The sequence below is a fragment of the Schistocerca nitens genome, chromosome 2 (assembly GCF_023898315.1).
Source record: "Schistocerca nitens isolate TAMUIC-IGC-003100 chromosome 2, iqSchNite1.1, whole genome shotgun sequence".
In the NCBI taxonomy this organism is placed as follows: Eukaryota; Metazoa; Arthropoda; class Insecta; order Orthoptera; family Acrididae; genus Schistocerca; species Schistocerca nitens.
Window position 1 is genome coordinate 481338541 of NC_064615.1, and position 72089 is coordinate 481410629.

Here is a 72089-nt window from a genome sequence, read left to right on the forward strand (position 1 = left end):
AGGTCAGTCTCATATATCTCATTACTATAATTGCAGAAGAAACTTCAAGACATTCTTATGTATTAACAACAATCAACATTTTTCTTCAGTCATACTTATTTACGCAATTTTTATTTTAAAAAAATCGTGTAGAGTCACAGTCTCTGTAAATTCTACTTGTGCTCTGGTTGTCTCGCTGTTCATACTTGCCATGAAAACGGATGACACTGCTTCCTGCTTTATAGTGAAACACATGCAGGGAACACCGTTATTGGTGTGAAACACATTGTTGTTACAAAGAAAAATCAGTTATGATGCTTGTAATAAAAATAAGGGAGGGTATTTAATTATCTGCATGGCGTAATCTCTAGCATCATAGATTGATAATTGTGTGATGGTGGGTGGTGGCTCAGTTTGAATTTCATATTTAAATTCATATTTCATATTTAAATGATTTTTTAAATATGAAATTCATCAAATACATGGTAATTAACAGATACTTTACCATTTTTTCAAGAAAAATGCATGTGTTCTAGTTTCTAATTACATATTTCATGCAAAATTCTGGTTTTCATTGCAAATACACATTCTTGACTTTCAATATTTTATGAAAGATTGTTGAAGGTAAGGAAACATTACACAAATTTTTTGGAGAAAAATGAAAAATCACATACTCATCATTTGAATATGCCCTTTGCAGGACAGACGTGGACTGATACGAGCCAGAATGATATGAGTCATAGAAACATGGAAAACAATTTTCATGTTGCCGAGCACTGTACAAATGCTGCATTTTTACAGCTGTCACCTTAACATTGCAATCTGAACCCTATAGAACTGATCTGGAGCCAAGTTAGAGGGACTTGTTGCGAGAAATAACGAAACATTTCAGCTGCCACATGTACCAGAATGAATGCACGAATCTTTGTGACCTATCAATGCCGATGGCAAAATACAGGACAATACCTCATAAAAGAGGAGGAGGAAATGTGGATTTTTTGATGGCTTCGTATTCTGTTGTTGATTGCCTGATTATCAACATAGCAGTACTGAAATGTATTCCTCAGCATCTGATCTACATCTACATCTACATCTACATCCATACTCCGCAAGCCACCTGATGGTCTGTGTGGAAGGAGTTCAGAGATTTCCAGATGACTGACTGTAATACCTTCAATGAGTATTTAACTACAAGGTGAAATCCCAGCAGAGCACTTTTATGCCACACATAGCCCACGCATAAAAATTACCCTTGTTAAAGTCAGGAATTTTCATCACTCTTGTTTTTAATTACAATATACTATGTTAGCTAGATCGAAAGCTTGTTACATTTTCCATCCAGTCACCTAAGAAGTGTATTGCCTTAGTTTTACCAAATATTATTTTTTCTGTTTAAATGTTAAATCGCATTCAAAGCTATATTTTCTCTGCTTGTCTCTTTACGCCTTTATTACAATTGTTCACATCACTGCAGATTAGTTGGATCACTTTCCTGGCCATTGCTGAGTGATTTAAATGTGCTGGTAAAGCTGTTGCCCCATATTATCGCTGATCCGACGTGCGCGTGACACTCAGCATAAAACGTATCCTCATTATTGCATCTGACCGTACGAGAGAGAGATTGGCTCCTGCTCCACATGAAACAAAATCCAATGAGGTTCCAGCAAACGCAGAAGAATACATAGTGTCATGTTTATGATGAACAGAGTATAGTGACACTGTTAAGAAGCAAGAACTGGCCAAAAATTTAGGGAGGGGTACTCAAAAGCATGGCTCTGTTTACTGTGTTCCCCCAAATCTGATTTACATGTGTTTTGTAGGGCGTGTAGCGTGGATTTTTCAGTTACGCGTGGTGGAAGGGAAGAGATGATTGCAGGTACAGCGAAGCCAAGGGAGACGAACAAGAATTCAACAATTTTCACTAAATCCTCAGACGATGAAGATAAAAAAACCACGGAGTTGTTATTTACGACATTCCTTGTTGACCATAACTTGCCCTTATGATGCAGGATGTGTGTTCACAAAATGTTTCTTGCTTTGAAAATAGTCTGCAAGCACAGTTGTGGGAATGAGTTCAAGCACTTTGCCCTGACAACAGACAGCAGTGATGACATGAATGACAAAAAGCTCTACCCAGTAGTTTTGGAACTTGTCGACACTGAGAATACACTGATTTGAATTGTATCTGAATTTGAGAATACAAGCAAAGAAATAGTTAGTGTTTTGGATAATGAACTAAAGAAGAGGGAGATCCGTGGGATAATTGTAGGGTCCGCATGTGGCATTTCCAATGGTGTAAAGTCTGTTACGGCACAGAGTAATATGTTTTCCAAGTTATAAAATTTAAACGGAGTTCAACCACCTTGACATAGGCTGGTTACGGGATGATTAGCAGCGGACCAGGAAGCACGGTGATGCAAGACAGATGGGCAGCACAGTCTGCAGTAGCTGAGTGAGAGAGAACACACACAGTGGGAAAGCAGAAACTGACAACAACTAAGCAAAATAACACGCACACTCGTTCACATGGTGGGATGCTGCAAGAAGCAATAGACATGGTCAGGGAAAACACCAACAGACCGATTTAACTAGCTATTAAGAAAGAATTAAAGCAAGTGTGGCAGAATTACGAGGCCACATGCAGTGCGGTCATCGCTAGTAAACCACACGTCATAGAAACAGAGAGAGCTCTTTAAATATCGGAGCCCCATCTCCAAGTACAGGAGAACAGCTTCAGGTCAATGGGAATGATGGAGTCTTTGTCGATGACATTCCATTCCATGACCATGTTGTTTTAGTGTCTCAGGTCATCCAGCGCAGTACCAGCCAGCCGTGGAGTGCCCCAGAGTTGAACTCCACTGACGAACTTCATGCTGTGTCACACCAACCACTTCTGATGGGAGAACTGATGAACTACCAGCAGCAGAGTAGTACCAGGTACTGTACTCTCTGAGTGTGGGACAGAAGACGACCACCAGGGTTCCTGGCGGACCACCACCTGTCACACCTAAGCCCATCTGGGTGCGGGACCTACCAGGCCAGCAGTACTGGGTTGAACGCCTGCCGCCTACACCACAATGTGGATGGAGTGTTCCAGGGAAGAAGAGGCATGGAGTGGGCTCTAGTACTCTCCCTCAGCTGGTAGTAGCTATCCATGCTGTACCAGGCTGGGCTAAGCATCTGTATCATCGCAAGAGGTACAGTGTCTCACTAGGACGCAGGCGCAAGTAATAGCATAGCGTCAGACACAGTGTGTCTGTCCATGACCAGGGTAGGAGGTAACTACGACCAACAATGCACCATCCTCTGTAAAAGCTGCCAAAATAAAGATTCACTGAATAATCGTGTTTTCTTAGCACCACAAGCTCTTCCAAATGATTCCTGACATCGGGCCGAGGTGTCATCCGCTCGGCCCCTCTGTAGGTACATTATTTGTCTAGAAAATACTAGTATTGATGTGCAAGGCTGTATTTTCCCTCTTGTACACTTGGCTGTCCAAAAAAACTGTAACTGTCTTGTAAATATTAATACTGAATAGTTTTTAATTGACATTTCGTAACACTTTACAGATGGCCTTCAGGGAAATTAAGAGGTGAAACAGCTGAATTGTGAGTTGGGAGGTGGATGGGTGATAATAGGTGATCAGTTTTTATTAACGAAAGTCAGTTTTTATTGTCGAAAGTAATAACACATTTGCTCTTTAATCATACTCACATAGGCCAACATCTGTGCATGTGCAGTCTATTGTAAGCTTTGCTGACATTTCTTATTTTTTGCTAAGGAGCTTCAAGAGACAAAATGCTCTGAAGACATGTAAGCAAATCTTCACTGAAAACCCACACAAAATATTGTAGTATATTTCTACTAGGTTGTTGTCTCTGCTACAGTGTGTATGAAGGGTCTTAGAGCAGTGGAACCCTTTAAAAATGTTCTTCTGTGAATCATATTAAGTTGAGGCACAGTTTGAAAATTCATCTACAAAGCTTTACCTTCTGTTTCTCAGCTCTATTCTTCCACTTCACAATTCCTTAAATATATTCCTCTAATAAGAGGCCTAACTTATTCATAAACTTCAATCAAAATTAAATAATCTTTTCAGTGATCTTCTTGGTCGCTTTGTAACAGCACCCTGATTTCTGGAGTTCAATAGTAATTTGCTTCATTTAAAATTTTGGCCTGTTAAGATACAGAAAAATGACAGAGTTGCTCAATGGGGCAAACGCGAAGGCTTACATAAATGAAGTTTCTGTGACAAAACTACACTGAAATATTTTCCAACATCAGGTTGTTCTACACAAAAAGTGTGAGTATATTATCAACAAATGTCCAGTTAAAAATAAGTTTCTTTAGCATGCTGAAGTTACTGAGGTTTCCTAGCAAAAATTGAAGAGTTTTTCACCTATGGATTATATGATTGGCCAATTTTCTAAAATGCTATTGTCAGGGAAAAAAAAGAATCTTTGGGAACAGAGTTCAGTTGTTACCAATTTGATGCATTCCATTTTGGAAAGGATGAGAGATCTGAAAGAATTTGGTATGAGATTTCAAAACTCACTCATGCTTCAGGAATATGAAAGTACCCTTCACTCAGTAAGCTAATGATGGGTGTTCTTCTGGAACCTCATAGTAACTCCCCAGTGTAAAAAGGTTTTAGTTTGGTGAATAAGGACAACACAGAATTTTGTGCTAATATGAACACAGAATTGTGAAGCTCTCTGTTAGTGTAGAAGATGCATATGATTTCAAACAAAAAGCATGCCACTAGATTACTTTCAACAAACAGGATCCACTAGCTGTTAAGGGGGCAATTAGAATATTCTATTCAAAAACTGATCCTTCAATTTCTACTTCAGAGATGTGCAGATCTGAGACTATGTCAAACTCTAGTAATAATCAGGCTCTGTATATATCAGTCTATGAATATATTGCATTTGTTTCAGCTGTGTGTTGTTTTTTTCAGTAATATCTGATATAGCATCAAAATATCCTGCCGCCACCACTGCCCATGTATCCCCCCCCCCCCCCCCCTCCTCCTGCCTGCACTATCTGGCAAATTACTAATTGGCTTTCTTAAAAGTTGTCATCTATGTAGATTTTGTAGTAAATGATACATTCTGGGTAAAATTCATTGTCACAGTACTTAACATATACTTGGTAATTATCTCCAGTAGTTGTATCAAAACCAGTGGGAGGCACTATAGTCTTGCAATTACCTTCTGCTATATTATTAACTAGTACAGTTGCGACAATCATTGCCATGTCAGTCCCATTCCTCCAGTTAGAATCAAAACTGTACCTAGAATAGAAATTGGCATAGGTGGTTGATGGACTGAAACTAATGCCTTTACCATACATGACTCGCCCTGAATATCGCCAATTCAAGTTATTCGTAATTATATACTCCATATTATCTCTGCTTGTAGCATGATACAGAGTCTTTTCATTAGCACTGCCATATCTGTTCGCATATTCTGCCTTTTTCAGCTGATAACAGCACCACAAATATGGGTTCACAACCTTCACAACTGATGTGACCTGCAAGTCGTGTGGCATATGTACTGAAATACCATCCACTTCAACTTCATTGGAAGATGTGTCTGTCCAACTTGGAGGTCGATGCCGCAGTGCTAGTTCTTCCATTGCTGTGTCACCTGTGACAGAAATTAATTAAGAAGTCAGGAAAGACAACCAAATTGATTTCAACCAAACATATATCACTTACAGTCTGTGGGAATGTGTGGGGAAGGGGAATGGTTACCTTTGAAAGGGAGATAAGGGTAAAAAAGAAGCATAGCTCATCATGTACAAGTAGCTGAGAATGAGAGCACTTTGTGACTTGTAACAAACTTTATGCACGATGTCAAACATTTTCAACACTTCTTCTTGCCCACCTCCCCAACAAAATTGTAAAAGGAAATAAGTTTATCACTTACTACATTTCCAGTGTTCTTGCAGTATAACTGCCATATCTTGCACTGCCTTTTAATTTATTACTTCTTTGTTAATAACTATATTTGCAATGCATTTTGGAGGCAGAATGTACCTGCACAAATATATAACTGTATGATACGTACTTCAGGAGATATGATATAAACACTGAGCTGCATGAAAACGAAACTATAGGGTGAAATTCGCTGGACAACAGGTGAAATCTGGGTATAGATGTGTGAGAAATATGTTAAATATTTGTGAAATATATGTGACAAGCGTATGCAGGCAAAGCCTGGGTAAAAGACTCCTTTTAAACTCCCTAGATCAGCTTCATCCAAACTTGGTACACATATTACATAATCTCAAATGAAATACTGATGGATGTAAGAACTGGCAACCTCCTTTGAGATGGGGGTGATAACGTAGAGAGAGAAGTTCAGAGGAAGACATGGATAAACAGGCATGGGGCAGGAGGAGATGGATTGAAAAAGGGAAGAGGACGAGGAGAGGAGGAAATGGACAGAGAAAGTTAAGAGGGGGGAGATGGAGTGGGCGTGAGAAGGGGGGGGGGGGGTGAGGAGGTGGGCAGAAGAGGGAGAAGCACATAACTGAGGGACTGGGGGGGGGGGGGGATGAATTACTGGAATTTGAATACATACACCTCCAGGCAAAGCTGGGTACTCAGCTAGTAATGCATAAAATGTTTGTATAGCATTCTGTAAAGAGAAATGCCAAACCATTAAACATGAACAGTTTAGAGAAATTTTAAGATTGCCATTCTTCAAAGACAAGGCATAAATACAGAAAATTCTGCATATATTTCAACCATTCATGGAGTTGGAGCAGTATCCCACACCAGAAAAGTAATAGGTCAGAGAATACTTGAACCTGCAAAAGCTCTTTTCCTAAAAGATCAGTACACACCATCAATCAATGTAATTAGAACTAATACTACCTATCGTAGGAGCTAATTTCACCAACCCTGCAGTTAATCTAATTACGCGTGACATAGTGATACCGAACTGCCTTCCATTTTGTTCAGGAACAGGATGTAATAAAATCACTTCCCTGTGCACTAGCTACAGTGCAGTTTAGCAGTCTCCAACCATTGTCATAGTAAGTACCTTCCCAAGTAACCTTACCATGTTAACAAGGGACAGTATGGGTGCCATCAAGCATTGTGTATCTTGGGTATTTGTTGGATCTCGTACAAATCTGTAACTATTGGAAATCTGTTACTGAAAATTGAATGATAACTGTAATGTTCCAATATTGACTGGAATACTCTCTTTCAAATTCTAAAGGTGGCAGGGGTAAAATACAGGGAGCGAAAGGCTATTTACAATTTGTACAAAAACCAGATGGCAGTTATAAGGGTCTTGGGACATGAAAGGGAAGCAGTGGTTGGGAAGGGAGTGAGACAGGGTTGTAGCCTGTCCCCGATGTTATTCAATCTGTATATTGAGCAAGAAGTAAAGGAAACAAAAGAAAAATTCGGAGTAGGTATTAAAGTCTATGGAGAAGAAATAAAAACGTTGAGGTTCGCTGATGACATTGTAATTCTGTCAGAGACAGCAAAGGACCTGCAAGAGTTGTTGAACGGAATGGATTGTGTGTTGAAAGGAGGATATAAGATGAACATCAACAAAAGCAAAACGAGGATAATGGAATGTAGTAGAATTAAGTCGGGTGATGCTCAGGGAATTAGATTAGGAAATAAGACACTTAAAGTAGTGAAGGAGTTTTGCTATTTGGGGAGCAAAATAACTGATGATGGTCGAAGTAGAGAGGATATAAAATGTAGACTGGCAACGGCAAGGAAAGCGTTTCTGAAGAAGAGAAATTTGTTAACATCAAGTATAGATTTAAGTGTCAGGAAGTCGTTTCTGAAAGTATTAGTATGTAGTGTAGCCATGTATGGAAGTGAAACATGGATGATAAATAGTTTGGAGAAGAAGAGAATAGAAGCTTTCGAAATGTGGTGCTACAGAAGAATGCTGAAGATTAGATGGGTAGATCACATAACTAATGAGGAAGTATTGAATAGAATTGGCGAGAAGAGGAGTTTGTGGCACAACTTGACAAGAAGAAGGGACCGGTTGGTAGGACATGTTCTGAGGCATCAAGGGATCACAAATTTAGCATTGGAGGGCAGCGTGGAGGGAAAAATCATAGAGGGAGACCAAGAGATGAATACACTAAGCAGATTCAGAAGGATGTAGGTTGCAGTAAGTACTGGGAGATGAAGAAGCTTGCACAGGATCGAGTAGCATGGAGAGCTGCATCGAACCAGTCTCAGGACTGAAGAAACAACAACAACAACAACAACAACAACAACAACTGTAATGTTATTATTTGAGTAGCAGAAGAGCTAATACTTTAGTTTTTTACAGAATGCAAGTCAATCCTTTATATTTTCTGCAATAACATGTTTATTTACTTTCTGTTAGCATTTCATAGTCAGTCATATTCAGTCTTTATACACAACAGCATGCACCACATGAAAACTAAGGTACCACAGTCTGATAGTGATATTGCCGTACAGCATCCAGCTCTGACAGTAAACAGGTTGGTGCAGAATTCACACATGGATTACGATGCCTTGCAATTTTTTAATTAATCTTATCTTCTTCTTCTTCAGGATTGTGAAATACATTTGAGAGACACACTATGGAGAGATTGAGTCCTAAGCAGAGCACAAACCTAATAGAACTTATTTTCAAAATCAAAGATCCGTCATCCTCATTTACAGAGCATACAGTTGGTAATTAAGTATGTGAAACTACCCTCATTAAGACTACCATTCTGTGCCTGGTAGCCCACTTCCAGAAATATTATTCAGTCTGATTTGCCAAAGAATGGGTAGATGACATTCGATTCAAACTCCAGAAAACATTCAATGAATGAGGGCAACATTAAGGACAATCCTCAAACATCAACCTGGAGATGTCACTCAGCTTGGGATGCACTGAAGGTCACTGCAAAGAATTTTAATGATAGAGTTGAAACTATTCCCAGAGAAAGTTCAATTGGTGCAGAGAGTGAATCCTGCAGGTGCTCATGCACCAGAAATCATCAACAACTTGACCTCATATTTTAAGCAACAAAAAGCACACTTGGAAGGAATCAGCCCCAGCAGTGGATCTCTCATGAAAATTTGGGTCATAATTCTGATAGTTATGGCCTTATGAAAGTAGAGTTTTTAAACTGCTTTTGTGTTGGTTATGAGGTCTATTCTGATGTCCGATTCCACCCGTCAGCTTTGATTAGTGACATAATGTGTGATGTTCTTTTGTTCATGCCACAGATTGTAGTTATGAATGTTAAATGCTTTTTCTGGATTTCTTCGTTACACGCGCATATTAAAAATCTGATGTACATTTTTTTTTTTCTTGCTTTCATGTCGTAGTTTATTTTTGGTATCTGTGTTGATGAAAGTATTCATGATTTATAAGATTCTGATTTTTTACTCTATTGCTTTCCATTATGGATGAGTCAGTTGTGTTTACAGTGAAAATGCTCCTTGACAGAATGACTTACTGTACATACATTATAAAACTTTTACAATCACAGGGCATTATTGCAGAACTGTGCAAGGGCAATGTTTGTGGTAATTATATGGTGATATGGTGTTGACAAAGGTTCCACCTTCAAGAACCTCCGACGAATACACGAGGAGGTGCAGAAAAAATAATAGATGTAGGTGTATACACAGAGGGACCTGGTTCCAAAGATCGAGCCTCTATTGAGAAGTAATAGTCATGTTAACTTGTTATTTTTACTTTGAATATTCTACCTGTCATCCACAAAACAGGGGTTGCATATGGCACTGTAGTTGCCTTTATTGAAAATAACCATTAATTTGTGAAGAACACCAAACAGTGATATTCACCTGTGAGTGCCATCAGCACTGACACACTCAAAAATATTCTTTGAATGTAGCAATGTTATTATGCAGATAATTAGCATTGTCTTGTAATCTAATCTAAAACGAGTCAATCTTTGTATTGCAGTGCATTATGGAAGGCCACTGTTAGGCAAAATCTTAATTTGAGGAAGTTTGTCAGAATACTGACCAGATAATTAACCATTTCTTAAAGCATGTAGCAGGAAAGTATTGCTCAGAGAATATAGTGTAAGTTTATTAGTACTTTTGCCTATAATTTTCAGTGATTCCCTGAATTTCAAGTGAGCTGCCGTAAATCTACATGGATACTATGCAAATAACATTTAAGTGCCTGGCAGAGGGTTCACTGAATCATGTTCACAATTCTCTTATCATTCCAATCTCGTATAGCATGCAGAAAGAATGAACACTTATATCTCTATATATGAGCTCTGATTTCCCTTATTTTATCATGGTGATAGTTTCTCCCTTTGCAGTTCAGTATCAAAAAAACATTTTTGTATTCAGAGGAGGAAGTTAGTGATTGAATGAGTGGATACTGCTGCAACAAAAAATGCCTTTGTTTTAATGATGTCCAGCCCAAATCCTGTATCATTTCAGTGACACTCCCTCCCACATTTTGCGATAATACAAAACATGCCGCTCTCCTTTGAACTTTTTCGATGTACTCCGTCAGTCTTATCTGGTAAGGATTCCACACCGCGCAGCAGTATTCTAAAAGAGGACAGACAAGTGAGTGTAGGCAGTCTCCTTAGTAGATCTGCTACATTTTCTAAGTGTCCTGCCAATAAAAGACAGTCTTTGGTTAGCCTTCCCAGCAACATTTTCTGTGTGTTCTTTCAAACAAGTTGTTCGTAATTTTAATTCCTAGGTATTTAATTGAATTAACGGTCTTTAGATTTGACTGATTTCTCATGTAACCATAGTTTAATGAATTCCTATTAGCACTCATGTGGATGAACACACACTTTTCGTTATTTAGGGTCAACTGCCAATTTTCGCACCATTCAGATATCTTTTCTAAATCATTTTGCAATTTGTTTTGATCTTCTGATGACTTTATTAGTCAATAAATGACAGCCTCATCTGCAAAACAACCTATGACGGCAACTCAAAGTGTCTCCCAAATCGTTTATATACGTAAGAAACAGCAAAGGATCTATAACACTACCTTGAGGAAGACTGCCATAAGGCTTTGCTTAGGTATTTGAATTAATGCAAAACAATTTGGTGGGTGGACTTCCATGACTACAACAAGAGGAATTTTGCTCAATTGTTTGAAATTAGGAAAAAATGGGATTACCAATCACTTTTCATTAAGCTGATGTCATTGCACAAGGACAGAATCTGGTGGATCTAATGCAAGAAGAGTAAAGACGATTTAAGGTTTCAGGGTCATTGAGATGTGCAGCTTCATTGGAGACTCCCGGCAGATCCTCCAGTATGCAGAACTTTGGCTAAAAGAATTTTACTGTTCTTCTGTAGATATAGCTATATCATTATCAGTACTATCATTCACACTTAGTGTCACGTTGACAGTCTTATTAACTTCAAGTTATTACTATACTGAAAGAGAATTTCTTGACATTTTTTAAATTCAGTTTTCATTCAAATCAGATTGGCTTTTTGCCAAGTAACTTAAATTCAGTTAAGAAAGAGATTTTAAAGGTTCATTCATCATTCCCTTGTGATAGTGTAGGCTGTTTGACTAGCATTAATACAAGGAAATGAAAGCATATGGCTGTTTGTGCTATTATTTATACCTTCCAATTTCATTGCAGAAATCGTAAATAGCTTTATGAATGAAGACATGCTAGACAGAGAAAGACAGTGGACTGATGTTCACTGCTTATTTACAAGAGGACAATAATGGCAATAACAAGGGTGCCCTTCCACCAATTTCACAATCGTCAAACAGCATCACTGGTACAGCAGGACAGGGATGCAAAAACATGAATGCAGATGATGTTGATGACTGTGACACCTGCTTCAAATGTCTAATATTACATTCCACTTTACTCCTGTCCGTAACACAGGAGTGTCTGAAATGAACTTTTGGCTTTTGAAACAGTTGAAAGAAGGGTAATCTCTCTTAATGGTCAGAAGGATTTTAAATTACTAAAACAAAAGAGGGATTTGTACATTTGGAGTATGACCATTCAAAACTTGGGTACACATCATCAAAAGTTTTCCAAGTTCGACACAATCTGTCTAGACAAATTTAATAAAGCACAATGCCACAATGGAGGTGGAACTAAAAAGGTTTAGAGCATCTGCTGGGTGGGTGTATGCTTTCAAAAGGACACGCATTAGTGTGTCACAGAAAATAAGCCACTTCACCCCAAGTAGAAAGCTGGTTAACAGATACTGTGATACTTGTTGCATGTGAAGCATTTCACTAGCAGAAATGGAAGTGGCCAGTGGACACAATGTATACACTACAGATCAGAGAAGTTTTAATTCTGAAATTATGCCAAGCTGATATCCTGCCAAAAAATGGATGAGAGATGTCAACAGAGTAGTGCACTCCATCTACAACACAACGCACAGCTACACAATAATGCCAGTGGTATCCGCAGATGGACACGTAGGTCACTTCTGTATGTAGCTTTAAGAAGAGCGAACAGGCATGTCTGAGCTGCAAGTCAAACGAAGTTTGTTTGATGTGACAGTATATTGGAGCTGTCACCTCATCTTCTGGAAAAGTAAACAAGGAACATCTATGGATGTGGCAACAGAAGCTGTTCTATAGAGTAATGCAAAATCACAGAAGAGCAGTTTTAATTGTGGACACATTTTACGGCCCAAAAGATTGTCAATGTGTGACTAGTGTGGACCAGAAGACACTGCAATTTCTGTATTGACTATACCACTGCTAGATGTAATTGACTTACACATATTCAGCAGTTTTGCCTGCAGATTTACCAACTTTCTTCATATATGCAGTTTCTTTTTAACAGGCAGTTATGTGCACCAGTATTTCAGCCAGTCTTCGAATATGCTTGGTATCAAAGTGGCTACACTAGTAACTGGCCAGATCACTTTCAACATCCAGCGAAATACTGTACTGTTTTGACATTGGTAATGCACTTTGTTCGTTGTGTCTGTGTGGTTTCTAAACTGTAGCTGGTGCCAGGGATCTCTTTGCGTTGAACATTTTTAATATGTGATTCACAAATGCAGCATAAATGAATGACTATCACTAAAGAAGTTGCACAGCAGCCATCTAGATATTAACATCACTGTTGTGTATTATTTGCTTTGGACTGTAAAGCTGACAGTGTTAAGGTAAAGTATATTTGCAGGAGTTGTTCTGTTCTTCAACACGACTCGAATGATTAAGTTGTAAATCGAAAATTATTAATTTCATTTCATAATACTACTTCAGTTGTTTATATTTTTTCACGTTGCTTTTGAATTACACACTCATATTACCTACCCCCCCCCCCCTCCTTTGCGTAAAACGTGTTCTCGAACAGAAATTCAAAATACATTGTGCATGTGATCCCTCCCTCCCTCCTTTTCCCAGAAGGGTTCTGTTTGTCACTTTGCTGTACAGTACTTTGCATTCAAGTATTAGGTGGCTGCATTGGGATGGAGCAAGTGACAAACAACCAGTGCATGTGCTATTTAAAAGCTATACTTTCAAAATATTGTAACTGCATATCACCAGAATTATGGCCCAAATATTTGCACAGGATCAAATGCTAGGGCTGATATCTTGCATGTGTGCTTTTTTTCCTCCTTAAAATATGAGGTTGGTGATGTTTTCTTGTCAGATTTGCATGACTTGATGAAACAACACGACTTTCAAAGAATGTGTATACCTCAACAAACCAGCAACTATCAAGCAGCTCAAAAACAATATATGAGTTGAGATTCATGAGTTACAGCCAGCAATTCTTTACAGAGTTGTGAACAATGTACTGTGAAGAAATGCTCTTTTGTGTGTATGAGAATGGTGATCATTTGAAAGACATTTTTCACATCTTGTTTTTTCAAATTTTCCAGCCAAGTATTTCATATTGTATACAGGAGGAATTAATTAAATGCATTTCCAAACAAGGAAGCTACACACTATTCAAACCCACATGCGACTTCTGTGCTACACCGCACGGGACACACAAGCATTAGTGATGCAACAAGTTGAATGAGGAACATTGAAGTAGACAATATGCCCTCAGGATTAAAATTTATTTGAAAAATAAAGTGAATTACATATCAATGATCATTTGTTTCTTTATTTATTTTATGGCCTTCGTTGGAGCACTCTCGTCAGTTATACAATGCTTTATGCAAGTTGCTGTTGTTCAATAATACATTTCAGTTGAATAATAATTCAGTGAGACAATTCAATAACACAGTGGGTGTACAAAACATAGATTATTATAATTCACTGTTGTATGAAGGGTGTTTTGCTCTTTTGTGTGCACAATACTTCTTCACTGCTACAGATATTTTCTTTCTTGCTTCATCTGAGATCACTCTTTCTGTAGTCATTTTAATGATCTTCGTTTGTAGTCTGCTTTGTGTGTCTTGCAATATTCCTGTTTCCTCTTTTGTTTTTTAAGTCAGCTACTATAATTTGAAGTTCCTGTTTCTTCCTTAATTTCTGTGATTCATTTAATATTGTTCTCCTTGTTCTACAGTTTTTCTGTAATTCTCGTACTAATTCTCTTTCTGGCATTCTCATCTTTGTCCAAAGAATGAGATGCTTTTCTTCCTGGTCATACTCATTACTAGTGTTATTTTCTTGCACAATGTTTCATTTACAACTATTCTCCAATGACCATTTACATGATATTGTTTATTTATGCATATTCTGATTATTATTTTTTCTATCTTTAGAATTTTGTCAATTTCTGCTGCATTGTTTGTTTTGAAAATGGTTTCAGCTGCATATTATTTTATTTCTGGTTGTGTAACTGTCCTATAATGTATTAATGTTATAACCATAGATGGCTCATTTTGTTGTATGTGTTTTTCGTGATATAATTGGGTTTGTATAGATTTTTAATTCTGTTTTGCCATACTGGTTTCTCATTTAGATTGTATAATATGATTTCGCCTAAATGTTTAAATTCATCAACAGGTTTTATTTTCTGTTGTGGATCAGTTAGCATAATCTCTACTTTTTTCAAACCATATTCCAAGGCCAGTTTCCTGTGCTATATCTTGTAGTGATCTTACTTGTCTGGTTTCTTGAACATCGTTGGCCAGGAGAGCAAGAGCAGCAGCATATCCCAAGCAGCTTAAACTTACATCATTTTCGCATTTCTTTTCTGAGTTATCTACAGTATGTGATCAAAAGTATCTGGACACACGGCTGAAAATGACGTACAAGTTCATTGCGCCCTCTATCGGTAATCCTGGAATTCAACATGGTGTTGGCCCACCCTCAGCCTTGATGACAGCTTCCACTCTCGCAGGCATATGTTCAATCAGGTGCTGGAAGGTTTCTTGGGGAATGGCAGCCCATTCTTCATTCTTCAAGGATTGCTGCACTGAGGAGATGTACCGATGTCGGTCGTGAGGCCTGACACGAAGTCGGTGTGGATCCTAATGCAGTTTGGAATTCCTGTGCGTTGGTCTGGATAGATATCTGCCTATCACACATTATGACCCTCTTCAACTGTCGGTGGTCTGTGCCAGTCAACAGACAAGGTCGTGCTGCACGCATCTGTGCTGTACGTGTCCCTTTACATTTCCACTTCACTACCACATCAGTAACAGTTTAGGAGTGTGGAAATCTCATGTACAGACATGTGACACAAGTGACACCCAATCACCTGACCATGTTCGAAGTCCGTGAGTTCTGCGGAGCGCACCGTTCTGCTCTATCGTGATGACTAATGACTACTGAGGTTGCTGATATGGAGCACCTGGCAGCAGGTGGCAGCACAATGCACCTAATATGAAAAACTCATGTTTTTGGGTGTGTCCGAATACTTTTGATCACATAGTGTATGTACAGTCCTCTCATGATGTATTCCAGCACACAGTTGAACAGTAATGATGATAGGCAGTCATCTTGTCTTGAGTCAGTTTTTGTGACAAATTGTTCAGAATTTTTTCCTCAACATATGATGACAGTATTATGAAGTGGGTAGACTGCTAATGACCACATTGAGGAGTCGTTGACACACACAGGCACATTGAAAAGATTGTGCAACATTTAAGCTTTTGGACAAAAAATTCCTCCTTCAGAAACCACACACACACACACACACACACACACACACACACACACACACACACACACACACAAAAGCAGAACTCGCACCACACACATAGCCACTGTGGACTGCATCTGACGTGAGCAGCAATCTGGGGTGGATGGTGAGGGCAAGTATGAGGCATGTGGTGGGGAGGGGAAAGATAACAGGGTAGGGGTGGGGAATATGATTTGCTGCCTTTGAGAGTGTGCAGGGACAAGGTGGGGACAGGATGGAGCTGCTAAGTGCAAATTTGGGAAGCTGTGCTGGAGGGGGAGGGGAGAGGAGAGGAGAGAAGTAGAGAAGGGGAACAGACTGGTAGGTGCACTGGTGGAATAGATGGCATGCGTAGTGCAGAAGTGGGGGCAGAGAAGAGGTAGGGAGGTGGAGGACTGGGACTAGTGAAGGTTCCCAGTTGTCCACTTACCTATTCTTCACTGCTTCCAGTTCACCGCTGCACGTGCCTTCTATTCCAGCAAAGTACCTACTAGTTTTTTCCCCTTATCTACCTCCCTCCTTTTCTATTCCCCCCCCCCCCCCCCCTTACATACCAGCATTCTCTTGACAGGCAGTTCATCTTCCTCAATCCCTACCCTGTTATCCCTTCCCCTGCCCACCTCATGTCACTCCTTGCCCCCACCACCCACCCCAGATCGTTGCTCATGTCAAACACAGTCACAGTCAGAGGAAGCAGTCCCATATGTGTGTACTCTCGTTTTCTGACAAAGGCTATGGCCAAAAATGTAATTGTCAGATTGTGATTGTCTTTGCTATGTGCTTGTCTGCAGCTCAGCAACCATCTTTACGGTGAGTTGCTACTTATCCTCATTAGTATTGATTCTTAGAGTATTTGTGCATGTTATCTGTTGGATGGATTGATCATCGCAGTCTCATTTCATCAATATGGTGTCTGTGACACATAAATAGCTGGCCACACAAGTGGACGTCCATGATGGTCCAAAACCGCAGGCAATTTCTTTGCGTATCTCTTAACAGATTGGGTCTGCAGACCTGAAGCCCACTGTTTCCTACTAATGTACGGGCCATGCCCATCGGATGTAATCTCACTAATCTACCTGCGGGCTGAGTCTGTCTGTGTGTGTGGCGTAATGAGGCACATTTTCATGGTTTATCTGTGGACTGCAGTGCTCCTCACCAGACCAGAGGCCTCGAGCGATGGACTGCAGGAATTGTGACTGTCTCACCCAGTAAATTGTATAGTGCGGCATTTTATAGACCTTATATTTATTGTAATATATTTTTGACACTTCAAAAGCAGTTTATGTATTAGAAACTATGAATGATAACAAGAAGAAAATTGTGGCAGTCACTGGCAGTTTGTACACTATGTACTCATGTATTTCCCGAAAGAAAAATCACACAATACCTGTAAAATAATAGACATAAAACAGTGGATAATAACTGACAATAACAAATATAGTAAAAACCAACATTTTACTGGCAGTCACGTACTGTGTTGGTTTACACAACTCTTCCCAGTCTTACACACTTCTTTCAAGAGGCCCACTTTTTCCTGAGGTTATTTCTGAAATCAGTGAAGGTATTTTAAATCTGTCTTTGCGACTCCAAAGAAATGCATATTCTTGTCATCAAATGTGTTTCCTTTTATTGAAGTAAAATAACGTCAGTGAAATATATATACCATTTGGCTTGCTTCCTCCTAAAATCAGTTCATTGCAAAAGATGTCGATGTTAGACCTTAAAGATTTTTGCTCATTTCTTTGCCAACTTTTTTTTTTGTTTTGCTTTTTTCCCTTACCTGTTAGATCTCAAAATTTGTCAGAGAAACATGCTAAAACTTGTCTGGAAATCAGGGAATTTACCTTGGGGTAACTTGCAGCAACCCTGGTGCCTCTCTGCAACTCAATATGTCCTTTATGTTATGAGTAGCAATCTATTCTTTCCATTAACTTATTAATAATTCTTTTAATCATAAAAAATTTAAATTAAATTAACTTGCCTGAAACATCATGAGCAGCCGGATATTATGAACTTTCATATTCAATAAAGAAGGCTGCCTTCCTGCCTGGAGCAGCTGTTTAGGACTATCACAATTGCAATTTCATAAACAAGAGGCTTTGCCAAATTATTTTTCCACCCAATTACAGAGCCTCCACCTCCATGGATTCATGAGGTTGCCTCCATACCCGTACACATCCAGCCACTCAATACAATTTGAAATGAGACAAGTCTGACCAGGCACCACGTTCCAGTCATCAACAGTCCAATGTCTGTGTTGACTGGCCCAGGTGAGGCATAAAGCTGTGTGTCAAGTGGGCCTTCAGCTCCAAAAGCCCATATCAACAATGTTTCATTGTATGGTTCACACACTGACACTGGTTGATGGCCCAGCATTGAAATCTGCAGCAATTTGTTGAAGAATTGCACTTCCGTCAAGTTGCACGAATCTCTTCAGTCGTTGTTGGTCCCATTCTTGTATGATCTTTGTCCAGCCACAGCAATGTCGGAGGTTTGATGTTTTACCAGATTCTTGGTATTCATGGACACTTGTGAAATGGTCGTACAGGAAAATCTCCACTTCATCGCTACCTTGGAGATTCTGTGGCCCATTGCTCGTGCTCCGACTATAACACTATGTTCAAACTCACTTAAACCTTGATAATCTGCCATTGTAGCAGCAGAAAGCAATCTAACAACTGTGCCAGACACTTGTTGTATTATATAGGCGATGCTGACCATGGCACCATCTCCTGCCTGTTTACATATCTCTGTAGTTGAGTACGCATGCCTATACCAGTTTCTTTGGCGCTTCAGTGTAGATAAGTGTTTGCTATTTGTAGAAAAATATTTATATCATTTGTATTACGTCAAGAATATAGATAGGACCAGTTTCATGTAATTTTTAAAGTAATGCTACATGTTTCACAAGATCTACTCTTAGGTTATGTTGCATTTCATTCAGCAACTGCCAGCTGACAATTTTTGTGTTATTAAGTGTATGTTTCATCTCATCAGAAGAGATAGCCACAGCAACACCTGCACTGAACAGCATATCAATAGAGTACCGTCATCGTCATCATCATTTCCGGTTTTGTTACTACATTCAAAGGAAATATGTTACTCTGATGAAAGACTCGGGAACTTGCATCATGCATGAAACATTGATAAAACAGTGACTTGAGATATTGCATTGTCTTTTGTCAGGAGGGGAGTATATAAACAGCACAGTCCTGTGTGTTTCCACAAAGAATGCCATGCAGATATATAACTAGGACACCCTAAATCATCTGTATCTTTATACCAGTGCAATAGGGATTGAAGCCATCTAACATATTAGTACATCAGACGAAGCACTTTCAACAGATGATTATTTTCAATGAAAAACATTCGAGAGCACATGAAGCAGTCAGTTTATTATTTAAGACAGTATCAGAGAACATGTTTGAGATGGTTTCAAGACAAAGATTATGAGTAGCACCCCATCTACTGAGTCTTCAACTGTACCAAGAGCAGCTTTGTGCGAAGAATGGAGTTCACTTTTATGGAGCTCTTAGGCACCACAATATATTCAAATATTGCTGTATAGCTACTAGGGGTAATCACACTTGTAACATGATTTGTGCTATACCAACGGATAAAATCTAATTTTACACATTTCAAGAACAGTCCAAGAGCCTTTGCCTTTGGAACTGTTTTGTCATATTTTATGTTGTGTAGTAGTGTGGTTTTACACACACACAAAACTTGGGTGTGTTGTGTATATTATAATGAAGAACATTTAAACAACCCACTGACTTACTGAAATATGTGCTCTTGTCAGTGTGCATCCCATACCATGAGCAAAGTTGTATTGCATGAACAGTACTATGAACTACCTCCGCTATCATCTAAGAGGATCATTAATTCCTTTCTTTAACTCTGTCAATAAAAGTTCTGTTACTGTTAACATGAAATTTCTACATTTGCTTTACCACATGACAATCTTGAATGGTCAGGTTAGTAATTTATCATAGTGCCATATGGATAAGTACAAATGTCAGACCTCCATAAAATACACTGAAGTTATTTATGTACTCAGCAGATCGCCTTGTTATGTGTTCTTTTGTTTTGAAGACTGTACATGTCACAATTAGTAACAACAACAGATGCAGGTGAAAGTGTATGAGGGAAAAGGAGAAAGGGGGAAGGGGGGGGGGGCACCAAATGATTCGTCACTTATGTGGAAAAATGTTCTCAAACTGGCCCTGCAAGTAATTTTGTTGGACAACATAGTACTGAATCATTTAACTGTCAACTAAGTGCTAAAAAGTTGTATCAGGATTGCAAAAAAAAGTTTGGCAACATCAGATTGTATTACAGCCATGCTGTGAGAGTCAATCTTGGGATTGTTAAAACAACAACTTCCTTAGTTTCACCTTTGTATGTGACTGGTGGATACACTTTGTGCCATTCACATATTGGGTACGAAGAGAAGCTCAATGCTTTGCTGCAAGTTTCCACATCTAATAGTGAACGTATTTGAGAAATGAAATGGGAACATGGAAATCCTGACATTTAGTACCTGTACAGGTCCATAAAATGGTTCCACACATACATTTGTTTAAATTTTTATTTATGGGGACACTCACAACTGTTCTGCAAAATGTTCATGGTAAACAAATCTACCACAGGTGTAAAATACTTATTGATCGATGTCTCGCATGACAGAAGTAGCTATACACTACCACAGTTTTGGGGTCTTAGCCTCATCATCACGGGTATCTGAAATCTTAAGTAAAACAACAAATGTAACCTATTTCATTAAGCAAGTAACAATTAAAAAAAATTGAAGATTGACATTTAAAATCTGAAAAACAGATCAAATGACTGGACAACAGCCTACCTAGCAGTAGCAGGAGGTCATGCCCATACCCTCACAATTAATAGGCAAACATCTGCCATAGGTGGACCGTCAAATTGTGGATGTATTGAACACCAACTTTCAGTCGTGGCCTGAGAAAATGCCTCGTCCCAATGTTGCCACTAGGGGTGCATGCAGTCTGTAACAGTAAATACACCATAGCTTAACAGCTTCCTCATCTTTTCAGACTAGATTTAAGGAGCACTGTAACATTAACTAGCTCAAATGCATTTAGCAGTAAATAATCATAAGTTAGGGAATATTGAGGAAGATCTTTCTATACCTCACATCTTACGATAAAAGCTTAACTTTAAACATTTTGGAAGAGATCAAGATTTTCAAATGTAGGTTGAATTTTACAACTGCGGCAAATTTATTTACTGTGAACATGTATGTTTGTGTTATTAAGTGTATTCTTCGTCTCTCATCACATGATTTAGCAACTGGAGTACCCACAGCAACACATGCCCTGGACTGCAGGTCAGTGGATGTCTATCATCAATCAGTGAATTCTGGTGTTGTTACCATGTTAAAAAGCAAATGTGTTTTTCTTTATGAAACAATCAGGAACTTACAAGCTCATGTATATAAAAGATGGTATCAACTATTGCTGCTTAAAATTTTTGAAAAAGTTGGGAAAAGAATGGGTCAAATAAGTGAACAGTCTCCGTTGCAATTATGTAATTGTTTTATTAATTTCAGTTACACATTTCACATCAGACTGGAACAATAAGGAGATAATTACAACTCAAATATGTGAACACAGATAACAGTGGTTTAATATGGCTAAAAGGTGAGTGAAAAATTTCAAAACTTTGGAATGCAGAAAGTGTTTCATACTGGTTCCAGTTGTCCTGTAAAATGGCGGTGGAAGACACCCTTGTCATACACCACATGTTAAAGTGGGGGAACCCTAAAAGAGGTGACAAAGCTAGATAGCAGAAAAACGAATTTGGGGCGGGGGGAATAAAATATGAAAGTGCCATGTAATTAATATTCAGTTTAGCAGAAAGGAACAACCGGTGCAGCTGCAGGCATGTTTACAACCATCAAGAGGAACAAGGTGGAACTGCGGTGCCCTCGCCAGCATTTAGTGCACATGTAGTGCGGCAAGGTTATGGAAAGAGAATTGTATGAGTTGAGGGCCAGCCAGGGGGCTGTGCTGGAGCAGTGGAATAAAAATCACATGTAAGGAAATGGCTTGAGAGGGGGGAGGAGAGGAGCAGCTTGCATATTTGAGGGACTTTGTGTATTAATATGAAAGAATAGCGGGAAAAGGAGATAAAAGAGGAAATGGGTGATGTGAGATTAGTGTAAGATAGAGGGTAATGTTTTATTATAGGAAAGGGCTGTTTGAGGAAAATTTTTGGCCTGGAAAGAATGGAAAGTAAAGTGTTGTAAGTGTAGAAAGAAAGAGGGGTTGGTTATTAATGAGGAAACAGGATGAGAGGGAGGGGAGGGGGTGGATGGGTGATGGTGGGAGCAGGAAGATTTCCTTTTGGAAAGAAGATGAAGAATATAGCATCATAAAATTCTCCATTTTCTTTTCATCTCTCATTGAGACTGTGATCTGAAGACCATCTCACAAATATGGGAATTTCTAATTCTACCAAAAAGTTTGGGGACATACTTGAGGATCTGCAGCTTGTCTAAAGGCGGCTGATTATGCTTGCTTTTTGTGAGATGATCGGATAAGGCCATAGTCAAACACTGGATGTGTATTTTATGGGGAATTTGAGCTTTGTTTTAAGCAAAAGCCAGTTTTTCACGCATCTCAGTTTTTATAATGCCATATCTTCTGGAGATATGTCGTACAATAATATAATTATGGATGTACATTCAGTGCAAAATGTGTTGCCAATACAGTTGATAAAAAGAAGAAATAAATTAAAACGTAATGCCTGATGCGATAACCATTTTACCTTTCATCATTCTGTAGGAGGCGTCAGTGAGAAAAAATTTCGCAAACAGTTCGAAATTATGTCTGAAGCTGATTGTAAATGCTTTCATTCTCAAATACAGGAATATAATCTGGGTATTTATGTGTGGTGAGATAACCCTTTCATGAGTCATGGGAAACCTGCCTTCCAACTACGATGAACTCGCTCCTAGCCCCATGGGATTCACAGTTCCCACCTCTGTATGGTGCTGCCAACTAGTGAACAGTATAGGGTCTACATCCAATCGGAAGTTCCGACGTTTTTGCTGTACCTTCACGCAGAGGCATCGTATGGCTGAGTGTTGCTCTGTAGAGGCGACTTTCAGTGCTGTTTGAGTGTCATTTTGTGCTTTTTTCCTCAAAGCTATAGTATAAGGTAAATACTTTTGATGTTTGCAATGGTGTCTTATTATTTGGTGTTCCCTGTTTGTTGTAAAATGTGTTTTAGTTACATTACTTAAGGACTTTACTTGTTTGTTGGTGGGAAGTATCCTTCCCATCGCCCCTATCGTAGCACATTGTTTTACGTCTCTAGAACGAATATTTCCATATTTTGCCACATTTATTTGAAATTTTTGACTTAGTGGGTTTCAGAAATAATGCACAGATCGTTATGTTATTAAAGAATGTCAAGTTTACCATACCGAACCAAGTGCTTGCTTCCAATGAATCTGTCATACTATTTTTTTACACTCTCCAGTTCTCTATTTCTTTGCATTGCTTTCCTTTCAGATGTCTCATTCCCTAGACCTCAACAATCTTCAACATGTTGACGAAATGTACAATATATTGTTTTCATTGCCTGATGAAAGTGATTCAGAAACTGAAGGAAATGAAGGTGCTGCAGATGAACTGAATGTTCTGATAACACAGTCATCAGTGATTCAAGGCATGTTTCTGTGGAACAAGACATTTATGGTGATGAACATGACAGTGAATCATTCGTGATTCTAACTGTTGCCAATATTGATACGTTGTGAAAGTGAAGAACAATGGAACATCAACTGTTCTTACTTCCAAAATGTGAAGAACAACTTTGAAACTTGAACAGAAGGAAAACCAAAATTTCTCTGTAGTGCCAATGATCGGGAGTTCACTTATTTTTCCAAGTTCTTTGATGACATTGTTTTCACTCTCATTGTAAATGAAACAAACTTGTATGCAAAAGAAAATTGTGGTAGTAGATGTCCATCAAACAGCTGGGTGGACACACCACTCAAGAAATGAGAGCTTATATAGGATGTCTTATTCTAATGGTAATTCACCAACTTCCTGCTCTCTCTAACTTCTAGAGTTCAGACCCTATACTAAAAGTAAAGCCAATTGCTAATGTAATGACAAGTAAAAGATTTAAAAAGATTGTAGAGAATGTTTACTGTAATAACAACGAAGCTGCAAAGCCATGAAATCATCCAGAATATGATAAAATGCATAAATTACGCCCATTGGTTGAAAAGCTTATTCAGAGCTGTAAGAATAATTATGAGCCCTCATCATTTATGTCAGTGGATGAATCGATGAGTCCTTTCAAAGGACGATCATCTATGAATCAGTATATGCCAATGAAGCCGGTGAAACAAGGCTACAAAGTGTGGTGCTTGTCAGATTCACTCACTGGATATATAATAAACTTTGATGTTTACACAGCAAGTGTAAGGCAGATACAGACTTGACATTGGGTGAAAGGGTTGTAGTAGATCTAACAAAGGAAATACATAATAAAAATAATATAGTTGCATTTGACAGATTCTTCATCACCTTGAAATTGATGTCAACACTTTTGAAGGGTGTGTATGGATGTGGAACATTGAAGACCAACAGGAAAGATTTACCCAAATTTATGAAGGAAAATGTAAAATTGGAATTAGGAGAATTGCAGTTTGAAACAAAAGGAGACATTTCTGCAGTAAAATGGATGGATAACCATCCAGTCACTTTCCTGTCCTCATGACCCAAGAGAAACAGCCACAGTGAAGAGGAAAAACAAGGATGGTACTAGTACAGAGATTTCTTGTCCTGAAGTTGTGACAGAATACAACAAAATAATGGGTGGTGTCAATAAGTTTGATCAATTACGAGAAAGGTATGCTATTGGCAGACTTTCTGTAAAATGGTGGCACAGAATATTTTATTTCCTGGTGGATGTTGCTGTAGTGAACAGTTTTATACTGTGGAAAACAAGTAAAACAGAAAGTGGACAGCACGATCAGCTCACATACAGGATCCATCTATCCAGACAATTGATCGCTGGCTTCTCATCACGAAAAAGGCATGGACAAAACCCTGTCTTTCTGGCAAAAAGGGGTAAAGAACCTGAAGATGTTCGTCATGTGGCTGTAGGGGAGCATCAACCCTTTTTAGGAGAAACCTACAGGAGATGCCGTCATTGTAGTACCAGGTCAACAGAAGCGTCCGATCCCACCCGTCTGCTTTGACCCATGGCGTAAGGGTGTTATGGTGTGTGATGTCATTAAGGCGCGGAGTTTACGAGTTGGTTGTGTTTGTAGATGTCTTGTTGTGTTTGATGGCACCCTCTAATTTTCGTAGTTTTATGTGTAGGTATTGGTGTTTTGGTGTTGTCAGCTGTGGACAAGGGAAATGTCTGATTCCAATGTCCGAAGTGTTTGCTATAGGCATGGTGTTTTGGTATCGTCAGTTGCGGTTGACCTATATAGGTCAAGGGAAGTGTCCGATTCCTGTAGATATTGGGATTTATTTTTTTTTTATTTTTTTCTCTTGGGATTTTTTTTTTCTTTTTTGTTGTTGTTCGACATTTTGTGTTTTTTGGGATCACGGTGTGTTTTTTTTACTGTTATATTTAGCTTGTCCCCTGCCTAAAGCCCCCAGTTTCCCGCGGTTGTCCCATTAGTTTGACTATTTTAGGAAGGGGATTTTATTGTCTTATTTATACATATTTTCGTGTTTGTTGCCGTGTGTGTCTAGTGACATCATTGGCGCCATATTGGAGACATTTACGCCATATATGGCTTTGACCCGTGACGTAAGGGTGTTGTGGTGTGTGATGTCATGACGGCACGGAGTTTGGTTTGTGAATGTGGCGTGTTTGTAGATGTCGTCGTGTTGTGGTTTGTTGTGGCCTCTGGTGGTATGTTCAGGGCTTTCGTTTGTGTGGTGTAATGGGCTCAGTTTGCTCTTGCCCACTATCCAAAATTGTTCGAGTGTTGGCTGTGTTTGTAGTGGAATTCGTTTCAGTGAGTTAACGATTTTGTGTGAAGGTTAATTTAGTGTTGTTCGCTGTATGTCGTGTGGTAATTTTGGTAAAATTAATCGGTTGTTGATTTTGTTCAGGAATGGATATGATGGATAAAATTAATAGTGTGCATCTGAGGGATATGAAGGGGAACACTGCTTTGGAACTGATAAAGTTTTTGCAGCTGTTCGATTTAATTGCCGAGGTCGTGAAGTACTCTATTTGTGGCGAGGAAATGAAGTTGGCTTAAGTTCCGGCGTCTCGGACCAGGGATGGTTATATGTGGCACTGTTGAATGGATGACATTTGGTGTTCCATACGGCGTGGTTCCTGGTTCGAGAACTCTAGGTTGGGCATGCGCGAGATTGTACTGGTGACTTATTATTTTTGTTATAGATCCCCACACAGTTTTTGTGCGCATGAGACTGGTGAGAGTGAGAGGAGTGTGCTTGATTGGTTTTCTTTTTGTCGTGAAGTGTGTTCCTAGTTCATTAAGTACAGGGGTAAGTTTGGGGGGCATGGGGTTGTTGAGGTGGATGAGTCACAGTTTGGGAAAAGGAAGTATGGGAGGGGTAAGTCTGTGGTTGGTGTCTGTGTGTGGGGAGCTGTTGTTCCAGGGGGTGGGTGTTCTGAATGTGTTTTTAGGGTTGTAGAAGGGAGGTCTAAGGTGGAATTAGTGGGGTTAAATGAAGTGTACATAGAACCGGGGTCCACAGTAGTTTCAGATGCATTTTCTTCATATAGGGGGTTGGGTGAGAGGGGGATTCAACCATTTAGTCGTTAAGAGTTCAAAAATTATGAGACGGGGGCTAGCACAAAACCAATAGAGGGGATGTGGGGGGCTGTTAAGTGAGTTCTTGGGAGGGGGAAGAGGCGCTCTTCCAACCTTCAGTCTCATTTAGATTAGGACTGTTGATGGAAGTGTGTCCCCGAGGGCTATTGTGTTTTCCGGTATAGGCTGAAAGTGGTTGGTTAGGGTGGTTTGGGTGGGTGGGTAGGTAGGTAGGTAGGTAGGTAGGTAGGTGGGTGGGTGGCTACAGCTCAGGGTGGGGTGGGTGGTTTATTTCATGTTAGTGTTTGTGAGGGGGGGGGGGGGAGTGTGCTGGTTTGTGTTTTAGTTGTGGAGGATCTATTTTGTTAAAGTTTTTGTTGAGTTGTAGTGTGCGATTTAGATTTTTTAATGTTGCATTTAGTTTTTGTTTGTGGGTTTTTTATTTTGGGGTGAGGGGGGAGGTTGGGTTGGTTGGGGGGGAGGGGGTTGAGGTGTGGGTGGGTTGGGTCTTTCTTTTGGTTGAGTATTTTTTCATTGGTGTGTGTGTGTGCGTGTGCCTGTGTGTGATTGTGGTGGCCAACCTAGTTTGTGGCGCTGGAACTTTTTTGTGATAAGTTTTTATTTTTTTGTTTTTAGTGTATGTGTTGTGTGTTGAGGTCTAGGGAAGTGTTTTATTGAAATGTGTGGCTGTGAATGTTGGCATTGGTATCGAGAGATGTTTTTGAGCTACATAGGTCAAGGGAAGTGTTTGATCCTAATTTATGGGATCGGGAGCTGCTGTTGAGTTACACAGGTCAAGGGAAGTGTTCGATCCCAATTTATGGGGTCGGGAACTGCTGTTGAGCTATATAGGTCAAGGGAAGTATTCGATCCCAATGTGTGGCTGTGAATTATACCTCTTAATGCGCAGATTATGTCCAGTTCTTTATATTCGGTCACTATTTTCATGAGAAATTGGAAATAAATTTTTTTTGTGCCTAGAAGCAGTCACTTTGGCTACCTGCAACTGCCTCTGAGTTTCGTGCCCATCGAAAGTCGCTCAATAGTATAATATACATGGTATGAAAATTCCAACTTCTTTCTCATAATGCACCTACACCAAATTTTCTGCCTGCATCAATTATACAACTCTCGATACGGTTCTGTGTGTATCTTGTACAGAAGATGTTATAAGCTCTGTGATTACATCGATCTGTACCTATTCTCCTATTTACATGCAGGTAAAGTGAACTGTTTTCCAAGTATGAATCTTTCAAACATTTTAATTCCGTATCGGTGCCACAAAATTTCTCGACGCACATAACACAAACTACTTTCCTTTTTCACACCGAGTATACTGCTAGTGTGTTGTTTTTAATGGGATAAAGTTAAATGTCACTAAAATATTGGTCCTTTTGAAATTTACAATGGTCATGTAAATGAGAGTGGAAACTTACCAAGTTGGAATCTTCCGCTAAGTCCGTAACAGAGATCAATCCGATATGACGTCGGTGTGGATGGGACGTTAAACCTTAATCTTCCTTCTTTTCTTTATAGACCGGGAACTAGATATCGCACATCGACCACTTCCAATCTTATCGTGTGCTTCGGCTATGAGTCAATTCCACAGCGTTCTCGGTGACTTATTGCAGTGTCAGCGTCTCTGATTACAGCGCTAGTTTGTGCCTTGTAGTATGCTGCACTTCGCTGCCTTGTGACTAGACTCTATTGACGTGTGACTCGACTATTGACGTGTAGCCGACGAGCTCCAAGGTTACAAAATAATGAGGTTGGGCAGTAAGCGCTCTGCTCTGCTATTGGCTGGCCTAGTGACGTCAGCGTGGAAGCAAGCGCTCACAAGCAGACGACACGGCATGCATTTTTACGTCAAGTTTTTTGCGGAAGATTTTGTTTATACCAGAATTGAGATGTCTAAACTGCTTTTCTCCTGCTAAAATATTACAGTTAAAACTGATGAGTTATATTCTTTCGCAGCTTATGCCTTACACATCGGTAAACCACACTGACACACACTTGACATTCGAAACCTCGGCTCAAATAAATCGGAAACTATTCATTTAATCGCATTGAAATGAATTTACTTAAGAGCATAATTACTTTAAATTAGCATTATATAAAGAAAAACACAAGCTTACTCACCATTTCTCCTCTGCAGTGAAGCTGCGAAGCAGTGTTGCAAATACACAAAAGCATTCGTAACATGTCTTGTAACAGCATGACAATTTAGAAAGAAGTTTACAAACAGAATATCACACGCAACGACACTCTATATCCAACTGTTCTGTCAAAAATGTACGTACCTATATACACTACTTTTATTTGCAAAATAGTTACACTATGTAGCGAATTGATTACTTTGATGACATATGCCATTTTCTCCCTTTTTTCCTCTGAGCTGCCTCAGATATTCTCGCTCTGTATTTTGATGAAAGCCAGCGCAAACGAATAAATGTGCGAGTTCTAGCATATGTCTTAATTATTTCTTTGTATATATGGGGGAACCGCTCACCAAGTGCTGCACACAGCTTACTAATTATGCCTCTTTCTGTAGACAAACTTTCACTGCCATGGAGCTGAGTAAAAGTCAGCTCGAATTGGCTTATTGTCTCAAGCCAAGTTTCTAATGGAACAAGTAAGCTTCCCTTAGAAATCGTACACAGCCAGCTGACTGGTTTTTCCCCTGGGACCGACATTAGCTCTTCAGTGGGTGTGGCTAATGTTCTGTCGTACTGCCTGCACCGATGGACTATATATCCGGCCAGGTACTGAAATCCCTCCACGCTACAGTCGGAACCCACGGATGCTGAGGAACTCTCATAATTTTCTACTGTCAGTTCTATCCCCTCAATTTCTTTCTGCCCTTCAATCATCGACAGTGCTTCAGACATATCAGGAAGAATGCTGCTGAACACTGCTGCAGTAACAAATGTTCCTTCTTCATCAGGTTCAACAAAAGAAGCGTTAGACAGAGGAATATCGGAAGCATTTGCACTTAACAATAATAGCCTGATTTTACGTCTATCGGAGTTGGATGGTCATAAAAATGTCCCAGGCCCCTTATAAGAGAAAAGAAGTTTTTTCGAGACAGTCCTTATTCAGCCTGGCAGTAAGTATGTATTTGACATCGTATTCTCTTGAGTCACTGAATAGACCTAAAATTGACCGAATACACTTCACGAATCCTTTCTGAAAAGGTAACAAATGCGTCGATGATCCAACGTGCATCCAGTGTGAGACAGCAATTCGGCTGCTAAACGCACTCTCTGTCGGTCTCTTCCCTTAACAGTGATGTGTTGCCGGGTTAACTTTGGGCACATTTTCATTTCCCCACTGTCTAAAGCCAAAAGTCTCTCAAACACGGATTTCGTCACTGCCTTATTTTCTACAATAATACCTTCATCCAGCAGATGATTCCTTAACAGCTTAAGCAAATGTGGGACATCAGCGAACACCCACACACGTTTCCGTGTGTCGCTAGGGTGAGGGAAACAACTGTTTAAGTGCGTCACGCCAAGCTCATTCCAAACGCAAGCGTTTTTTTGTTCCCATGTCTGCTACACAAGCTACAACCTTATACGAATTACTGTCTAAGACGACAATAATTTCATTCAAGAGGGCAGCTGTCATGCGAACATCAAAATCAAAATACACAGGTTGTTTCCAACTTGCAAACAGTCCACGCAACATAACAACTAAAACATTACTGTGGGGTCCTAACACCCTGTCCTCTTGTTGATCATAGCAAATCCTACTGTCAATGTTCATTTCGTCGAAGGACAGAACACAAACACGTTGCCTGTCAGTGAATGTTTTTACCTGCATTTTCATCATAATCAAAACATCTTTCAAAATGCCAGGACTGCAACTAAAAGAGCGGTTTATCCAGACCCTCAACGTCGACACAGCTGGTAGAGGATACCCGATTTTTTTCCTCAGAAAATTATAACATTTCCGAGATATAGCACGGGGAGTAATTGATTTACAAATGTCTTCATTACTCCATCTAACCCTTTTTGAGTCACTTAATAAACTTTTTATTTGATTGGGTGAAAATATTTTTCCCAGCACACGAGTAATTTCCTTAGACACAAGAACCTCTTTATTAATTTCTTTCTCGCGCATTAGTCGTCGCGTTCTAGGCAGCTGATTCCGAAGATCTTTATTCCTCGCTCGAAGTTGCACACACTTGTTTGTAAGAACAGCATTCCTTCTTTCTAATGCCGCTATAGTATTCATCAAAGTAACTTTATCTGTGTTCTGTCATCTGTACATGTGCTCTTATTATGAAGTTTCTTATTTGGTGACAGCTTTTCCAGAGTTTCCAGAGATCTCTTAGGTAGTTCTCGTTTCTTATACCGTTTGGTTCTGTCTTCTGTTGCGGGTGACACATTGACAGTCGCACTACTGCGCGGCAGATTGCACGAAGGAACTGCATCTGGCTTCAGTATTCTTTTTCGGGGCAAATTAAGCAATTCAGACTGTAAATCCCTTAAGTAATCTGTTTCTGCGAAATGGCGAGAGCATATTCGTGCATGCGCAACATTTACACTGTCTTTCCTACAACATTTCGACAACCATAGTTTTTGTAATGTTTCATTATGGGGGAAACTGTGATACATTACGTCGGTTCCCTTTGTGTCCCGGTTGTAGGAAAAACAGCCCGTAACAGCACAGCCTGGCATTGTAAAAATTAATTAAATAAATTCTCCAACAAGAATTTCACAGGACGAACCATAAACTATAGAGCTGGCGAACACAATGTTGATCCCGCTGTCCACTATCGCTATCTATTTCAGTTCCGAATCAAATATCAATTACAGCAAAAACCGTAACTATCCCGAATTCCGAATGTTTCCGCTACCTCAGAAGAAAGAGCTCCTTCAAACACAACACAACAAAAACAGTCACACACAAATTCGAACTGTGTATTGTTTGGCACAGCTGCTTCCACCGTGACGTAATGCGCACAAGGCACAACTGACACGTTGCTTTCTGCGCATCGCTCTCTGCCCCCCCCCCCCCCCCCCCTAGACGAGCTCATTTGCAACACGAGGCCAACGAAAAGACAGGCCGCGCCGCGTACGTCACACAGAGGATGTCACGTGACCGGCAGCGTCCTAACATCTTGTCAGTTCAGAACACATAGCACCTGTGTCTAAAATGCGTCCGTGAAAGTTTTATATGAATTAAAGTTGTGCTGGGTACACATATACTGGATTTCTGAATACTGGTAAACTTCGATGCAATATATACTTAGAAACCTTGCAATCAAGAACACAGTTGTAGGCATACGTATTTAATAGCTGAAAAACAGCAGGTCTGGCATGACAAATAAAACATATGCATCCCAATTACGAGTTTATTCAATTTGTTTGCTTACTAACCAATCACAGCTTACGTCCAGATGTATGTGGTTTTAGACATTTTTTGCTTGTGGCTCATTTTTGTCTCCAGTAACCAGTAAAGTAATTACACCACACAATAATTGCATGAACGAAAGGAAAGAATATGATCAGAATTTTTTCTAAAATGCAGTTACAGACAACTAATTTTCGACAGGCTCTCACATAGAATTCCATTCGTAACATTATTTGTAAGTGTATGAACATTTCTAACAGACAGCGAAATATTCAAATCACAGTGATCGAAACACGTTAAAAGACGTGTCGTAGGCATTTCCGTTCTAGATTACATTCACGCAAGGCGCAGAGAAATATACGAGGCATTATACGTAGCTATTGCAACTGGCACCGATATCTCATTGGTTGGCGGTAAGAGCCAATGAGACGTACCTGCTTGTAGGTAGATCTTTGAACATCTACTTTATTTATGATTTCTGAGGGGCAGGGGGGAGCCATCTTGAAGTGTGTATTTGTTGTGCCTTTCGTAACTGAGAGCATTAAATGGACGTATATCGAAAATTTACGAAGTGAGGATATTTGATTTGAAATCATGGGTCAGTTAATATCCCTTCCAACTTTAATGTCGAAAAATGTCACATTTTGTGTTTTGCATTTTTTACGATATTAACATGTGGAATGAAATAAAAATGTTGTGTTTACTAATTTTGGATCATCTGATTTCAGCGTCGTGTCATTTCCTAACTGATCTATGTCATGGCCTTTTAAGTTTATAGCAGTTGTTTCCGATGTGCAGTTTTTGTGAATGCTTTACATGGATAATGACCTTAGAATAATTCATTCATTTTGAAATGCTAAAGAATATTTTTTAGCACCCGGGGAAAGATTAGGTCAATTTTGTGGTTTAAATTTACCTGGGGTATTTCAACGTTCAGGGAACTATCAGTTGCTGTTTCGAAAGTCTTAATACGTAGCGTTAAGCATTTTCTTCCCTAAGCAGCTGCCCGTCTCAACCTGTTTTATCGCTTCAAAAGCAGCATTACATGATCGAATCACAGATAAGCATTGTTTTAAATGATCAGTGATTGGTTTCGTAGAATCATAATAAGACAGAAGTTCCTAGAACAGTAGTTGCTGTAGGTGATACTGCCAGCATTGTACTGCCAGCATTGGTCAATCGAAAGTGGTTGTCTTGTGTTATTGGCCAACTGCAGAGTAGGCTGTTATCCTGAACAGTGAAGTGTGGAAAAGTATATAGGCTAGCATGTATTGCGTGCTTCCCATCCTTAAAAAAAAGGCGTGCTTGTCAAGTAGGTGATGCAATTTGGAATTTCTGTTCGTTGAGAGTTAATCAGGGTAGGCCTAATGATTAATTTGCAGGCTGTTAATGAGTTTTAGACTGCTTTCTTCAGTGGCAAACAATCATCTGCTATTTTTTTGCGAACACAAATTGTGTGTTGCCATCCAGAAAGCTTTACATTGAAACCGTCAACAGTAATTTAGCACATTTACTTCTCCACAACTTTAAATCCATACACGAATTTGACATTTTTCTGCATAGGGGTTCCTCATACTCCATGAAATTCAGATCCGTATATGTTTTCTAAATTAGGCCTTCACATAAAACTGGTGACACTCTTCCTCCAGAAGTGCAAAATTGAATAGCAATATGTGTTTTTTTACTGAGAGACTGTCATTTGAAAGTTAGAGATATTAATGGTGTGCAGAGGGATACGAAAAAAATGGTAAAACTTTACAAAGGGTTTTTGTGGAAATTTAAGACTGCGGAACAGCTGATTTGTGAATCAACGTTTCATATGATTTTTTTTTTCTCAAATTAAAACATGAGTGGGGGAAGATAAGTGATCAGATTTTGTCAAAAGTAAGAACACATTCGCTCTTAATCATACATGCATGGGTGTTGCCAACATCTGCACATGGGCGGCCCACTGTAAACTTTAGGCAAAAAACTGCAATTTTGAAGTGAATTCCACAAAACACAAAGGTGATATAGGCTACTCCGCCATAATAGTGTCTCAGGATACCATGTTATCTCACCTGCTTGCCAGTGTTACATATTAGAGGTCTCGAACTTGCCAAGCAGTGAGTCAACAAACTGAAATTTGTTGAAAATTTTGTATTGAGAGTACTCACCTTTCCAGGACTGTGTATTCCCAATATCTAAAGGCTCTAAAAATTAGTGATGTGATAACTTTGTCATCAGTGACAGAGCCACAGCTGGTGTCTACAGTTTTCAAATTAACTGAAAAGGGTTGCTTTCTGCTAAGATGATAATTGTGGATGTTTAGAAAATAATATTTACATGTTGCTCACTTCACGTATTTCGTCTGCAAACATGTATTTTCTCTCACTATGACTGCTAATGGGTTTTGCCACTTTGTAACAAAACTGTACATTTAGAGTGATAGACCATTTGCTCAGTCTCTGTTCTAAAAAAAGAGCTCTGTTTCATGATGAGCACATTAGCCTATAGAGGTATGAAAATTTGTGCAGGAGGTGGACACTTTCTATTCCCTTCCAACTGATAGTGAAAAAAAGTGTTAACAGCAATGTCCTCAAATACACTTTGCCATGTGGAAAAAAGATAAAAGCTGATTTCAATTAAAATTTTTAAGAATGCTGCATACATAACAAACTAGTTTGGATACATTACATCTGCCAACCTGATCCCTGGAAGTAATTGGAAAGAGCGGTGCAGTAAGTGATAGGACATTTCTTGACAGTATTAAAATTTTCCACTGCTTGCTTAAGTCGTATCAATACATACTAGAGATGTGATATTAATTTTCAATCTAATCAACATGTCAGAACAAAGTAACCCATTGTTGAAGCAGGATGATCTGATATTCATTATGTGCACAGTGCGAAAGTATGTACTCGTGCTTGTCATACCAAGTAAGTTAGGATGTGACAGCAGAAATATTTTGAAAGGCTCTCCTCCTTGAATTAATCACTGTATCACTTTTCTCTTGTCGCAAAAACAATAATTTTTGGGTGTGAACAAGGAAGGCGAATGTTACATTGTTTTCAGTCCGTACAAGTAAGACCTGTATACAGTGCATCCACCTGCATTTCTTACTGCACAAAGTAAGCTGTTAAAAGCAAAGTTGGATGCCCTATATAGTAACAGTGAGATCAGTATTGCAGCATACTTGTACAATTTTTGGAAACAGCTAACACCAAAGAATTACCTGCTGCTCACTATGATCTTACAATTAGTACAGTCTGGAAATTCATAGTTAATACAGTTTTATAGGCATCACTCATACTACAAAATGAAAGGAAGGCTGCAGGTCAAGTGTTTGTTATAGCCTGTGGGACATTTCATTATAGTTCACACCTACAATGCATTGCTTTTGAAATTTGATTGTAGTTATGATATATACAGTTATCAGTTTGTTGATGAACTCATTTGTTGAAACTGCACAGCTTCGATATTCATGGAGGGAACAGTAGAGTTTCTACAAACAAAAAAAAATTGCATTTTCCATTTTCTCCGTAACCATTGTAACTTTGGGTGAGTGAAGATGAATTGGTAGTGACAGGCGGAGTTACATACAGCCTTGAAGTTCACAAAATGCTTTTACCTGTAATGAAACAGGTGCAGGAATATTTTTAAGTAACACTCATGTCACATTTTGGTACTTTTCAAAGCAATTAGCTTCTTTGGATAATCACTTGTTGAAATGAATTGTGCATGCTGTAGCTGCAAGAGGGCACATGTTCAGAGAACTAAGTCGCAGATTCTTTCAAAGAGTACGTAATGATCAAGACATTTTTCGAGCTAACGTATTCTCTACTTTGGTGAACTACTCTTACAACATGATCTTTCAACCTACGTTGTTACCATTCATTGTCCTTTATGCCTCAAACATTGCAGACCTTTATAATTGTAGTTATTTTCAAGATACAATAAATTTTGCTTTCAATAAGGAGATAACAAGAACTTAAGACAAGATTTGTCAAATGCTCTGCAGGGAAAAATTATCTTCCCAACATTGTTCTGAACATTCTGTAGTAGAATTGCAGTGTCAGCAAATTACCACGGACCACCACCCCAAGAATTCAACCATGTAACTAATTCAAATTTTAATTACTACATGCATTTGAGATTTACAATTGCAGTAGCATTAGCCTGGGTTTGTGACAGACATTAACTGTTACATTACATTGAAACATTTCTTGCCCACAGCTATATCAATTTATTCATTACAACCAATTTTGCTTGCTACAGACGATTGTTAAGGTTATAACACATTAGATGTACACCATGTTATTCAGAATGTATTCAAAAGCAACTGTAATGTCCAATTAATCTCCATGTATAACTAATTACAACTGATTCCATTTCCTGTCAGTGAATGTTACAGTTGCATCTGAATACATTCTGAATAACATGATCAGATGTACATAATCTTGAAGGTGGTCTGAAGTGACCAAAATCGATACAGCTGTGTGCAAGAAATGTTGTTCAGAAAGTTCTGAATAGCTGTAAATCACCACTTAACAAAACTCCGTTACATTTCAGTTGCTCAGTTCTTAACAGTTTATCTTCCATGCTTCCATTTTGTGTTCATGTGGCAGGTGAATGAAATAAACATTGACACAGTTAGTTAAGGTTTGAAACACAGGAGTAGAAGTTGAACACTTAGCACCTGTATTAAACTAAGTTCTGAAAGAATTCACTTACTGGCACCAAAGATAGTCCATACCAACATTGAGATTATAGTCTACTTGGTTCACATCACCGATCTGCAACTATGCTGCTATCACTAAGGTAACAATCTTATCATCCAAGGATCAATAAAACACATTAAATGATATAAAAAATATTTTATTTGATTATTAAGTCTCTTCAGGACACATTTCCATTACATACAGAAGTAACAAAAATGCTTGAAATCTTTCATAAACATAAGAAAACATATCTTAAGAAACAGAGGGAAACATTACACCAGTCATTCCCCAAAATCAAAAAGAGTATAAATATATGACAACCATCATGTTGTACATGAACCCACATTATTATAGACAGACACCAGCTAAAGGAAAAACCTTGAACAGACATATACAACAAGACAAGGACATATGTACAATTCAACAAAAAGATGTGTAACATTTGGAAATAGTGGGTAATTTATCTTTGTACTCAACTGGAAATAAAGGATATGACAATGCTTCTAGGTGACATTTACATTCCTTAAGTTAAACGCTATTCTACTTATGTGACAGGATTACTTAGTGATTTATCTTATGAGATGCTATACATCATCATTCTTTCTCTGTAACTCATTATGAAAAACAAAAGCTTTACTGTCAGCCAATCCCAATACAACAAGAATAATCAGTTAAGAAACTGTTTTTTTTTATATATATATATTTCATAGTAAAATTACATAGTTAACAGAAATCCTTACAATTAAATCTGGACAGAGGAGATAACACTTTCACCAGGAAACCAACTGTTTCAAAAATAAATAAATAAATAAAAATAGTAGAACATAAGAGGAAAGTCCTGCTAACTAGCAGCTATGGGAGAGGCATGGGCCAGACCTTGTGGAAAAATTAGATGACAGGTACCAATACCATCTGCAATGAATGATACTAATGTTGACTTGGTTCCTGCTTATATGCAGTATGATGGCCCAACTGAACAGCTCCGTCAGGAGGGTCAATACGCAGCTATATCATCTGCTTCAGGCAACTGCTTAGTCAGGCATAGGTTTGGTTCCTGTTGATGCATTGGTAGGTGGGACTTTACAAGGCATGGCCAGCATCTGAATAGCAAAGGGGTGAAAAGCAGGGGGGGGGGGGGAGGGGGGGGGGAGCAGGCACAAACTTGCGGGGGTAACTCGTTTTTAGGCTAAAAACTTATGCTATTAGGGTTATTGCAAATTTTGGTGGTAAGCATACCAGTAAATTAGCTTACTATGCCTATTTTCATTCACTGCTTTCATATGCTGTCACATTTTGCGGTAATTCATCATTAAGAGAGAAAGTATTCATCGCACATAAGTGCAAATCAGAATAATGCCTGCAGTCCATCTAAGATCAGCTTGCAGACCTTTATTTAAGGAACTCAGGATATTCACAGAACCTTCACTAAACAAATATTCACTTATGAACTTTTTTGTTGTTAATAATTCATCCCAATTCAAAAATAACAGCAAAGTGCATAGCTATAACAGTAAAATAAAGTATGATCTTCACTATTGTGGGTTATATCTGACTTTGGGATGAAAAGGGGTGAATTACACTGCCACAAAAATCTTTGTTCATTTACCTAATAACATTAAAAGTCTGATAGCCAAACAACATTTGAATTTTTAGATATGATTTTTGCATATGAAGTAGTAACTGTAAAAAAAACTGTAACAATAACATTCCACTATTAAATGTAGTATTCATGAACTATGGAATAAGTATTAATTTAATGTAATGTAATGAGCAGCTCAGTCAAAAGGTAAAAGGCAATCCCATTCAGAATATGGTCGCAGCTGTGGTGCCTCTTTCATAGTTTTACAGGATGTAATATGGCATGGTTAGTGTAAAGTTCTATATAGCATGCACAAAGCACAATCTCTCTGTTGGTAGCCTACAGCTGAAAGAGCAAATGTTCCCGAGTTAATTGCATATGGTGTTCTGATGCTACTATCTTGAGAAGAAATTATACCTATTAGTGCAAATGTGCTGTGTAACACCACTGTTGACTGTGGATGAATCTGGTGCAAGATCCCGTTATTTACTGCCCCACTACACACACTAAGCGTGGTCTATGCAGGTTTTTCTTAGATCAGATACAAAAGTTTACTAGAAACACCAAACACAAGACGACAGTTAGTCTCATCATCAAAGCTTTTATCAATACAGTTTGGCGATTGTGACAGCTACTACAATTCCAGGAGAGTGTAGTTGTGGTTTATACTGACCATAGGTTGTGTGTGTGCCTTGCATGCTGGCCAGAAGTGGAGTCAGAGGACATGCGCAAAACATAAATGGCAATTCAATGTTGAAGAGTACTGTGTACACTGTGCTGAAAAACCTGCACTTCCAAGCGAAAAAAAAAAAAAATATCTCTGAGCTACTGGATGGTTTCCTTACTTGTCTTTTGCATATACATGGTCTCAGCTACTGTTTCCACTTCCCAAGAGGTCTTGTATAATGGTCTCAATTTCTGCACAGGATGGTGTTGCAAATGAATGTTCCTTCTTTTCACATGTCTTTCTTACTGATTGGAACTGTCTCTGAATCCTGCATGTCTCATTTGGTGGAGCTGAAGTTACTGGAAAATGTGGACCAACGAGTTCTTTTTGCGATGCAATGCCTGCCCTCATTTCTTTAATTAATTTATCAAATGACACAAGGAGGGAGCCAGCTGTTTCACTGTTAGCACTTCTTGCTAATTGTTGCACAATAGTCAGCCTGTCTTCCAAAGCAGCTCGGTAGTCAACAGTGCTGCCAGCACCTGAAGTCTGCTGAGCAACTATTTGTGTTAACTCATGCACAGATGACTCTCTGCAGAACCTGTCTTGCATAGGGAGCTTTACAGTTCCTTTGCTGATTTCCACTGCATGAATATGTTCACAGAGGTTACCCTTGATCAAATTGTCTGTGCAAGAACACACACAACTGTGCACACAGATCTGAAAAGAAATACAAAATAATACATAATACACACATGTGGATTAACATCTCTTACATTGGCACAAATGGTTGCTACACCTAGGAATTTAACTGTTGAAAATAAGTGTACATACCTTGCACTCAGTACAGGACAATGGGCATGCAGTGCAAGAGTTCTCTGTATAGGTGACAGTATATGGGGGCCGATCAGAAACGGTGTATACATGCCATGTGCCATCTTCAACGCAGTGTATCAGTTCCTTATTGATACCACAACCTCTTCTGTGACTCTTACTTATTTCAGCACTGCGTGTAGTTCTCTCTGTCCCCTTACAAAGCCTTATTAATCTTTGAAAAAGTGAGTCCCTCGTTCTGTGCAACAGGGCCTGGATACATTTATCTACTCTGTTATTTATTTTCTTCAGTAAGTATGAGTATTTAAGAGTTTTATGGTTTGCTTCTAAGAACATATTTGTATTAAGGCCAAGTCCAATTCTGTAGCTGTATGCCCACATATGTGCCCTCCATGAATATCTATCTTTAAAGTACTTGCCAAACTCCTCAGTTCCTTCCTCCTCTGCACACCAAGTAAGAAAGCCATCCAGCAGCTCTGAGAATTTCTCTCTATCTGTCTGTAAGTGCAAAGTTTTCAGAGCTTTGTATACAGTACTCTTCAGCATTGCATTCCCATTTACTTTTGCACATATATTCCGTCTCCATGTCCGATCAACGTGCCAGGTACATAACAACCTATGTTCACTATGGCCCATAACTACACTCCAGGCACTGTAGTAGCAGTCACAGTCATCAGACATGAATACCTATAAAAATCAAACACATATGTTAATGCTATAGTTATTTTCAGCAAGCAGTGGATCAAACATTCTCTAATGAAACTGTCTTCTTACCTTTGTTTTGATGTTTCCAATACATTTTTTAATCTGCTCAAAGAAAACTTGCATGGACCTTGTGTCAGTATGTGTACTGAGGCAATAAGAAACTGGACATCCAGCACCAAATTCATCCACGGTCAACAGTGTGGTCAGATAAAATTTATACTTATTAGTGCCATGTGTGCTGTCTATCAAAACTTTTTCCGCACAGAATTTTTTTGCCATTTTCTGCTGATACTCAGTCATAAGGACTATCATAAAGTCACTTTCTGATAATTTGTTTCCATTATCCTCAGTGCCTTGGGCTTTGTAATAAATCACCGGGGAATCTTTCCCTAGGCGCTCTTGTTGTCTCACCCACAGATCAACACTGGTTGCATCATCTTGGTGTGCACTACTATCGTCCAGCTTGTATTCTTTCCTAATATTTCTAATATCTTGTTTGCTTAAAAGATGAACTCTTCTGAAGAGTCCAACTTGAATGCTCTCTCTCACTTTCTTCAAAATTGTAGTATCAGGAACACCTTGTGCAATTAATTCAGCAACCATTGCCCTGTCAGCTGTGGTCAGATGTAGGCTACCCACAGAGAGACTGTGTCCTGTGTGTGTCCTGTAGAACTTGACATTAACCATGTTAGATGACATTTTTTACTACCAAACAGGCAGGGCACGTGCCGCCAATTTTGATTGAAGGTTCCCTTAACCTTCTGCCTGAAGCTGTTTTGTCAACATATCCAGAACGGTGGCAAACAAAATAATCACATTTCTGTTTTCCCCTTGGTCTTATGAAGGAAACCTTCTCTTCAGCTTCCATCTGTTCCTTCCACAGAAAGAACTCTGAAAATAAAATTACAATGCATAAGTAATACAAACTTAAGTACAGCATTTGTGTGTTATTCTGAGGAAATAATTTAGTTGAAATACACAAGATAACACTGAGTAAGATCAAAACATATTAGCAGCTCTCTAATAATTATTATAAGCAAGGTGCCTGTGAAATAATGGTAATGGAAACAGTCTCTCCTACTCATGTGTCATAAGAATCTGAAAATGGTTGTGGTATGTACATACAATCAATGTCAGACTGCTTTATGCCAACATTCCAAACTAAGCCTAGGGCTACACTACAGATCAGCCTGTCACCACCACCAAGATTTAGAAACATGTAGCATGCTGGGGCAAATCCAGATTAACAACAAGTCCAACAGTTTAGAGTAGTTTTAAGTTATACACTGAAGATATATTGCCAATCATTGATTACCCTATGATATTTTCTTACCTATATTTACATAAATGACACCCAACATGAACACTAATAAATACTAAATCATATCATAAACTCACTGGAAAGTCCTACATATACAAACAATGTACAACATCAGTTATCTGGCAAATACAAATAATAAACTATACTTTTGTTTCCTCACCTTCCACAGAATTAAATGTCATTTCTTTGCACTCCATTTTCTGTTGGTGAACACACTCCAAATGGTGTATCAGTTCTTGCCTCCGAGAGCATCTAAATGTATTGCACTCGGTACATGTCATCTAAATAACAAAAAAAAAACAGGTTTTTGCTTAATATCTTAATAGCATACTGCAACGGAAAAAGAACGTGTAAGCACAAGTAATGCACTTATTCATCCATCATGTTTCATACTGCCAATTATGAAGGAGAATCTTCAGGGATGTGGAACAACACAGTGAAGCCGCGGTGAGAAACTAGGGCCTGCATTACTTAAATATCTAAAATAAGTTATTTGTGCTTCATGAAACTACTTTAAAAATTTAGAGGAAAGGCCGCATCCCCGATATCACACTGGTGATATCTCCATAACGTTTTCGCCAATATAGCACGCTTCGCCAATATAGCACGCTTCACTATGAACCAGCCATCTGCTTGCAGTTACATTAAGATTCACGCAGCACTCATATGGTGACAGAGAGGTAACAAACTTGCCTCCTACCTTTCCAGACGCGAAATTGTGTCTCTTCATGTGTTTGTTTACGTCTGTTACCAACTTGTCGCAAATATTACATATTTCTTTCCTAGGCTGTACATAAATATTCTTGCGATGCTTCATCCTCATATGTCGGTACAAGCTTTTTCTTGTATTAAAATTTGTTCCACACACGTCACACAAGCCTGCCACACCACGAGTCCGTTCAACATTATCCATAGTGTACCTTGCGACGATGAATTCAGAAAAGCACATCAACGCACACACCAAGATGGGTCCCGCGAAAATCATACGAAGCGTTCAAAGATCTACCTACAAGCAGGTACGTCTCATTGGCTCTTACCGCCAACCAATGAGATATCGGTGCCAGTTGAAATAGCTACGTATAATGCCTCGTGAGAAATATAGGTAGACCGCCTTTGCTTTCAGTAGGTGTGTTTTCCTCACACGAAAGAAAATGGCAGCAGCCTATAGTTTTCCTGATATATTTCGCCGATTTTTCTCCAAGGTGTTTCATTTTTAATGAGTGAAAATTTAATTACAGAACATGCTCATCTTCACAGAATGATTTCGACGAAGTTGTGCATTATGCCACAGTTTTGACAAGACTTGTAGGGCGATCACCTGAACGTAATAGATGTCCCTTATTTCCTGTTTTGCACAAATGCCACGTTGTTTCTACGAGACATAATAAAATACTTTTAAGACAGGAATTATTACGTTCTTGGATTTGAACAAACCTGATGTATCGAACTGTCAGAAGCAAATTCTCACCTGTATTTTTCTTGCATATTTTATTCATTGCAATTAGGAAAAGGCACCTGATAATGAGGAAGAGGTTTCCTCGAAACAGGTTGTGCAAAATAAAGTAACTGTTAACATATTTTTGCAGTTTGGCGGTCAGTTCTACCAAAAACAAAAATCTCACCTGTAGTTAGATTAGATTAGATTAATACTTGTTCCATAGATCATGAATACGACACTTCGTAATGACGTGGAACGTGAGAAGCGTCTCGCGGGCCCCGAGGAATCATGACGTCACATCATGACATGACGTCGTCTCTCACGCTAGCTGGTAGTTATCGAAAAGCGGATATTCTTTGATCATGACATGCTAATGTATTGTGGGTGTGGGTGTATAATGGCGGGTTTTGTGATTTGTGTGCGTTAAAGCTTTTCAATCACGAAAAAAAATTGACAATACTTGCTGCAAAAGCAAATGCTTGCAGAGGAGAAAGGATAGTTTATGTTCCAGATAATGGACGGTAAGTAACTTCCGTTAGTAATCTTATAATGCTCAAGAAAAGTAAGGTTTATGGTAAATATACAGAAATTTCATTCTTTGTGCCTATAGTATTCTGCTGCATTATGTTACCCAGTAAAGTTTCTTTCAATGCATCTATGTGGGTTATTTGTGGTAACGGCGTATTCTCATAACAAATGGCTTCGGTATTTAAGTTGCAATCATCGTAACTTTTTCGTGATCAAAAATTGTGTAGTAACTATTCTAACGTCAGTAACCTGCACATTTGAAAACTTTTGAATGTTAAAAATTACATCGTTCATCATAGTCAGTATTTTTTACAGTAAAATAGGTATGAATTGCAGTGACTGAATCCAGATTTGTGAGTGATGTAATCTGTTTTTGTAATGGATGTTTCAGTTTCTGAAGTGAAGTGAAAATCCAAAGAAGAGAAGACAGCGAGAAGTAGCTTTTTGTCTGTTTCATGGTTTATAGGCCTACTGGGGAAACTCGCCATGTAAAAAAACGAGTAACGCATCAAGCTTGGTACCTCTATGGTGATGTGGAAATCCGAGCGTTGTTAATAAAGAAATTAATTCAGTGTGTGTGTGTTTCTTTTGATTCCTTTATCATGTTGCTTATAGTAGACCAAATTTAATTAAAATACCCAGGTGATAATTTCAACATAAATTGGACTAAGGGCATAGCTGTTTCTAATGGCTTTGCTGCTTCTCGGAGGCAAAGTATGAACATTTACCTTCCTCAGGCATGTGCGTTCACTAGTCATTTATGGCAAAAGAAATCACTGACTGAAAGCATAATTTGCTTGGTAGACATAATTGGAAATGGCCTTTTTAGTTATAATTTTACATTTTTGGATTACAGTACTCCCTGAGAGATTAACTTCTGCATTTCTTTACTCTGACATGATTAGTAATGGATGTTTCACCACCAGGTCAGGCATACAGCATTAAGTGTCCTGTGCTCTGCTGTGAGCAGCATGGTAGTCAATGTGTTAAGCAGGCATTTAGGAACTTTTAGTGTGAAGTATATGCATCTGTACAGTCGTGGCTAAAAAGAACAGCTAGAATGCTAATTACTGTTTCAGGAATTATCCTTTACACAGTTAAATATGTATCTAAAAATGAATTCATGAATAACTTTGTAGTCATTTAATCGTTTGGTTTTGTAAGACATTAAATAAAATTACTGCAGACCCAAAAATAGTCTGGAAATGGCAAGGAATATCAAATATAAGTAAATATTTTTCCTCAGTAAGATTAAAGTGTAAAAATTGCTGATACCTGGTTTTTACCATGTCACTTCTGGCCCCAGCAGAGCAGTCTGCTGTGACCACCGGCACCTTCATGCCAGCCAATGGGTTAATACACAAAATAGGGCAGTGCAAGACTTGGTCCGTAATTCTCATTGGTTGAAGCAACTAAAATCAAATTTCTGAGGTGGGCTGGAACTGTGTTATTGGTATATTCCCCAGCATGATTTAAAATTTTTGCATTGAAATGGCACTGACAGTGCGTAATATATTTTGCAACTGAGAATAGATACTAAAAAATTTATGTGGGAATATATTTCAAGAAACCCTTTCATACCAAACCTGACAATTATATTGACACACAAGTAAACCCACCTGAATGGCACACTGGGTTACACAAGCATTAGCTGTAGGTGTAGAATAGGTAATTTACACAGAAAACTTTTCATACAATTTTATTGTAAAGCACACTGAAGTTAAGGGAAAGGTGAAATGTCTAGATGAGATAAACTTGGACACACAAGAACTGGTTTTGCTCAGATATATGGAAAATTAACTGTAGTATTATATGACATACAACACATCTGAGGTGCAAATTTGTGGAGAGGAGAGATTGCATTGAACCTGTTGTGTATAGTGCACATTTTGTTGCAGTGCTGGGATGATGTCATCCAGATTTCAAAATTAGTGGTCTAGTAATGAAACTCTCATCAGTTTTAATATTTAAAAATAAACATGCCTGAAAAAGGAAGCTGAATTATGACTTTCAATTAAATTGCAAAAATGTTCTTGTTTTGCACATTCACTGCGGATGACACTTAAAAGCACGGTGTTAGTAACTCTTATTTACTTTTGTGTCAGCCACAGTGAACATGTTGAAGGTTTTAAAGTAACAAAGTAGTTGTTGACATTCAGGTATTAATGGATGACAGCAGCAAACAGCAATGAAATAATGTGAATTACTTAAACCAGGAATTCAACAAGTCTACATAGCTTTGAACACAGACAAAAAATGGTTGGTTCAAATGGCTCTGAGCACTATGGAATTTAACTTCTGAGGTCATCAGTCCCCTAGAACTTAGAGCTACGTAAACCTAACTAACCTAAGGACATCACACACATCCATGCCCAAGGCGGGATTCGAACATGCGACCGTAGTGGTCGCTTGGTTCCAGACTGTAGCGCCTATAACCGCTTGGCCACCCCGGCCGGTGAACACGTCATTTCAAACTTGTTATTCACTGCATATTTGTATGCTATAACTAATACAGCAACCTTTTATTTTCTCATCTTTGATCTGGGACACGTGTCACATCTTACTTGTTTTCCTAGAGCAACTCTAGGGTTTACAAGATCCACATTTCAGAATTCTGGTAATTGCTAGTCCTACCTCATGCTGAAAGTGTGGGTTGATAGCTGTCTCTTCAGATATGATCTCATCAACTGCCATTTCAGAAACTTGAAGCAAAAATGTGATTATTCAATTTTCTGTCAGTGATGAATATATCATCAATGATAGGTATATTCATGATGGTATAGAACAGTGCAGTGACATCTTCTGGAACACCTGCTGGGTAGACTAAACTGTGCACTTCACATCCAGTGCATCAATTTCTTCATAGGTAGTATCATAGTACACTACTATCTCAGACTTGATTGTTGCAATGCTGAACAGCATTATGCCTTGAAGACACTAAACTAACAGCCTTCTTAAGTTTTTGAATGAAGGATATAAGAAGTAATATATCCAAAAACAATTAAGTTTTACATTTTGCTGTCAGGAACTCTTTTTGGGATCTTTCCTTTTATTATTATTTTGTACATGTGTGGGCTTTTTGTTTCCTCTTCCCAGCTTGACAAGCACATCTGATTTGCTTAATGGGGATATTTATGGTAACAAAAAAAAAAAAAAAATAAAAAATAAAAATAAACATGTGGATACAATGCAACCTGCAAACCAAGATCATCCTCCAAAACTTTATGAGCCTAGGAAATAAGCACAGTGATTTGGACATAATAGCATGTTTTAATAAACCAGATGTTTCAGTTATTACTGAGCACTGGTATACCAAAAAAGAATCTTATTATGCACCCATTAACAAAGAATTTCTGCTCATCTTTCAGTAGGGATATCAAACCTTATGGTGATGTTGCAAAAAGTGGCAATAATTGGTGCTCAAAGATTTAATTCCTTACGTGTTGAAGGTGTTACTGAACTTTCTGTGATAAGCTATAGACGGGAAAGGAAACATAATTTTAGATATAGAAAGACCTCCATCTGAAAGTACAGTTTTTTTTTAGCTAATCTCTATCAATTGCTTGTAGAGAGAGATAGTAAATACTCTGGGAAAACAGCTGGGTAATTATGCTGATAATTGTTCACAGTTTAATAAAACCTTATCTAACACAAATCAGTTTTCACTCTTAAGGATGGTGAGTGACACACAAAGATCTAACATTGCTGATATGTAATACAGGGTACCCAGGACTTTTTACTGGGATACTTTCTTTTGTTGATTTATGTAAATGAGAAAATACTGCTCCCCAAATTCAAGGATAGTTCTCTATGCCGCTGCTACATCCATTGCATGCAAGTGTAAAGATCATGAGCAACTACAAAAACTATGAAACTGTATTACAAATGAAATAATTCGGTATTTCTATGAAAATCATCTCATTGTCAGCACAAGATAGCAGCAGTAATGGATTTTCACCCCACAAGACAGATTTTGAAATTCAGTTGTGCACTGGAACTGATATTGTCATCAAAGAAAACTAGTGCTTGGTTACAGTTAAACTTTCTATATTTAACATGTTATAATGTGGAAACTAATTACCGTACAAGAACATAACTTGGTAGCATTAATGTCAAGGACATGGTGAAGAGAAATAATGCAGAATCAATTCAATTGAAACACTTAATGTGCTGCTACAGTACACCATACCATTACATACCAGTACCATTACTGGTGATGGTGATGGAGGCTGTTATGAAAAGCTCGCAATTTTATTCAAATCTGATGTGGCAAGTCAATAGAACTTTTTATCCATGTGAGTAAAACTATTGTGTAAAATCGATAGCGCAGCTTCTTACAGAAGTCTCTTCAGGACCCTTCGGAGTCTTTCACTTACATGTCAACATATTTACTCCCTAATAGTATTTGTTGTTCATAATAGGGGTAATTTTACTCCGTTCAGTTAAATGAACTTGCAAAATACTGGAAGTAAAAACAATGCCCATGTAGACTATACATCCATGCCTACAATTCAGAATGGAATTTCACATTCGGATCGAAAGTCTTCAATAGCTTGCTGCTAACCATCAGGCAGAAAACTGAAAATCCTAAGATATTAAAAAAAATACAAAATAAAAAAAATATTTTATTAGCCTCTCCTTCTATAATTATAATTAAATGTGATGTTCCGACTCAAGGATGCATATGCTAGTTAACACTACAGTTCAAATTAACAGGATTTTAATTTTATCATTTTATGCAGGGCTGACGGTACTCATTGCATTGTACAAAGTATGAGAGAAAAACAGAACTTGAATAAAAAAACATTTCTAGCTGTCACGGTCATTACTTACTTCCTCTGTGAAGATGAATATCTTTTGTGACTGGAAATGAGGGGAAGATCACTTACACCACCCATATAGAACACATTCAGATTCAGATTCAGATTCAGATTCAGATTCTTTATTAGTCATTCAGCATAGTTACATGCAATAGACTTCGTCAGTTCACTTAACCTATTAATTTTACAAAATAAATTTTTACATATTTAAGTTGATATTGGGCATTTCTAAAAATTCTTCTAATGAATAGAATGGATTAGTTAACAAGAAGTTATTAACATTATCTTTAAATAATTTGTCAGGCTTGATTGACCCATTTTTAGACAATTTGTTATATATTTTAATTGCCATATACTTATGACTATTGTTAGTTTTAGCTAATCTATTTTGTGGCAACAGCAGAGAAGTACACGTTCTTGTATAGTAGCCATGCCTTTCATTTGTTACACTTAAATTAGGTAGTTCAGCAAGTATGTAGTTAACACTGTCAAGAATATATAAATTAATTACTGTTAAAATTCTATATTTAATGAACAATGGTTTACAATGTGTTCTATTATCTACCTTAGCCATTACTCTGATTGCTTTCTTCTGGATCACCATAATTTCATTTATTTTTCTGCTGTTTCCCCAGAGTATTAACCCATACCTTAAAACAGATTGAAAAAAGGCGAAGTACGCTGTCCTTACGTACTCAAATGTCACACAACACATCAGTCTCTTCAACAAATATATAACTCTTGACAACCTAACCACTATGTGATCAACATGAGAGTTCCATGTTAGACTGTTGTCAAGTACAATACCTAAAAACTTTGCCTTTTGTTTTTCTATTTTTGTAGTCTTTGATAGACTGAACCACATATTCTGGGTCTTTTCCTCATTTAATAGCAGACCATTGGCATTAAACCATGATGTTGCATTTTCTTTTGCCAATTTCATATCACTTACAAGGTTATCAAGTACATGGTTTACAGATAGAAAAGTTGTGTCATCTGCATACATATATGTCTTTACATCTATATTTCCTGGTAAGTCATTTATGTGTACAAGGAAAAGAAGTGGTCCCAATTTAGATCCCTGTGGCACTCCATGTTGAACCTCGAGTATGTTTGACAGATGACTTCCTGAACTCACCACCTGGTTCCTTTTATTGAGGTATGATTTGATGAGTTTTAAACTTTTATCACATATTCCATAGTACTCAAGTTTAGAGAGCAGAAGTGAGTGGTCAACACAGTCAAAAGCTTTGCTCAGATCACATAAGGTTACCTGTGCATGCGCATGGTCCTCAAATGCTGCTAGAATGTCTCTGACTAAGAGCTCTATGGCATGTATAGCTGACCTTCCTTTTCTGTAACCAAACTGTGATGCACTTAACATACCATTTAGTTCTAGGTACTCATACATCTGCTTATATATTATGCCTTCAAACACTTTTCCTAGTACTGGAATTAGTGAAATTGGTCTGTAGTTTGCAGGATCTGATTTGACACCCTTCTTAAAGACTGGAGTTACCTTGGATAGTTTGAGAGGATCAGGAAAAAACCCTTCTATGAGACACAGGTTTATAGAATATGTTAATGGTGCTGCAATGTAATGTATGATTTCTTTCAATAGATTGTTTGACATATTAAAAATATCTGTACTGTATGAATTTTTCATTTCTTTGACTATTTTAAGAACTTCATGTTGGGATACCTCTTTGAAGTGTTTCAATGATGATCTGGCCCTATTATGATTTAGGTTTGCTCTCTTCAGATAATCTATACATGTTACATCGGGTTTACTGATCAGCTTTTTGATATCATCAGCACAGCTTACAAAATATTTATTGAATGTATCTGCTGGTATTGGGACTGTCTTGTCGAAGTTTCTGACTTCACCTTTAACAGTATTAATTAATGACCAGGCTGTTTTGCATTGGTTTTTACTATTTTTTATGAAATTTGTGTTGTATCTTAGTTTCGCCAATTGCAACTCTTTCTTATACTGTTTCTTAGTGATTTTTTCGAGATCCTTAATTTCATTAGAATTGTTTACTTTGGCAAGGCGCTTCAACAGCAGTAGCTTATTTTTTAGATTCTCCAGTTCTTTGGTGTACCAAAATTTACCCTTTCTTGTTTTATGGTATTTCTTTTGAACAAGATGGGCTTTTAAAATATCTGTTAAGTAATTGTGGAATGTTTCATAAACTGTTTGGGCACTGGAATCACATTTTTGAAATAATTTGTCCCAGTTTGTTATGCTCAGCTGGTGTGTTAGTTTTATGAGATTGTGTTTTGTTAATATTAAGGTATTAGATTTTGTTAACTTTTGTGCAGCCTTGCTCTCATCCCCTTTTATAAAATGTCTTAACTCTACCGTTAACATGGAGTGGTCTGAGAAAACAAATTCCTTTACCTTGGTGGAGTACATATCACGAGCACAGTTGACAAAAGCATTATCCAAGCACGCTTGTAGTCTTGTTGGTTCTGAATTTACATGATGGAAGTTGTGCTGCCTTAGCGTATTCAGTAACTTATTTACACTGGGTTTGTTACATGTTACATCAAAGCTTGAATTAAAGTCTCCCCCAATTACAGTTACATACTGTTTCCATTTTGTTATGTAGCAGAGTACACTGTCTAAATTATCTAAAAAAGTTTTATCATCTGAGTCAGGGGAATGGTAGATACATACTATGATAAGTTTCATCATATCACATATGATCCCGGTAATTTCAAAGTGTTTCTCTACACATGCCCAACTAAGATCTAGTTCTCTACACTCTATTTCATTTGAAACATAGATAACAGTACCACCATTACGGTACTGAGATCTGCAAAAACTGTTTCCATATTTATAACCTTCTGGTACATAGTATTGTATTTGTTCTGGTTTAAGCCAATGTTCTGATAGACATAAGAAAGAATACTTATTCTGTGGCAATGACTCCTCCAGAATTTCAACTTTATTTTCAAGACCCTGAATGTTTAAAAATAGGATGTTGTTGTGACTTATCTGTGAGTTAGCAGGCTGGTTTTTCACATTTTTATTTTCTTCTTGGCTTGAAACCATAAAAAATTATCACTGAATGACACAGATGTATTTTTCCTTTGGCTCCTCCTTAAGCATTGCTGTGTTGCTGCTCCAGTCGTTGTTGGTTCTGCTGCTGCTGCTGCTTCTGCTGATAATGATGGTGCTGCTGCTGTTTCACTTATTTCTGGTGTTTGTTGTTCTACAACTGTTGTGCCTTTCTGTGAATTATTAACATTTGGAGTGTTCACTTGCATTGATAAAATTTCACATTTGTCTTGGAGGGGTGCAGCTTCACTGACATCAGATTTCACATTGGATTCTACAGGATACACACACTTCCTGTCCATGAGAGGTATGACTTTTCTATCATCACACTGCACATTTGAGATTTTATTTACAAGTTCTAAAATTTTTGTTACTATTACGTTTTTTCCAAGTACATTTAGATGGGAACCATGTGCTGTGTGAAACCTTTTCCCTAAATTGCTGATGTTCACAAATGTTACATTTTCAAACCGCTTGCAAATATTTTGCATCTCTTTATTTGCAGTTTCAATTTCTTTATTTACACAGGACCATTCCATCAAGTCGTAACGGTGTGGCACTGAAAAAACAATAACATTTGTTCCTCTCAGCTCATACAGTTTTCTTTTTAGCGAGATTAAGAGATCGTTTTTTTCGTTCCTAGCTATATCATTTGATCCCGCCAGGAAGATGGAAAAGTCCTTTTTGCTCAATGAGGAAATTTTTTCTTGACTCATTGACGTAGCAGCACTGAATTTTGCTCCTGGTTTTATTGTACAGTTAAAACTAAAATTCTGACTACTTGTACGCCGAAATTCAGCGGCTGTATTTCGTCCTTGGCTGTCGGCATACAGTTCAATTTTACCGGTACTTGCTGTTCCGAGATTGCCTGTTTCCTGCCTACCTTTGCAGTAAGCGAAGTCTTGTTTGGCACTATTTATTATGTCTTGTTTGCTAACACATGTCGATATTGTCTCAGTAGAGCAGCTTAGCGGTGGAAGATTTTTCGTGAGCACTTTCGCATATGATCTTTTACTTAAGTGCTGCTGAAATATTCCATGTTTTACCTTATTCACAAAGTCGTTTGGTTTTCTACATGGTACACTCGCACTGTTAACTTCACTTTCACAATCCGTAGTCGAAAGTGCTTGAAAGTAATTTTCGTTCACTATATTTATGTTTCTTTCGCCGTTTTCTGTATCTTGTATTATCTGTTTGCGTCTTTTGTACTTCACTTCCGTCCAATTCTCCGACATATTCTTACTTTCATGGCGCGAGTTTTTCATGTTCCGTTCACTTTTTTCTTCTTTAAGTTTCTTGATATCCATCTTCAAGGAACTGATAATAAATTGTAAACTAGACACCCGTTCGCTGAGCTTTGTAATTTCATCCTTACAACTGTCACAATTTTTCTTTTTCGCGGCAAAATTCACACTTTTTCTCGGACAAGCACAACGAATTTTTACACTAGCCGCCATCTTGTTTTGCTTGTATTGCTCCAATGTTTGAGATCCAGGTCAGATTTAAGCAACACACTGAAGCAACTCAGAGGTTGGACGCTAGATAGGTTACCAGTAGTTTCAAACTATGTGCGAGTATTATGAAGATGCTTGGCAAACTCATGTGAGAATCCGTGGAGGAGAAACAATATTCTTTTTGTATAACACTATTGAGAAAATTTAGAGGGCATAAGAAAACAGGGCTCGGATAGTAGATAGCCTTTCTTCCCTCTCTCTATTTGCGAGTGGAACAAGAAAGAGTATGATTTGTAGTGGTACAAGGTACCCTCCACCAGGTACCATTTGGTTGCTTGTGTAGTGTGTATATACATCAAAATACGGAAGAAAATTGTGACTGCTTACTACATTAAGAAGCAATAGTTGAACTAACCTAAAGCTTCATGATTTACTTCAAATGTTTTCTCCCACTGATACACTCTGACAGTCAGTGATTTGCATCTGTAGCAGTCTTACAATTTGGAGATGTGAGTATTCCTTGGATCTATTAATATTCCCACAGTGAGCTCTTTTTATCTTAAGATCACATAAACTGGATTTTTGAGAAACTACACACAGGAAGATGGCATATAGCTGTTTACAGAAAAACAACGATAAAAATTTAAGCATATCGGTAACACACACTGGGCAAGAGCACATATCTGGGCTAGAGCACTATACTGGATTTCGCCCCCTCCCACCCCCCCCCCCCCCCCCATTTTCCCTAGAAACCTTGGCTATAGTTATAAATTTATTTGTAGCATAGTCTGGGGTATAGATTAGGGTGAAAAGAGATAATTTCGTTGACAGTTGTGCAACACAGCTAAGAAATAAAGGTTGTGGTAACAGACAGACGTGTGGCTTTGCGGCGTATTTAAATGTATTTTCCCACATTTAACGCATTTCTCGTAATTAAAAAAATAATAAAACTACTAGGTCATCCACAAAAACATATATTAGAAAATGAACAAGCATCCGACGTGTTTTGATGCATATTACGTACAGATATCGTACACAAACTGGAAAAATGCAATGGGCGTTCCACTACGTATCTTTTACCATATTTGATTCGTTTTTCCGCATTTGCTACTGCTGGTATGGGTTCAAAGACTAATTCGTGCTGCAAACGTCTCAGTGGTAGTTAGTCTACATTAGTAAGCTGCAGTTAATGTGTTAAAAACATTTAGACACATTGTCCTCAATGCGTAATATGTGTTATGCTATAAATCACTCTGCCTTTCGACCAATAATTTGTAATCAGTTGGCTTCAATCAATCACGTAAGACTCTAATATGTAACTTTGACTACGCTGCGGATTATTATGTGACCATAATCCAGATTATTCGCATTCAAACCTTCTTTCTACATTTAATTCTGTTAACGGAAGATTCATTCAAACAATCTCGATTGATTTGACGTTCCAATACAACAGCTGAAGGCAGGTCTGTATAAACGCTGTTTTGACGCACTTACGTCAACAGAGTTGTTAACAGGTCTAGTCACCAGGCAGCGCTGTCACGCTTTCAGCCTTTCTCATGACGTCATGAAGCGATTCCTCGGGGCCCGCGAGACGCACGTGTGGAACGTGTCAGGTTAATAAAAGATGTCTGTACAAGATATTACATCACACAAAATATTGCATGACACTAATGTTTAAGTTGGTTTTTTTCCCTTAGTTTATATCTAAAAATTCAGCCAATGAGTAGAAGGAGTTGTCATCTAGAAATTCTTTTGATTTATTTTTAAATGTTGGTTGGCTATCTGTCAGGCTTTTGATGCTGTTTGGTAGGTGACCAAAGACTTTTGTGGCAGCATAATTTACCCCTTTCTGTGCCAAAGTCAGATTTAACCCTGTACAGTGAAGATCATCCTTTCTCCTGGTGTTATAGCTATGCACATTGCTATTACTTTTGAACTGGGTTGGATTATTAACAACAAATTTCATAAGTGAACATATATACTGTGAGGTTACTGTGAGGATCCCTAGATCCTTAAATAGATGTCTGCAGGATGACCGTGGGTGGGCACCAGCAACTATTCTGATTACACGTTTTTGAGCAATGAATACTTTTCTACTCAGCGATGAATTACCCCAGAATATGATGCCATACAAAAGCAGTGAATGGAAGTAGGCATAGTAAGCTAATTTACTGAGATTCTTATCACTAAAATTTGCAATAACCCTAATAGCATACGTAGCTGAACTCAGGCGTTTCAGCAGACCATCAATGTGTTGCTTCCGGTTTAACCTCTCATCAATGGACACACCTAAAAATTTTGAAAATTCTACCTTAGCTACAGACAAGAACTTGTCACTTACCTGTTTCTTGAGGAAGTCAGTGTTGATGCAGATATTATGTTTATCGAAGAAGGACTATTAGTTTTTTGGAAGAACTGCAACATCATTTCAGTGTTCTCCACAATGGAAAAATTTCTACTTGGAGTACTGACTATGTAGTAATATATAATGTTTGTGTCTGAAGATGACACTACAAAATGCATAATCTAAGTTCTGTTTTTTTTTCTTCTTTTTTTTTATTTTATGCTCACTGTATATTCTAAGTAGTTCCAATATAAAATTGAACATTTACCATCTTGGATTACCAGTTTACTTCTCTACTAGCCCCCTAACTGTCAAGCAACACCTACATTTACAAATAGAAGGAACTGAATAATAGGAAATGAATTCCAAACTGAAAGGACAATTTCAATTTATAAGGGGCCCTGCATCCAGGAGAGTAGTATTTGAAACTTTTTTGAATGTACCCACATGTGTTTGTTGGCTTACATCAGCAACACCTGAGATAAACTATCATCAAACAGTGTACTACAGGTAGTTTTCACAAATCAGCAACAAGCACTACTTGATAAACATTAAAATTTCTTTAGCTTTATGCTTTCTGTTCAACCCGAATTTATACCAAGGTCTCTCTGTCCTAATACCCCCCCCCCCCCCACACACACACAGACTTGAATACACCAAGAATAAGCACCAGTAAATGTTTTTCACTTCATTCCTAACTGAAGTGTGGTATAGCAAGAACCAGGTATCAAGACAATAATGAACAAGAACAAAAATTCACACACAATTTATTTTAACAAATTTGTAATGCTTTTAAAAACAGACATTTTCATTACTCATAACAGTTGATATTAATTGAGGTAAGATAATGTTTTAAACTCACTATAGTAGTGTGATAAATTTGTAAATATACAGGGTGATTCAAAAAGAATACAACAACTTTAAAAATGTGTATTTAATGAAAGAAACCTAATATAACCTTCTGTTATACATCATTACAAAGAGTATTTAAAAAGGTTTTTTTTCACTCAAAAACAAGTTCCGAGATGTTCAATATGGCCCCCTCCAGACACACAAGCAATATCAACCCGATACTCCAACTCGTTCCACACTCTCTGTAGCATATCAGGCGTAACAGTTTGGATAGCTGCTGTTATTTCTCGTTTCAAATCATCAATGGTGGCTGGGAGAGGTGGCCGAAACACCATATCCTTAACATACCCCCATAAGAAAAAATCGCAGGGGGTAAGATCAGGGCTTCTTGGAGGCCAGTGATGAAGTGCTCTGTCACGGGCTGCCTGGCGGCCGATCCATCGCCTCGGGTAGTTGACGTTCAGGTAGTTACGGACAGATAAGTGCCAATGTGGTGGCGCTCCATCCTGCTGAAATATGAATTGTTGTGCTTCTTGTTCGAGCTGAGGGAACAGCCAATTCTCTAACATCTCCAGATACTGTAGTCCAGTTACAGTAGCACCTTCGAAGAAAAAGGGACCAAAAACTTTATTGGCTGAAATGGCACAGAAAACGTTCACCTTAGGCGAGTCACGTTCATACTGAGTTGTTTCCCGCAGTTTCTCAGTGCCCCATATACAGACATTGTGACGGTTGACTTTCCCGTTAGTGTGGAAAGTTGCTTCATCACTAAACACAATCTTTGAAACGAAAGATTCATCTGTTTCCATTTGAGCAAGGATAAAATCACAGAAATCGATTCTTTTAATCTTATCAGCTGCAGACAGTGCGTGAACCAATTTCAGACGATAAGGTTTCATAACTAACCTTTTTCGTAGGACTCTCCATACAGTTGATTGTGGAATTTGCAGCTCTCTGCTAGCTCTGCGAGTCGATTTTCCTGGGCTGCGAACAAATGCTTGCTGGATGCATGCTACATTTTCATCACTCGTTCTCGGCTGTCCGGAACTTTTCCCTTTGCACAAACACCCATTCTCTGTAAACTGTTTATACCAACGTTTAATACACCACCTATCAGGAGATTTAACACCATACTTCGTTCGAAATGCACGCTGAACAACTGTCGTCGATTCACTTCTGCCGTACTCAATAACACAAAAAGCTTTCTGTTGAGCGGTCGCCATCTTAGCATCAACTGACGCCGACGCCTAGTCAACAGTGCCTCAAGCGAACAAATGTACAACTAAATGAAACTTTATAGCTCCCTTAATTCGCCGACAGATAGTGCTTAGCTCTGCCTTTTGTCGTTGCAGAGTTTTAAATTCCTAAAGTTGTGGTATTCTTTTTGAATCACCCTGTAATTTTACATCTTACTGTGAGCTTTCAAGTTTCCAATAAAAGTGACCCTATTTGCCCTTTGAAGGTTTTAATGAAACAAGATGTTCCAACTTATTGGTGCTATACATTTCATGGCAATACGATACTGCCTTAGGTCAATTTATTATTCATTTAATGATACTATTCTCAAAAATTTTGAGGCAGTTTACACATCTAATAAATTCTTTACAGGCATTGTAGAAAATGACAGAATTAGCCAAATGATCACAAAATCTGTTGCTGCCACGGATGTGACACAAAAAAAAAAAAAAAAAACAAAAAAACAAAAACATATGCTTAAATCAGACTAAATGCTTGACTATATAAAAGAACTTAGACACAAGTTCTCTGAAAATGCTTTACAACCATATTTGCAGTATCACTACTTCATCAAACAATATTTCCAGTAGAATTTGCTTTCTCATGCTGTATATATATGGACATGCAATCTGAGGTATAGATGCCAAGTGTGGAGACACGGGAGCATTTGGACCAAGATTTATTTTCTGCTCCACTCTATGTATATCTCATAATGACATATCTGTGTTCAATGTAATTTTAATGTAAACAAACCAGCCACAGAAACAACATATGTATAAGCATTAATGCATTATGTACTTGTAGATTATCTGTGTAATGAACAAAAATAAAGAAATGAAAACTCAAGCAATCAAGTGGGCTACTAGTGTGTCCTGTTGCACTTTTCATTATCAGTAAAGCATGAATAGTCACCAGAAATCTAATGGCAGGAACTGAATCTGTTACATTCTATTTCCTACTATGTGAAATGAACTGAATGGGAGGGTGCAGATGCAAGTATGACAAAAGAAAAAAATGAACATACTTCACAGAGGAAATAAACAAATTCCTGACAATCCATGGTGTTGCCATGGAATTATCTGTAAGTTACTGAAAACACCATCCTCAACAACATCAGAAGCTGCAGCATCATCAGCAGCAGCAGTAACAACATCAACGGCACTTTTGAAGGATGAGAAGTCAATAGAAGCAACATTATGTAGTACTGTGAGGAAACGGAAAATCATGCCTGCTCTTAATCCAAAGGATTTTTTAGTCAAGGACAAAAAGAGAGAGAAACCTTCAAGGTATGGCTTCTTAATCCTCCACCAAAATATTCTGTCCACGAGAAATAAAGTCCAGCAACTACAAGTTGAACTACAGACTAGGCTATAGACAACTCACTCGTTTGCATCACAGAAGATTGATGTAGTGCACCTAAAATAAATCCTAATGGTTTAAACTCTAGCATTTCAGTATAGCAGAACCTTTATGTGGGATGGTGGGTCATGCATGTATGTTAAGGCAGGCATTATGTATGAAGTCAAAAATGACATTATTCCATTAAGTGAAGAAAAACATATAGAAATATCAGCCATAAACATATGGGACACAAATATGTTCCAAAGCCTAACCATATTATATATACATCGTTCTACTAGCAGTGATATGGAAATTTTCATCACAAAATTGAACCTTCTGGGAGGTTAATGGGAAGAATATAGAAACAGTTAAAACAACAACAATGGGTTATACATATTATATTAAACAGTAACTAGAGAGCTCACTGCATAGTGCTGTTTAAAACATTGGGTATCCTGACGGTTCCATGTTGTTGTTGTTGTTGTTGTTGTTGACTTCAGTCCTGAGACTGGTTTGATGCAGATGCAGCTCTCCATGCTACTCTATCCTGTGCAAGCTCCTTCATCTCCCAGTACTTACTGCAACCTACATCCTTCTGAATCTGCTTAGTGTATTAATCTCTTGGTCTCCCTCTAAGATTTTTACCCTCCACGCTGCCCACCAATGCTAAATTTGTGATACCTTGATGCCTCAGAACATGTCCTACCAACCGATCCCTTCCACAAACTTCTCTTCTCCACAATCCTATTCAATACCTCCTCATTAGTTACGTGATCTACCCACCTAATCTTCAACATTCTTCTGTAGCACCACATTTCAAAATCTTTTATTCTCTTCTTGTCCAACCTATTTATCGTCCATGGTTCACTTCCATACATGGCTACACTCCTTACAAATACTTTCAGAAACGACTTCCTGACACTTAAATCTATACTCGATGTTAACAAATTTCTCTTCTTCAGAAACGCTTTCCTTGCCATTGCCAGTCTACATTTTATATCCTCTCTACTTCGACCATCATCAGTTATTTTGCTCCCCAAATAGCAAAACTCCTTTACTACTTTCAGTGTCTCATTTCCAAATCTAATTCCCTCATCATCACCTGACTTAATTCGACTACATTCCATTATCCTTGTTTTGCTTTTGTTGATGTTCATCTTATATCCTCCTTTCAAGACATTGTCCATTCCGTTCAACAACTCTTGCAAGTCCTTTGCTGTCTCTGACAGAATTACAATGTCATCAGCGAACCTCAACGTTTTTATTTCTTCTCCATAGACTTTAATACCTACTCTGAATTTTTCTTTTGTTTCCTTTACTTCTTGCTCAATATACAGATTGAATAACATCGGGGACAGGCTACAACCCTGTCTCACTCCCTTCCCAACCACTGCTTCCCTTTCATGTCCCAAGACCCTTATAACTGCCATCTGCTTTCTGTACAAATTGTAAATAGCCTTTCACTCCCTGTATTTACCCCTGCCACCTTTAGAATTTGAAAGAGAGTATTCCAGTCAACATTGTCAAAAGCTTTCTCTAAGTCTACAAATGCTATAAACGTAGGTTTGCCTTTCCTTAATCTTTCTTCTAAGATAAGTCGTAAGGTCAGTATTGCCTCACGTGTTCCAACATTTCTACGGAATCCAAACTGATCTTCCCCGAGGTCGGCTTCTACCAGTTTTTCCATTCGTCTGTAAAGAATTCGCGTTAGTATTTTGCAGTTATGACTTATTAAACTGATAGTTTGGCAATTGTCACATCTGTCAACACCTGCTTTCTTTGGGACTGGAATTATTATATTCTTCCTGAAGTCTGAGGGTATTTCGCCTGTCTCGTACAGCTTGCTCACCAGATGGTAGAGTTGTGTCAGGACTGGCTCTCCCAAGGCAGTCAGTAGTTCTAATGGAATGTTGTCTACCCCCGAGGCCTTGTTTCGACTCAGGTCTTTCAGTGCTTTGTCAAACTCTTCACGAAGTATCGTATCTCCCATTTCTTCTCCATCTACATCCTCTTCTATTTCCAAAACATTGCCCTCAAGTACATCACCCATGTACAGATCCTCTATATACTCCTTCCACCTTTCTGCTTTCCCTTCTTTGCTTAGAACTGGGTTTCCATCTGAGCTCTTGATATTCATACAAGTGAATCTCTTTTCTCCAAAGGTCTCTTTAATTTTCTTGTAGGCAGTATCTATCTTACCACCTAGTGAGATAAGCCTCTACATCCTTACATTTGTCCTGTAGCCATTTTGCACTTCCTGTCGATCTCATTTTTGAGACATTTGCATTCCTTTTTGCTGCTTCATTTACTGCATTTTTATATTTTCTCCTTTCATCAATTAAATTCAATATTTCTTCTGTTACCCAAGGATTTCTACTAGCACTTCATCCCTCAGTGCTACCCATTCTTCTTCTACTGTATTTCTTTCCCCCATTCCTGTCAATTGTTCCCTTATGCTCTCCCTGAAACTCTGTACAACCTCTGGTTTAGTCAGTTTATCCAGCTCCGATCTCCTTAAATTCCCTCCTTTTTGCAATTTCTTCAGTTTTAATCTACAGTTCATAACAAATAGATTGTGGTCAGAGTCCACATCTGCCCCTGGAAATGTCTTACAATTTAAAACCTGGTTCCTAAATCTCTGTCTTACCATTATATAATCTATCTGATACATTTTAGTATCTCCAGGATTCTTTCATGTATACAACCTTCTTTTATGATTCTTGAACCAAATGTTAGCTATGATTAAGTTATGCTCTGTGCAAAATTCTACCAGACAGATTCCTCTTTCATTTCTTAGGTCGTTATTACACTATCAAATTTCTTTGTCAAAAATCTTTGTTAAAGATATTTGATGGTGTAATAGGAACTTTGTCAAATGTCGTCCAATATTTGATCAAATGTAGGGCCTCGCTGTAGATTTGATCAAAGAAATCGCTTGTCTTCTGTTCACTGCAATGTGATATGTTACCACATGGAGCGCTACCATCGCTGCAGCGTTCTGTCGTCTGTAGTGTTTTTATAAACATTGCCGGTAAATACAATTGGTCTGTGCCGACAACTACAAAATTAATAGAGATGTATGAAGCTGATGAGGCGCTTTACAGCGTGGGCACTCTGAATACAAAAATAGATTAAGAAGATTGGAGACCTGACCTCACCTGACCTAACCTAACGTAACCTCTCCTGTAGCAAGGAATGGGAGTGTTACAGTGAGCCTGTTTTCTGAAGATGTAGCAGTTCTTAAGTGAATATTGTGCTTTGTGATATGAGGATACACTTCACTGAGCACATACAGAAATGTATGCTCATCCATTCTTAAGTAATTGATGTACGACTTCACATCTTCCACTGTAAGCTCATGTAACAAGTTTTGTTGAATGCTTTTATCGTGTCGTCATAAAACCCACGGCTTCACCCAGATTAGATTAGTTTTTCGTTCCATAGATCCGAGCTGAGTAGATCCTCGTAGATGTGGAACATGTCAATTTTTTTCAAGGTGAAATAACAATACTAATAGCATGAACAAATACAATACATCATTTTTTCTATTAAAAATTTCGTCAATGGAGTACAAGGAGTTGGCCACTAGTAAGTCTTTCAGGCTCCTTTTAAGCCGATCTTTATTTGTAACTAAATTTTTTATGTTTGCTGGCAAATTATTGAAAATGAGTGTTCCTGAGTAGTGGACCCCATTTTGAACTTAAGTGCTTTTAAGTCCTTGTGCAGATCATTTTTGTTCTTGGTATTGTATGTATAAACTGAGCTGTTTGTTGGAAATGAGATATATTTTTTAGGACAAATTTCATTAAGGAGTAAATATACTGAGAGGCAGTAGTTAGTATATCCAGTTCTTTGAAGAGGTTTCTGCAGGACGTCCGTGAATTTACTCCACAAATAATACGTATTACACACTTTTGCACTCTGACAACTTTTGTTTGACCTTGAAGATTTACCCCAAAATATGATACCATATGACATTATGGAATGAAAGGAGGCAAAGTATGCAAGCTTTTTCATTTTTATGTTGCCTATGTCTGCTAAAACTTGAATTGCAAGTACAGATTTGTTAAAGCGTTTCTGCAGTTCTGTGGTGTGCTCCTCCCAACTCCATTTATTATCAAGTTGTAATCCCAGGAATTTAAGACTGTCAACCTCGTATGTATGGTTCCTTTTTTTCCCCCACTGCTTTTCCGCATGTGCACACAATGCAATTGCGATACGTGCAACTGCTGCGGTTAGTAACAAGTTGTTGTCAGCCATCTTGAACTTTGACGAAAAATTTGATGACAGTGTAATACCCCTTCTAGCGCTACGTTAAAGATCTTTGTCAAATATATTTGACGGAATATTTGATCACATCTTTGATCAAATCTTTGACAAAGAAATTTGATAGTGTAATACCGGCCTTACCCCCAATCCATATTCACCTACTATATTTCCTTCTCTCCCTTTTCCTACTCTCGAATTCCAGTCACCCATGACTATTAAATTTTCGTCTCCCTTCACTACCTGAATAATTTCTTTTATCTCATCATACATTTCTTCAATTTCTTCGTCATCTGCAGAGCTAGTTGGCATATAAACTTGTACTACTGTAGTAGGTGTGGGCTTCGTGTCTATCTTGGCCACAATAATACGTTCACTATGCTGTTTGTAGAAGCTTACCCGCACTCATATTTTTTTTATTCATTATTAAACCTACTCCTGCATTACCCCTATTTGATTTTGTATTTATAACCCTGTATTCAACTGACCAGAAGTCTTGTTCCTCCTGCCACTGAACTTCACTAATTCCCACTATATCTAACTTTAACCTATCCATTTCCCTTTTTAAATTTTCTAACCTACCTGCCCAATTAAGGGATCTGACATTCCACGCTCTGATCCGTAGAACGCCAGTTTTCTTTCTCCTGATAACGACGTCCTCTTGAGTAGTCCCCGCCCGGAGATCCGAATGGGGGACTATTTTACCTCCGGAATACTTTACCCAAGGGGATGCCATCATCATTTAACCATACAGTAAAGCTTCATGCCCTCAGGAAAAATTGCGGTTGTAGTTTCCCCTTGCTTTCAGCCGTTCGCAGTACCAGCACAGCAAGGCCGTTTTGGTTAGTGTTACAAGGCCAGATCAGTCAATCATCCAGACTGTTGCCCCTGCAACTACAGTTCCATGTGACTACAATTTTCAAACAATGAGATACATAAAGAAAAATATTGCCCAGTATCCAACCAACAGTTGTTTTCACAAACACGGAACCACATCTGGCCACTATCTACACCTCCACAGGAAAAACAAAGTAAAAATCAAAAATAGTGTGCTACATAATGAAGTAAAATTGTACAATAAGAACAGTGAGATATCTGTGACACTTGATAACATAAGAAAGTACAAAAAAAGAAATGTTATCTTTGTAGAGGGCTTCAAACTTATGTGTCAGTCCTAAGCTGCTTCAGTTTCCTTGAATCTACTTTGGACTTACTTGCCTTATCATTATGCATTTTCTCAAAATTGTTAATTAGTATCCTGTTGACACAGAGAGATACATATTCCAGTTTGCTTAACAATGTGTTGTGAAGCAGACACATACATTCAGCATTATCCACTGCTGTCACTACTTTTGACATGCATATCTTCGGAGAAATGGAAAGCTGTTTGCCACATGGCATAAATTGCTGAATAAAAATTGCTTCTTAAACCTTTTATTACGTTCGCGCTGTTGTTTTTCGCTATGTCATTTGTTCCAGTCATAATTACGACGACATCAGCTTCAGAAGCCTTTTTGTTTGTGTTTTGCAAGACATCCTTGGTTTCTGCTGAAGGATACACATACCCCAGACACTTGAGATTTACGTTTTCATTAAGGTAACTTGAAACATTACGACCTTGGCTATCACTCAATAAGGTAATTTTACAGGTTTTACGTACTAAACTTTGACCATCACACTGTTTCACTCCTGTTTGAATTTCTTTTTGATTTTTATTAGCACTATTATGTTTCACTGCATATGTTTCCTGATCGCTACTTTGTTCATGAAACTTGCTAACATTCACACTGCGGCTACTTATGCTGTTTTTGGCATTATGCCGTTTTGCTGCGAATGTTTCTTGTTCATTACTTCGTTGACAAAGCTTACTTACGTTCACCCTACAGGTTTTTGCACTGTCTTCTACCGGGCAGAGCTGCGAATATTTGTTTACGTCGGCGAACCTTACTCTTCTTGGTGGTTTATTTAATGCTGCTACGCTGTTATTATGGCGAACCGTTTCGCAGAGCGGAGGTTCCTTTACAGTACATGTTACCTTCGATATCTGCGATTTGTTATTTACTGCTTCTGAAGTCCCACATGCTCTCTGAGTGAGTCGTAGCTGCTGATTTTGTTTCTTCAGGTATACGATTTCTTTATGTAGGACTTCCACAGTTTTCTGCAGACTGATTATTCGTTCGTTTAGCTTCACAGTAATATCACTACAAGGCACATATTTGTTGTTTTTTACTACTGAACTATAACTTTCATACACACGCGAATTACAAACACTACCAGTTGCCGCCATCTTGATTTGTAGTTATGCACACTGCTATTACTTTTGAATTGGGTTTGGTTGTTAATAACAAATTTCATAAGAGAGTATATATACTGAGAAGCTACTGTGAATATCCCTAGATCCTTAAATAAATGTCTGCAGGACATCTTGGGTGGACTCCAGCTATTATTCTGATTACACGCTTTTGTGCAATAAATACTTTATTCCTCAGTGATGAATTACCCCAAAATATGATGCCATATGAAAGCAATGAGTGAAAATAGGCGTAGTAAGATAATTTACTAAGATGTTTATCACCAAAATTTGCAATGACCCTTATTGCATAAGTAGCTGAACTCAAACGTTTCAGCAGATCATCAATGTGTTTCTTCCAATTTAATCTCTCATCAATGGACACACATAAAAATTTTGAATATTCTACCTTAGCTATATGCTTCTGATTAAGGTCTATATTTATTAATGGCGTCATACCATTTGCTGTACGGAACTACAGTATATGTACTGTGTCTTTTCAAAATTCAGTGAGAGTCTGTTTACAAGGAACCACTTAGTAATTTTCTGAAAGACATTATTGACAATTTCATCAGTTAATTCTTGTTTGTCAGGTGTGATTACTATACTTGCCTCTTCATGAATATAGAATGGCAAGTCATTAATATATATTAAGAACGACAAAGGACCCAAAACTGACCCTTGTGGAATCTCATTCTTGATAGTTCCCCAGTTTGAGGAATGTGCTGATCTTTGCATATTATGAGAACTGCTTATTTCAACTTTCTGCACTCTTCCAGTTAGGTATGAATTAAACCATTTGTGCACTGTCCCACTCGTGCCACAATAATTGAGCTTGTCTAGCAGAATTTCATGATTTACACAATCAAAAGCCTTTGAGAGATCACAAAAAATCCCAATGGGTGGTGTTCGGTTATTCAGATCATTCAAAATTTGATTGGTGAAAGCATATATGGCATTTTCTGTTGAAAAACCTTTCTGGAAACCAAACTGACATTTTGTTAGTATTTCATTTTTACAGATATGTGAAGCTACTCTTGAATACATTACTTTCTCAAACATTTTGGATAAAGCTGTTAGAAGGAAGATTGGACGGTAATTGTTGACATCAGATCTATCCCCCTTTTTATGCAAAGGTATAACAATAGCATATTTCAGTCTATCAGGGAAAATGCCCTGTTCCAGAGAGCTATTACACAGGTGGCTGAGAATCTTACTTATCTGTTGAGAACAAGCTTTTAGTATTTTGCTGGAAATGCCATCAATTCCATGTGAGTTTTTGCTTTTAAGCAAGTTTATTATTTTCCTAATTTCAGAGGGAGAAGTGGGTGAGATTTCAGTTGTATCAAATTGCATAGGTATGGCCTCTTCCATTAACAGCCTAGCATCTTCTAATGAACACCTGGATCCTACTATATCCACAACATTTAGAAAATGATTATTAAAAATATTTTCAACTTCTGACTTTTTGTTCATAAATTTTTCATTCAATTTGATGGTAATACTGTCTTACTGTGCTCTTGGTTGACCTGTTTCTCTAGCTCCCCACTCCAATCCACCCCACAGCTTTATCTATTTTCTGTTTACACCTTCCTATGATCGTGTGTGGTCACTTTCCATTTAATCATGCACAATCAACTCCACCTTTTATCGTGCTCCCCTCCCCTCACTTGTGCATCTCACAAGCAATCATTGTAAAAATAAACGGATGTGCCCCGTTTTAACCAGGGTGAATGATTTGTGTTTCACTGATAGAATACATGATTTCTTATTAGATATGCAAAGCAGTACTGCAATTTTAATGCTATTTGTGATGTATTCAAATACTTGTCATTTTCCTATGTTTAATGTTGGGGTACATGATCACTTCTAAGGCCTGGTGAACACCATTGCTGCTCTTCATTGCATTTTTCCTGTTTGTAAATTTTAAAATATTTTATTGTACTGTGACTTTGTTACTGCAGTGGCATTATAAGTCAATAAAGGTAAATTTTCCAAGTGCCCTTTGCACCTTCACAATCCTCCTACCCTTTCTGGTGCATATTCAACCATGCGTCTTCCTATCCCGACTTACTCATTGACTGTAAATAATAATATATGGAACACATTATCTGGTCATGTACATACAGCTGCAATAATTTAATAATGTGCTTATGCACTACGAAGAAATTTTACTTTCACCTTATTATGTGTTTTTGCAACACCTAGCAGGCTTACAGCAGGTCTCTCTTCCATGTTTTAAGTAAGTTTGCCAATGCTAGAGATTTTTGGTTGTCATTTATATAAGCTGAGATTATTTTGTACTCCTCCCACTGTGTCCCTCTTGTCCTCCTATCCTTCCTATCCCATCATCACTTGCTCATACCACATGTATTAATGATGAACTTTTGTTTGAATGTCATTTTTTGCACCTTTGTGATTCTTAGTTTTCATACAGGAAAAAACCCTTCTACCATGGTTTACAGTTATTTTATGGTTTTATAGTTGATTTTGTTTACAACTGTCTATCAAAATTTGACACAAGATACCAGCAGCCCTACAATCATGTTACCTAGTGGTACATTGTGATAACGACTTTTGTAATGGCATAGCGCTGTCAGTTGAGCACCAGTGTTACAATAGATAACACTTGCAATGATATTCTGAAGTAAGGTCTTTCTGTGGTATGTAACCCTATTTGTTGATAAACTCATATGTTTGCTCTTAATATGTCATACATAATTTGTGCTTGTATGGCAGCTACGATGTTTTTGACTAATATTCTAAAGATGGGATTGCCTAAAATGCATTAATAAGAAAGTTTCAATAACAATTGGACTTTTCTTATTAGGGGCTTAAAATGGTAATAAGAACATGCTCAGTTACTCACATAACCGTTGCAGGCCTTTTGTGTGACTTTAGTTTGAAAATTTAACCAAACAGGGCCTATAAACAGCAGTAACTTATCAGTATAATTAAATATATTGCATATCAAAAGAGCTGCTGTGTTTCAGTTACAATATTTAGCTGACATTTATCTGTTATTGCTTGTTTAATATTTAGTGAAGTATCTACATCACTGCTGGTGAGTCACTCATTAAAATTTTACATTCCACCCCATTTCTTTGTGCATTTATTTAAAATAAAGAAATAATTAAAAAACTCCCAACTCAGAAATAATGCTACCTCATTGTTGGAAAACCCATCTATATTTGTTCTGTTTCATGTTCCTGCCAATGTTTACCTTCTTTTTTAGCTGAATCATTTTACAACTTTTCTGCCATCTTTAGTTTATTTAAAAATACGTAGCAGATGATTCATATAAGCAATTGAAATCTAAGAAGAGTTTAGTCACAGCACTCCCAGAAATTTTGTGGAATGAGTTAATACTGTGGTTAAAATAACTTTTGCAGAGAACTGTCAAAACAGTCATTCAGATTCTCACTTTGCAGTTTATCACTGTATTTGGTGAGATGCAAGGACCTTTATAAGATTCTGGCATACCGAACATTTTCATTGAAAATGTATCTACAACATTATGCCAGTGTTTATTTAGGCAAATATATTATTGACTTAACCTGAAAGTTCAGGGGTTTCTAGAATACATGAGATTTGAAAATATATTCCAATTATTTGACAAAATTTATTTCCTGTATTTGTTTTTCAAGTGCTTTTTATTTCAATTATACTTATTCTTTATTTTTACTTGGTTCTTTTATTTCACTGCCCCAATTCACTTTCTAGTATTATATTGTTCTGACAAATGCCTGCCAAATCATCAGTCCTAACCTATTTAACGTGTAACTAGTATGGTGGGGTCTTGTGGACTGCAGAGGTTTTTTATTTTGTTTAGCTTGAATGTTTGTAACACTGTGGCCCTGCAGTTCCTGTACCTTTTAGTCTATCTACTCTAAATTGTCAAACAGATTGTTCGTGTTTCCAGCAGGGAAGTTTGCGACTACACCAATTTTTGTTTTAGTTAGGATGAGACTGACACCATCCTACTGCGTAAGAGATTTCTGTCCTAGACTGAAGTGGTGTTACATTCTCATAAAGAAATGAAAGTAATTGAAAAGTTAGTGTATGAGGATAGAAAAGTACACATTGACTTGTTATTTCTGTTGTATGTGTGTGTCCACGTAGCATGAAACTGGTCACAGATTGTGACATGCACATCACCAACATTATACATTTGAAACTGGCCAATAATGCAATAAAGGCTTCTTGCATTATAAAACAGACAACCTACAGTCATTTTTCAATATGGTTTTGTCATTTAAAAATATGACAGTGGATAACTTGTTCTCTTCAATAATAATAATAATTAATAATGATAATGTCATTCAACATCATACAATACAAGGATCATTTTGCTGAATTCGTCAGTGCGTAACAATGGATGCACATATATACACTTTTAGAACAAACTGTGAGACAGTAAAGCACAGGTCTACAAGCAGCACCTGCTAAATAAAGAAAGCCTGTCGTGACATCACAACATGGCGACAGCAGTAGTTCGTGGAAGCTCGTAAACATTTGCACTGCACATTATTGTATCTTAATTTAGCTCGTTCGTGAGTGGAGTTACCGTGTGTTAAATTGAATTCCTTTGTGTACACTAGACTGGACAATTTGTGTGTGTTCTGTGAAATCTCACTACTGACATAATGCTGTTTCGTTGTTGTGTACTGAACTGTAGAGGCAACTATGATGGAGGCCGTAAAGTTTCTGTTACATACCTGCCAAGTTTTGCGGTTTTCCCAGAAGATTTCCAGGTTTTGGGTTGTTGTTGTTGTTGTTGTTGTTGTTGTGGTCTTCAGTCCTGACTCTGGTTTGATGCAGCTCTCCATGCTACTCTATCCTGTGCAAGCTTCTTCATCTCCCAGTATCTACTGCAACCTACATCCTTCTGAATCTACTTAGTGTATTAATCTATTGGTCTCCCTCTATGATTTTTACCCTCCACGCTGCCCTCCAATGCTAAATTAGTTATCCCTTGATGCCTCAGAACATGTCTTACCATCCGATCCCTTCTTCTAGTCAAGTTGTGCCACAAACTTCTCTTCTCCCCAATCCTATTCAATACCTCCTCCCTAGTTATGTGATCTGCCCATCTAATCATCAGTATTTTTCTGTAGCACCACATTTCGAAAGCTTCTATTCTCTTCTTGTCCAAACTATTTATCGTCCATGTTTCACTTCCATGCTTGGCTACACTCCATACAAATACTTTCAGAAACGACTTCCTGACCCTTAAATCTATACTCGATGTTAACAAATTTCTCTTCTTCAGAAACGATTTCCTCACCAATGCAAGTTTACATTTCATATCCTCTCTACTTCGACCATCGTCAGTTATTTTGCTCCCCAAATACCAAAACTCCTTTACTATTTTAAGTGTCTCATTTCCTAATCTGATTCCCTCAGAATCACCCGACTTAATTCGACTACATTCCATTATCCTTGTTTTGCTTTTGTTGATGTTCATCTTATATCCTCCTCTCAAGACACTGTCCATTCAGTTCAACAACTCTTCCAAGTCCCTTGCTGTCTCAGACAGAATTACAATGTCATTGACGAACCTCAAAGATTTTATTTCTTCTGCATGGATTTTAATACCTACTCCGAATTTTTCTTTTGTTTCCTTCACTGCTTGCTCAATATACAGATTGAATAACATTGGGGAGAGGCTACAGCCCTGTCTCACTCCCTTCCCAACCACTGCTTCCCTTTCATGTCCCTCGACCGTTATAACTGCCTTCTGGTTTCTGTACAAATTGTAAGTAGCCTTTCACTCCCTGTATTTTACCCCTGCCACCTTCAGAATTTGAAAGAGAGTATTCCAGTCAACATTTTCAAAAGCTTCCTCTAAGTCTACAAATGCTAAAAACGTAGGTTTGCCTTTTCTTAATCCAGCTTCTAAGATAAGTCGTAGGGTCAGTATTACCTCACGTGTTCCGATATTTCCACGGAATCCAAACTGATCTGCCCTGAGGTCGGCTTCTACTAGTTTTTCCATTCCTCAGTAAAGAATTCGCATTAGTATTTTGCAGCCGTGACTTATTAAACTAATAGTTGAGTAATTTTCACATCTTGTGACACCTGTTTTCTTTGGGATTGGAATTATTATATTCTTCTCGATGTCTGAGGGTATTTCACCTGTCTCATACATCTTGCTCACCAGATGATAGAGTTTTGTCAGGACTGGCTCTCCCAAGGCTGTTAGTAGTTCTATTGGAAAGTTTTCTACTCCCGGGGCCTTGTTTCGACTCAGGTCTTTCAGTGCTTTGTCAAACTCTTCACGCAGTATCATATCTCCCTTTTCATCTTCATCTACATCCTCTTCCATTTCCAAAACATTGTCCTCAAGTACATCACCCTTGTATAGAACCTCTATATACTCCTTCCACCTTTCTGCTTTCCCTTCTTTGCTTAGCACTGGGTTCCATCTGAGCTCTTGATTTTCATACAAGT

General features: G+C 38.1%; 2 protein-coding genes and 1 long non-coding RNA gene across 3 annotated transcripts; all 3 read right to left on the reverse strand.

Annotated features, from left to right (window-relative positions):
* Positions 1-4994: 4994 nt before the first annotated feature.
* Positions 4995-28455, reverse strand: LOC126236414 (uncharacterized). Its single transcript, XR_007544910.1, has 3 exons — positions 28273-28455; positions 20897-21053; positions 4995-5630 (listed from the first exon to the last, which is right to left on the reverse strand). It is a non-coding gene; the product is annotated as an uncharacterized LOC126236414 (long non-coding RNA).
* Positions 28456-31071: 2616 nt separating this feature from the next.
* On the reverse strand, positions 31072-31518 carry LOC126235110 (uncharacterized). The gene has a single exon (XM_049943845.1). The coding sequence runs from the start codon at positions 31516-31518 to the stop codon at positions 31072-31074; it is 447 nt and encodes a 148-aa protein (XP_049799802.1).
* Positions 31519-38027: 6509 nt separating this feature from the next.
* Positions 38028-42961, reverse strand: LOC126236412 (uncharacterized). The gene is made up of 5 exons (XM_049945708.1): positions 42701-42961; positions 42161-42281; positions 40749-41570; positions 39975-40661; positions 38028-39860 (listed from the first exon to the last, which is right to left on the reverse strand). The coding sequence occupies exons 3-5, from the start codon at positions 41376-41378 to the stop codon at positions 39342-39344; spliced, it is 1836 nt and encodes a 611-aa protein (XP_049801665.1). The 5' UTR covers positions 41379-41570; positions 42161-42281; positions 42701-42961; the 3' UTR covers positions 38028-39341.
* Between the last annotated feature and the right edge of the window lie 29128 nt (positions 42962-72089).

What these genes read in the sequence shown, in the direction of transcription:
- LOC126236412 (XM_049945708.1), bottom strand. Translation starts at nt 41,378, where the DNA reads ATGTCATCTAACATGGTTAATGTCAAGTTCTACAGGACACACACAGGA. An exon ending in TTGGAAACATCAAAACAAAG is followed by an intron (nt 40,662 to 40,748) that starts GTAAGAAGACAG and finishes TGATTTTTATAG; the next exon opens with GTATTCATGTCTGATGACTG. An exon ending in TGTCCTGTACTGAGTGCAAG is followed by an intron (nt 39,861 to 39,974) that starts GTATGTACACTT and finishes ATTTCTTTTCAG; the next exon opens with ATCTGTGTGCACAGTTGTGT.
- LOC126235110 (XM_049943845.1), bottom strand. Translation starts at nt 31,518, where the DNA reads ATGCCAGGCTGTGCTGTTACGGGCTGTTTTTCCTACAACCGGGACACA.